The sequence below is a fragment of the Wyeomyia smithii genome, chromosome 3, assembly GCF_029784165.1.
Source record: "Wyeomyia smithii strain HCP4-BCI-WySm-NY-G18 chromosome 3, ASM2978416v1, whole genome shotgun sequence".
Taxonomy (NCBI): Eukaryota; Metazoa; Arthropoda; class Insecta; order Diptera; family Culicidae; genus Wyeomyia; species Wyeomyia smithii.
The window spans coordinates 68,448,527-68,520,381 of NC_073696.1; the positions used below are offsets into that span (position 1 = coordinate 68,448,527).

The following is a 71,855-nucleotide window of genomic DNA, read 5'->3' on the forward strand; positions in this document are numbered from 1 at the left end:
AGCGTTCGCGTCTATAAGAGCTAAAGAATCGTTCCTTGAAAAACTTCAAATGCATATAGGGTAACGGGGGTATATTGGCCAGCTTTGGGAAGTGTTCGCACAGTTCAATAAAAACAAACACAATTTTTCAATATAAATACCTACTCTATTATACCATTGTTAAAAGCTAAGTGACTATTTTAATATACACCGTTCAACAATGCAATATATTGAAAAATATCCTAGAAATATCAAGATTTCTACGAAGTACTAAGAACATATTTTGGTCCACCAAATTTTTACTTTGACCCACCTTTATATCTACAGACGTGTATGGAAATAGTTCGGACTAATTATATTTAAGATCATCATCAGTATTTTTAGAGCAAAAATAGTGGGTTTGAGGAGAACATCCTTCTGCTGTGAATTTTTGTAAATTTTAGGCATCTAAAAATGAAATGATTTGGCTTATAGCGGTTTGACAGGCATTCTCATCTAATTTCATATAGTTAAATGTGATAAATTAAGAAGTAATTACCTGTAAATTGTCACAAACTGCTTTCTTATTCACGTGCAACGGCCGAACGGTAATCAAAGAGATGTCAAAACTTGGCATGGCCAAAATATGTTTGCTTCAGAAAGAGGCAAACATATTTCGGCCATGCGTTCAACCACTTTTTCAACTTTTTCCATAATGTTAGAGTATACAAACTGTTTCTATGACATTTTATTGATATTACTACAACAACAAATTGTTTCAAAAACATACATATTTGTTACAATAGCTTCCGGACGTTGACTTGTATATTACCACTTCCTCTTCACTTTGGGTTGACTCAGCCATGAGTTTGAATATGTATGAACTAATTCCAAAATAACACTACATAGAGCCAGTCTTTCGCCGAAAATTATAGTGTAGTATGATTCTTAGGTGTGTTATTCAATGTTGCATGCATAGTTTTCTAATATTCATTGAATTTATCAGATAAAATGCGTAAAATGTTACCGGGTGGGCCAAAATAGCCCCGTTACCCTATGCAGCATTTGAACAACACATGCAGAATAACAGTCGCCAGGTTGCCGTTTGAAATGTTCAAATCGCTCTTATTAGGCGAGAACGCCACTGATGAGCGGAGACCATTAAAGCGCTTTAGCGCAGCACATATTTATTAGTGTTGCTAACAATCTCTTGCAAACGTTTGAACAAATTCTGTTAAGCTGGAGTTCCCCTATTGGGTTAATATATGAACCAAGAATGCGGCAACGTTTGTACAACAAATAATTCAACGCGTAGTTTATTCAGCACCGGTTGCATCTACACTGCTCTTATTCCACATTTGCTTTCATAAAGGCTTCCAAATTGTTCCTTGGGTATTGCTGCTTGACTGTCCGAGAATATACCGATTTTCGCATGTCTGTAGTTGCGTTTCAGACATAGTTTTGCGCAGATATATATATATGGCATATACCCCTGCTTGAAAAACGTTGGGCCATTTGCCCAGGGAAAATGTTTCCCTGATACCGGGTCCGGATATACCGGATCCCGTTAGGGATCCCATTTTCGAGTCATCCGTATAAAACCTAACGATGCCAGGTGGAAGATTAGGCCCTTCATTGTTCCTCATAGAGCGGTTTGTTTCCATCACTCTATACGGATTATCCATGTTGGTCCTAACATCCATCCAGTCGGAGACTGTAGTTAATAGCGGAGTTAGTTTGAGCTCCCTAAGTATGCGAAGGTGGCCGATTTGGTCCCCTTCGAATAAAGTTTTCCTCCTTTGCAACCTTAGAGCGCCAGGCTCTGCTTCTTTTTTCACATGCAGATGTAGAGGCAGTAGGCAGAGCATTGCTTCCATGGCTGCAGTTGGAGTTGTTCGCATATCGCTGGTAACCGAAAGACATGCAAGTCTTTGAACTTTTTTGAGAGTTTGGCTTGCGCTAGGTGATTCTTGGTCGGGCAATGGTCTTGTAAGACCAGAGTGCCAAATCTGGTTTCAGTCCCCAGGTCTTACCGAACAGAGTTCTGCAGGCCCAGATCGCGAGATCGCCTTCTTAGCGGCATGATCCAGTTGTACAGACCAGTTCAGTTTCTTATCCAGAATAATTCCGAGGCATTTGACTTCATTGCTGAAGCCCAGTCTAACTCCATTCAGTGTTGGAGGAGTGATGGAGATATTCCTTCGTTTATTGAATGGAATTAGGACTGTTTTTAAGGGGTTTATGTTTAGACCCTCCTGTAGACACCATAACGTGGTGGCATCCAGAGCCGCTTGCATGCGGCTCGACAGAGTTGCGTCATCTTTACCTCTGACGATGAGGACGATGTCATCAGCGTATCCAATGACCTCGTATCCAAGCTGTGAAAGCTTATTGAAAAGTGCGTCGACAACTAGTGACCATAACAAGGGCGAGAGAACTCCTCCTTGCGGGCATCCCTTGATCACTAACATTGTTATAGGCGAATCTCCCAAGGTTGCTGTGATCACTCTGCTAGAGAGCATTACGTGTATCCAGCACCTTGAAGTGTGGTCGATTCCATTATTGGAAAAGCCGTATTAATTGATGCAAAGGACGTGTTATCGAAGGCCCCTTCAATATCAAGAAAGGCACATAGCGCCGTCTCCTGATAACTCAGGGACTTTTCAATCAACGTCACTAAGCTGTGAAGAGCAGTTTCTGTTGACTTGCCGCTTTGATAGGCATGTTGGTTCCTATTCAGCGGGAAGTCTTTAAGAAACTCACGGACTTCCCGTCGTACAAGTCGTTTCTGCCACTCGGTGCTCGCATTCCTAGTGTCACCGTTGCGGTCTCCCCGAGAGCTGTGCGAATGCTGCACCAGCCGTCCTCGAGAGGTGATGCACCAAGCCCTCCGCCGAGGGTAGTACCGTAAGTAGTGGCGTGAAGCCTGTGCGGGCCAATCACCGGCTTGTATATGTCATCCTTACCGATCTGAGCGTTCATGTTCCTGATGACGATCTTGATGTCTCTACGCGAGCAGCTATCGTAGAGTTTCTCTAGCTGTGCGTAGAACGCTTCTTTCTCTACATCTGGTCTTCCTTCGTGAGGACAGTGCACATTAAGGGTAGTGTAGTTGTAGAGCCGGCCTTTTCGTTATAACTAAACACAACCTCTTGCTGATCGCCTGCCACTCGATCATACGACTCTGCATCATTGGTTGTGCCGCCACTCCGATAGTACTGTGCCTTGCGACTTCAAATCCTCCATACCTTCTCTTCTTTCCGGCAAAGCTTTTGAAGCGCAACGATGTCGAAGTGGTGGCGTTCTAGCTGATCCAGCAGAATCCTGACGCCAGCCGGGGCGTTCAGCGATCTACAGTTTCATATACCAAGCTTCCAGTCGTCGTCCTTATTTCGTCACCTAGATCGTTGCCGATTGTTTCGGTTCATATTCAATTCTTGATTGCTCATAGTATTTTAATATTTCGGCATGCTGCCTTACAAGGGCTGCAGAAGCCTAGTCTCGCGACGGGGCCGCCGTTTCGGGTGTAGCTGTCAAGACACTTACTTACCTTACCAAACAGTCCCAAGCCGTGGTGTGGCCTTTGCTGTACGTAAGAGTCGTCTCCATTCCACTCGGTCCATGGCTGCAGTTCGCCAGCTCTGCAGTCTGCGTAGGGTCCGCAGGTCGTCTTCCACCTGATCGATCCACCTTGCTCGCTGTGTACCTCTTCGTCTTGTCCCTGACGGATTGGTTTCAAGAACCATCTTTACCGGGCTGTCGTCTGACATCCTTATAACATGCCCAGCCCACCGCAACCAGGACTACCGGTCTGATCAGCGTCTTGTAGATGGTTAACTTGCGGCGACGAATTCTACTCGATCGGAGCGTACTCCGGAGACCAAAGTATGCACGATTTCCTGCCATAATGCGCCGTTGAATTTCTCTGATGGTATCGTTGTCGGCAGTTACCAGTGAGCCCAGATACACGAACTCATCAACCACCTCGATTTCATCACCACCAATTCGAACTCGAGGTGGGAGGTTAGCACTGTCCTCTCGTGAACCCCTTCTTTTCATGTACTTCGTCTTCGATGCATTGATGACCAGTCCAATCCGTTTGGCTTCAGCCTTTAGTCCGATGTACGTATCCGCCATCTTCACAAAGGTCCGAGCCACAATGTCAATATCGTCGGCGAAACCAAACAGTTGAACCGACTTTTGGAATATCGTGCCACTCGTGTTAATCCCCGCTCTTCTAATGACACCTTCCAGGGCAATGTTAAACAGTGGGCACGAGAGACCATCACCTTGCCTTAGACCTCTTCGGGTTTCGAAGGGGCTCGAGAGTGCCCCCGAAACTCGAACTACACATATCACTCGATCCATCGTCGCTTTGACCAACCACGTCAGTTTGTCCGGAAAGCTGTCAAGACACTGCATTTCATAATTCAGCCGTCCGCTACGGATCAGACGCAGTCTGAGCCGCCCCTCACATGAAGAACAGACGCTCAGGCAAGCTGCACATCTAGAAGAACGGCATACGACCAAGTTCCCACCGGTTCATCGATTCTCCACTGGTTGCTCGTATCCCAGTCGGTACCACGTGGAGATAGGAATAGGAGCTGCTGAGTATTATGCTTTGAACCACACTGAGGTTTATTATATGCCACCTTTTACGGGTGTACTACTGGTACACACTGTCCAGTCGTTTTCCAACCAACAAAGAATTGTTCAATACTGCAGATACTTACCTTACTATTCAGCTCCAGGCCAAAGTGTCCCTTGCTGTTCGAAGAAGTCGTCTCCATTCAATTTGGTCCATAGCTGCAGCTCGCCAGCCATGTCATCCTCGGAGGCCCCGCAGGTCGTCTTCCACTTGATCGACCCACCTTGCTCGCTGCGCGCCCCGTCGCCTCGTTCCAGTCGTCCAGTGTTAAGAACCATTTTTACCGAGTTGTCGTCCGACATCCTAACGACTACCGGTCTGAACAGTGTTTTGTAGATGGTTTACTTCGTGTGGCGGCGGATTTCATTCGAGCGGAGCGTCCCTCGGAGTCCAAAGTAGGCACGATTTCCTGCCATAAGGCGTTGACGAATTTCTCTGCTGGTGTCGTTGTCAGCAGTTACCAGTGAGCCTAGGTACACGAACTCTTCTACCACCTCGATTTCATCACCGCTAATATGAATTCGTGGCGAAGGTTTATACTGTCTTCTCTGGAACCTCTTCCTCTCATGTACTTAGTTTTCGATGCATTTATACGACCAGTTCGATTCGTCCGGCTTCAGCCTTCATCTTCTCAAGGCTTCGTGCTATAATATCAATGTCATCGGCGAAGCCAAAGAGCTGAACAGACCTTTTAAATATCTACGTATCACACCTTCCAAAGCGATGTTGAATAGCAAGCACGATAATCCATCACCTTGCCGTAACCCTTTTCGAGATTCGCAGGGACTCGAGAGTTCCCGAAACTTGAACTACGCACATCATCCGATCCATCGTCGACTTGACCAACCGTGTCAGTTTATCCGAAAAACCGTAATCGTGCATAACCTGCCATAGCTGATCTCGATCGACTGTGTCGTATGCCGTTTTAAAATCAATAAACAAATGATATGTGGGCACGTTATACTCACGGCACTTCTGTAGGACCGGCCGTAACGCGAATATTTGGTCCGTGGTGACGCGAGCACCCATAAATCCCGCTTGGTTTTGCCCCACGAATTCTCTCGCAAACGGTGATAGTCGACGGCACAGAATTTAAGAGGGTACCTCCAGATACATTATGTAAAAATAAAATCACTGATTTTAAGAAGGAGCAAACGTTTGAAGAAAATTCACAGGAATGCACATTGAAAAAAAAAACAAAAAAACGTGATCGCCTTTTAAGTGTAAAAATGCCATTTAATTGTTATGAAAATAGTGTATTCGACAAAGTTTTTGTAGATCTCAAGCAACAAATTTTGATACAAATTTAATTTTAATTAATTTACCTGATGGTAATATAAAAATTTTGTTTTTTATTACTTGTCGAATCGAAGTGAAGTCTTTAGAAAAGTTGTAGACTATCTAATGCAGAAAACTTTGGTTCTATCTCTTGATAATCGACCACATAGAGGTAGTTTTATACAAAGACATTCTTAAAATTTCCAAAAATCTAAAAATTCCAGGTAACTTTTTTTTTGATATGATTTTAGAGGCCTACTACGTTCTAGACATTTCTTCATATTTGAGAAATACATCATTCTGCCGAACATGCTCGAGAGAAACCAACATTTTACTCCCACGGACGGTGATCATCAACGGAGATGAACTCAAAATGGTTCGTACACTTCGGATCTCTGGTAACCGCCAACAATTAAACAAGTACAAATCCCTAATTCCACTTGGAAATACTCACTTTACTTTTACTATTATGGCGACAGGTCATTAACGACCCTCTGCCGATTTTATAGTACGGCTTTACGTCACTTGATCTTCTAGTCTTCTCTAATCGCCCCTATAACTCGCCGATCGGGTGTTCTCATCCACATCAGCGAGCATCTCTGCCGGGCTGAAGTTTATCTGTGCTGGTCGCTCCTCCGACATTCGTGCCACGTGACCAGCCCAATGTAATCTGCCCTATTTCGTGTATTTTTTGTTTTTTGCCAAGTATTGAACGCAGGATCCTGCGGTCGAAGACTCCAAGTGCTCACCAGTTGGCTGGGAAAATCAACGTCCTGTAGAGCGCGGACATACTGTGGATTCTTAGTTGGCAAAGTAAACTGGTTCTGTTCGCGGCTGCTGTCCGTCTTTTTACTTCGCGGCTAGCACCGTTATCACACGTCACGAGAGTACCAGGGTAAAAAAGATTTTAGACTACTTTAAAGGTACTCTCGTCTATAACAATCTTAGTACCAAAACGAGCGACGAGCACTTCCAGCTGTTTTACCAGTATTTTGTATTAAGAGAACTAAGGTGAATTCAATCCTCGCTGCTTGCCTTTAAAAAAGGCACGACTGTCACCACTGCTCTGCGGTCAATGCCGATGACATCAGTATCTTCCGCGAAGCCAAGGAGATTTTGATAATAGGTGAAAAAAGGTTTCTTCAGATTGCATCTGATCTTCAGTAAAAGCATTCGCTCAATCGTTCATTTTTTTAATTTTAGTAACGACACTCGAAGTATGATATAAACTTTTCAGAGGACTCAAGCTATACGGTTTCGGTTTAGGTCAAGAAATGTTGTTGTTTACACATGAGTTGAACAATCCACCGCCTTCGTTTTTATATTTCGAATACTATCTAGTGTTACTAATATTTAGAACAAATATAACCAAAAAATTTTAACTGAAAATATATGTCCAATTTCTGTGTAAAGTAGTAACAACAAACATCGGACATCTTCAAATTTTCTACACACGTAAAAAATTGTAATTGGATTTAAAGCGTACAAAGCGCTTGGAAATACTTCTAAAACCGCAATAGATTACTCCGTATTTATGTACGCACTTTGACGCACATCATTAATGGACAACTTAATCTATTCAGGGTTTGAATATGTAATCTTCCGCCAATACAATTCCTATCTGCTTACGGATCGCATCCTGTACACGGGCTATCGCCAAGCTGTCCGCGTGCGATACCGTTTGAGACTCAAAATCGCCTGCCAGAACACGCTTGCGGCACTCTTCCACCTGGTACCGCAAACCGACGCTGTTCTTTTGGATGCACTCGATTTTAGAGTTTGGCAACGGGTAGGAGCGAACGGTGCCGTCCATATCTGTCAATTCTATGGGGCACCAAAAATCGTAAAGCTGCAATGTTTGTCAATATCTTAGTAATTATGATACTACGAACCATTTCCTACGAACCTTTATTGATCCACGCGTTCCGGTGATAATAGCAGTGTTGGAAAGACTTACTTCTCCGCTGGTTTTAATAGTCGCTTTACCGCCATTCGGAAAGTGAAGTTCAACATTTGTTTCAGTATCGACGTTCTGTTCGTTCAGTATAGCTTCCGCAACTATTTCATCTGGAAAGTCTCCGAAAGCCCACAACACCAATTGAATGTTGTTAACGCCAAGATCAAGTACCGTACCTCCGCCGAGATGTTTCATTCGGATGCGATCCACTTTGCTAATAGGGATTCCTTGTTCGATTGTTACTTGTCTCACTTGTCCCAGGTCACCCTTTCTGATTCTTTCACGCACATGATTGTAGCTCGGAAAGAACCGCGACCAGATCGCCTCCATGCAGAACAATTTCCGTTCCCGGGCAAAGTGTAGTAGCGCTTTAGTTTGACCCTCGTTTATGCATAGCGGTTTATCACAGAGCACGTGCTTTCCAGCCTCCAGCATCATCTTGGCCACATCGTAATGTACGTTGCTAACCGTACCGATGTAGACGATATCTGAGGAATGACTGGAGAATGAACTGTACCGATATAAAGTATATCTAAAGAATGCTTACCAACACGTGAATCCTTTGCCAATGCTTCATAACTTCCATAGAAAGCGGGAATTCCATGCAGTTCAGCAAACTTCTTCGCATTTTCAAGTCCTTGGGCGGCAACGGCCACCACTTTGTGCTCACTATCGGGTAACGTCGATACGGCGCACACAAAATCGTGTGAAACGGTTCCAGCGGTCACAACACCCCACCGCAAAGCTGCCATTTTATCTACCCTGCACGCAATCTGGATTATTCAACAGCGAAGAAAAATCTGTTCTATGTGGATACTTTCACTAGAGCTTTCACTTTCACTGCTGCTAGATCGCAATTAGAACTAATCTTGTTCGGCTCGATACGATCGAAAGACGGCGACGACGACGACGACGACGAAGCGCATCACTAGCGTCTTCAGTTCTTCGTTAGTGTTGATTTACGTCGAGTGCACTTTTATTCATTTATTTATCCCCCTACTTAGCCGGATGCATCAACGCTTCAAAGAGTGTATTGTACCACAATGAGAAAAATGTTGACAACGAAGCGTTATTCCCGACGAGAGATTGCAAATTGTTTGTTTTTGATGCAAGGATATCGGACCGCTAATTCATTTGGATGATAGATAAGTTGGTATGTTTTTGTCAAGACAAAGTCCCGAGAGAAAAAAAAGGAAATCATTGTGATATATTCGGTCAATGAGCAAGGTTTCGTCGTTCGAATGTGGACTATGTATGATTCAGTTGTTATTTTCATAAATGATACCATAAGTTTTTGTTTCACGTTTTTCACACGTTGATTTTTTTCTCATTTCCTTCAGATTACCAAGCTGGTATTTAGTACAATGAAACTTATGTACAGTAGACAGCGCTAAATTCTTTTTGTTATTCAAATTCAATTTTCTATAGTATAGCTTACAATTTTCAATATACATGCTATAGATTTCTGCCTCTCAACTACTATTAAGTTTTTTTTTCCTCGAATCAACGGCAGCATTTGTAGAAACGGCATTTTTCATTTCATTTTTTGTTTGTTTTCATTGATTCGACAATTCGTCCACCGGCTGCTCCACATTAGTTTTATTTGAATAGTATTATTCTACCATGTTTATGATAAAATTTAACTCTTATTGCGCATGTTTTAGTTTTGAGTACAGAATTTAATTTACCTATCGTGTCTTTAGTTATAACTATATGTTATAAGTTCTTATTTAAGTGGTACAAGCATGGTGTAACATTTACACGGCTTTCTACAATCAGCAGTTTTACTCCTAATGGTATTCTCAAAAAAAAAAAAAAAATGTTCACTCCAGTAAAGAAGCATTTCCATGATAAGGGGGTTTCAAAGAGAAAATATTAGCAGTAGTGTAAAGAAGAAAAGGGCACAGAAATAAATTATAAGAAACATAACTAAGGATATAATAAAAACATGAAAGAAATTAACTAACCCTGAAGTAAAAGTGAAACTGGCTCACCGGAAGTGTAGCAAAACAAGTGTGAGTAATTCAACGAACATTCAACTATCGCAACACTTTATCCTTTCTTAGTTGGACACAGTTTCAACAATACTATTTTTGATAATTTCGCTTAAGTTTTCGCTCGTTTCAATAATCGGACAAACTTCATCGGACGATTTATTCCCGATTGCCGTCTCCGGCTGCACGTTGTCCAATTTTTCCCGTGTGCCTTCCGACGCAGGGTTAGCGTGACTGGTTATTTCTATGCAAAACGGTTTATCGTTTCTCACCAGACAGCCGCTAGACAGAGGTGCAATGGGAGGGTCACGGAAATCGCCTAGCTCATCGTCTTCTTCAGCAATAATTGACTGCTTGACGATGCTCAATGTATTTCTGCTGCTCTCCAAAAGATCATTGATGGCCTCCAGGCGATCGCTTCCCGGTGCCAGCGGTGTGTTAAGGTCGATGAAATCACCATCGGGTGGGCTTGGTGGGTGACTGGAAGATGTGATGGGTTTGGCAGCATTTTCCGGGACTGGTGCGATTGCATTGTCATGGTTCGTAATGTTTACTTCTTCGCTGCTGGTCAACGTTCTTTGGGAGATTGATTGATCAATCCGATCAGCTTCAGGAATTGGTTGAGAGGCACTGGATTGGGTGTCGGCTTGTGACGAGGATTCATCACAGTTGAAGTTGGGATTGATTGGAGTGTTCAACGTGACTTCTTCGTCTATCATCACTGAACTGGGGGCTGAAGTGGATTCTATTTGACTCTGGTATGGGGAATGTTGGTCAACCTGTCTTTGATCCATGACTAAACCAGTATGATGAGGTTGATGGTATTGGTCCATATTAGTTGGGTAATTCGTGTAATAGGAAGTCATTAGCGAGTTGGATATCGCCAACTGTTCATTAGTCTGCGGCGATGGTCCGTAAAAATCGCGAAAAGCGTAATGCAAATCCAGGGATTCACCGCCAGGTGGTAGTCCATTGGAAACTGGATGCCCATTTAAATAACTGTGATTCGCAGTATATGGGTGTTGTTGTTGATGCAGGTGATGATATCCGTCTACGGTATCGGTTCCATTTACTCCTGCCATTCCATATAGACCCGGTAATCGTACTGGCCCACTAGACCAATCTTTTCCATTACCGTAACTGCTCGCCGAATGAACTCCCATTCCGTTCTGTTCTTCGCTGCTAGCTTTGTTATCCAAATTTAACCTCATAATAGTGTGAATGAAATGTGTTCGTACACGGGCTGGATTAAATTCCACTCTACCTACTACGTTTGCGCAGCCATCCTGCGTACAACCGCAAGGAAAGCTAGGCCGATCAACTTGGCATTTAATTCCCGCCTGACTGCAGGCACATGTATCCGGATCGCAATAGCCCCGACAAGTGCATCCACATACCTCACGTGACGTTCGAATCAATCTGCATTCATCCTTTTCGGTGGAGTCAATTTTCCGCACCCCAGCCGCCTTGAGCAACGCTCTTCGCTGCCGTGTCGTCACGGGTTGTAAGAATCCATATGATTCGCTATCCGCTTCCGATCCGCTTTCGCTTGGTTCATCATCACTGTCCGTTTCCTCGCTGGAACTGCTACGGGGGTTAAGCTCCTGAAGCTGCGCTCGGTGCATTTTTCGCTGCTCAGCGGCATGCTCAGCAAGGGTGAAGCGTCTAAAATAAATAAAAATTGATTTTGAATTTATGGTTGTTAATGAATAAGAATTGAAGAATACTTACTTCGTGTGCATATGTTGAAGCTCCATACCCAGAGTACATCCACCCTGTGAAGGCACACAGCCAAAGCCCTGCATACGGGTGAAATAGTACACCGTAACGCCGTCGAACGATATTCCCTTCTTCGATCGCTTTTCACTAGTTGCTCCGGTTGTTTCCTCGCCAGAGCGTCTTTTGAGATTACTCTTCACCGGTGGATGCTCTAGGTTTGAAACATTTCTAGAGGGCTCCGATCCGAGTCCGGAATCCGAGCCATCGCTGGCTTCTTCCTCCTCGTTTTGCTGTACTTCACCGACGGCTGCTGGAACAGCGGACGGATCGGTTTCTCCATTGAGTTGAACTGTGTCCACGAATTCGGTCACTTTTCCCGTCGCTGTACCACACTGTGCACTTACCGAATCATTAGGGGTATCACCGCAGGATGCAGTCGTGAAACTGTCATCTTCTAGGTTGGTAGATTTCGTTTCGTTATTTTCAAGTTCCTCCTCCAACGATAATCCGCTTTCATCATTTCCGTTTTCACTAACCACAACAGCGTCCGTTCCATTTTGCACTGCGTTCTCAAGACTTGAGTTGATGTCCTCCGCATCGTCGCCGTGATTCCCGTTGGCGGGACTGTTTTTCAGACTTGTCACATCCACTAACACTATCTGGCCGGAACTACTGTCCAGTTCACTGTTTGGCCTATCACTGCTGGCATTGCTCACGTTTAGCACATCAACATCGCACTCGTCCAACGCCAGTGGATCGTATAGCGGATCGTCACAGTTTATCTGCTCCGTTGTCATAATGTCGTCTGCGTCCAACGTCGGCTCCTCGATGGGACCCATTCCGCTGGTTAATCTGGAAGATACAAGAAGATGTTTGCGTTAGTTTTCCAGGTGAGCATAATCATTGAATATGACATGGCATCTTTTCAACTATAAATTATTTAATTGATAAATAAGATATATTTTCAGGTGTTCACTTGCAGACGGAGATAGGTTGAAAAATATCGCTGCCGCTCGCATTTTCGAACAGAGTGTTTAACAATAATTTTTATAGTCAGTGTATAAATAGGCTGGCGGATTGAATTTCGGGAATCAATTTGAACTGTCAAATGATAATATTTTACTGATGTTTAGTTTCCAAATAAGAGTATGGATGAAGTTCTTGTTTGTATTTTGTAAATTGCCGATTTTCATGGGTTTACCTTCACACGCAGTGACGAAACTACTCAATCATAGTAATCCATGAGTAAGTTGGAAAAATTTGAAAGCTCTACCTGTCGAACTCTAACCGTGATGGCAAAAACAGTGAAGCTATTCCGTTCAGACGTGTGAAAACGGACATCGTAAGGTCGAATACGCCCGTGCCGGCATCCACAACATCTTGGCACTTTTGGACGGCCGACGACCCTGAGTAACAAAGTCCAAAGGATGCTGAAGAGAAAGGCCGAGAGGCCGGTGCACCCGGTTAAACAGCGAAAAAGTACCTAGCGAACATGGACATACACTACCCGCCATAAGTTTGGAATCGCTTTACTGAGTATTGCTGGGTGGGTTAGTAACGGAAGGCTGAAACTCAAAAGGCTGAAACACGAAAGGCTGAAAAGTATGTATCATATACGAAAGGCTGAATGCACAAAAGGCAGAATTCACAAAAGGCTGAATCATAAAAGGCTGAAAGTTTGGTAATCGACGGCCGAGTCTCCAGACCTCACCACCCCTAGACAATCTACCACTTCGTATGCCCATACCCATAGGTATTCGTATTCTCGTACCCATAGGGGTTATACCTGATGCGGCTCTACCGCATATTCGGGGGCAAGAGACTGTCGGCCCCCAAGGCCGACACTGCTCCCGCAGCCCGAGCCGGCCGCCGACCCGCCGTCGGAAGCGGCGGCCACGTGCACTAAAACAACTGATCTGTTGGATTTCCTAGGTCTATTCGAAACATAGGGGTGATCCCCTGGTTTACGTCCAAACGAGCGATAGCGAGTAAGGACAGCATTCACCCCGGACAATCGAGTTGGCCAAAGGCCACGAGTGTGTTGTATTATATGTAGTTTTTAATATAAACTTATATTTAAATGCAGATATTGGGCTATTGAAATATCACATAGACCAGAAGATTTTTTGCGGTAACCATCGCATGAAAATATACAGATGTTGGCGACAGTCTGATAATCAACACAAATAGTTCATACAAATGCTGAAATCAAAAATAAGAAACTTTTTGAATTTTTAGCCTAATGATTTACAGCCTTTCGTGATTCAGCCTTTCGTGGTTTTCAGCCTTTTGCAGTTTTTAGCCTTTCGTGATTTCAGCCTTTCAAGTTTCAGCCTTACGTGTTTCAGCCTTTTGAGTTTCAGCCTTTCGTAGTAGACCCTTGCTGGGTGCAGCCCGAAAAGTTTAGCATCACCTAAAATGGGCAGATATATGAAACTTTATTTTTTGATTCCGGAAACCTAGAAAGTTGTGGTCTTCAGCAAAGTTGCTCAAGAGGTCAAGGGCTTGTGATTGGAGGAGAGTACAGCTCGGAATTCAGCCATAACGAAGCGCTAGCGTGTATGTAGTTTTGAGTGTTTCGAACCTAACTTAGCTTAATAATCTCACCATTTATAAAGTTGCGATTATCACCAAAGTAGTTAAGAAGATCAAGAGTTTCTGCTTCATTAACTAATTACATTTTTGTCTTATGACTTACATTTTATGTTTTGAAAAGTAGGCAATGCATGTTATTTTTTCGAGGATACGAAAAAAAAACAAGGACTGAGGGATTTAGACTTAGAAAAAATTTCCCTCGTCCAGACGGGACTCGAACCCGCCCTCTTCGATGTCTCCATCATGGTGTTTTGGCCAATTAAACTACTTGGGAGGTAGTTTCCCTTAAGAACGATAACGATTACTGTAGTAAATATAAGTTAACTTAGGTAGGCGTCGACATAGGTTGACAGATAGAGATAAAATTGTAAAAGCCATTCGATAAAAGACCACTGACGAATAAAGACGTTATATTTAAAAGCTCTACAATCTCTACGTTTACTATTGTGCTTTGTTCCAAGCACGCCTCGATCATTCATGCACACTGCCTTGTGGAAGTTATTTCTGTAATTAGGAGATTGCCGCTCTTACACTTTGTATAGCGACTTAGAATATCTGCTGGAGAGATTCGCCTAGATGTTTGTGAATAGTTTGGAACACACATGCGGCGTTATACTGTGTTTCGACATACTTGACTACAACTGGTGGCACTAGCCGAAGACCGCAACTTTCTGGGTAGTAATAATCGCGCGATACGTTGAAGTCTAAATACGAAGAACTGCATGCAGACTAGCGCCGGGGGGTTATTCAGTGTCAAATTGACTACCGTGCAGAAGCATTTCGCTTTCTGAATAAGTTTGCTAAACACCGCTACTTTCTAGCATGTCGGAATTTTGAGATTAGTTAAAACACGGAAAATTGTGTGACTACTAGCGCCACATAGCGGTAAAATTTCACACTGAATTAACCACCATACAGTAGCCTCTGACCTTCTGAATAAGTTTGCACTTTCAAGGATGTCAACTTTCAAGGATGCGCAACTTTCAAGGATGTCAAAAGATATCCGCCTATTCCAGGAGATGTACAATTTTCCGTGAAGTGCTGCAATATTCAGACTGGGTGTTGCAATACTCAGTGAAGCGATTCCAAACTTATAGCGAATTCATATCTCACACCAAGTTTCCCAAGAAGTTGCTGCTGTGGCTGACAATCAGCAAGAAGGGAATATCAAAGCCGCTCTTCTGAACAATACAAACAATTTCAACAAAAACAGTCAACATGAGACGGAGGAAGAGGTCAAACGAACACTTGTTGATCAGGAGATGGAGGCAGGCTTTAACTTTGATAGTGTTTCGCGTTAAGGATGTCCATTCGCCTTCTGCATGATCCTCGATTCAAAGAAGACACGCAGACGCACCTTCTAGTCTGCCCGTCCCGTCACCAAACACCAGCGCCGATAGTCCGGTGAACAAATAATCTCGAGTCCGCAATGGGGATGGTCCCTCGATCCCGAGACACTCGGTGGGAGTTACCTACAGGGAAATAGTTGAGGCTATTAACATCACCGTTACCCTTGATGGCTACTCCACCAAATTTTCATTCAAGGATCAATTAGGAGCTGTACACGACTCGACCCTGGATGGAATTGCAGCACTAGACTCTCCGCTACTCAGCCCCTAGTTCAGGAGTTGCCATTTCCTGGGAGGGAGCATAACTGAGTGTTTGCAATACGGATAACCTGCCAAATGCGATCTTGGACTACAATTTTGTTGAGCAGAGTAATCAAATACACTCCAATTACAGTATTTATTCAACGTATTACAGCACAGCACAGCGCCTAACGACTTAATTCTGCACTCTTGAATGTTGTTCATGGAAGCTTCAATCAATTGGTCATTAAACACTTTTGAACCTATGAAATCTCCAGTCTCCCATCTTTATACAAATATCATAATGTCTGAGCTGGTACATACTTTCCGCGCGAGCTCCACTATGGGCTATACTGCCTATAATCGCATATCAGTCCCATCTGGAAAAGCATCGAGTTGAGAAAACAGCGCTTAAAGATATTTTTCTTGTTTTGCGTATTTCACCTGTTTGAGGTGGGTTATTCTAATTTTTTCGTTATAATGTAATGAAATAGACCTCAATCATAACTTCTTCAAAAACTGCCTTTTCCGTGAAAATTACAATGAAAAATAAGAAAGAGACTGATATGCGATTATTTAGGCCATCAAGTAGCAAAATAATCGCATACCAGTCTCACTTTCAACCGGTCGGTGTAGGATTAGTCATATTTTTCTTAAGTTTCGACGGAAAAAAACGGCGATGAGAAGAGGTACAAGCTGTTTTTAGCTAAGCAACTAAAAACGATTTTTTCTAAGTTCTGACAATTTCAACTTGAATGATCATTAGAAGTGAGCAGATCATGCACAGGAAATTACTCCTTACATATAGCATCTTTTCTCAAGGCTATTACCCCTCTGATTGACAAAACCAATAACCTTTCGGGGACGAACTTTCAGAAAAAGCTGCAGTTTCAATGTCTACTTAAAATTGACTTTAGTGTGGAATTTATTTAAATAACCTTGGATTTATTAATTATTTGATCATTTTTTTTAATGTGAAAAGCTTGCAAAACAGCACCAAGTATTTATTATATGGATTGAAGAAAAAAACATGGCCATACTCAGGAAAAACATTGGGACGATTATTTTTAAGATGTGACAATTTGACCTCACATTATTTTCTGACTTTTTTGAATAAAACATACTTTTTTATTTACTTAATCGATAGTAGAGCAAGAAATAGATAGTATCTGATATTTAACTCAAAAACGATGAAAATCCATATGGGACTGGTATGCAAATATAGGCAGTATACTCCACTTAGCTGGCGGAAAGTCAAGGTGATTTTCATATCGAAGGCAGGAAGAAAAGTCAAAACACTACCTAAGACCTTCAGGCCAATAAGCCTCACATCTACACTCCTGAAGTTAATGGAGGAAATTGCAGATAGCCATTTCCGCAATGAGTGCCTCAAGGGCTCGCTACTACATAACAATCAGGACGCTTACCAACCTGATAAATCGACAAAAACTGCTCTTCATGGCATAGTGACTCTTATCGAAATGTCGCTGAAGTATTGAGAGACGGTGCTATGCGCTTGTCTTGAGATTGAAGGCGCTTTTGACAATATATTCTATACTTTGATCAATACAGTTCTCCTGAGGAAGACACTACAATGAGCTGAATTCAGAATATGCTCTCGAGCAGAGCAATCACAGTTACATTGGAAGATGCTTCAACCACCGTCTCAGCGACGAAAGGTTGTCCACAAGGGGGAGCCCTCTCCCTCCTACTTTGGTCGCTGGTGGTTGATGCACTATTAAGCAAGCTAACCCAGCTTGGCTATGAGATTGTTGGCTATGCCAGCGGTTCTCAACCTGTGGTACGCGTACCCCTAGGGGTACGCGAGAGCCTTCAGGGGGTACGCGGAAGAAAAATCAGTAATGGCGGACAAAGCAGTTTTCCTTCATAATGCTTCATTTGTTGTTTAAGCTTGCTCTTTAAACATAACTGTAGCAATCAAACAAAACAAAGTTCAATTTGAGACCAGAACTAGCATATCACAACATGATCGACCACTACTCTCTCTCAGTCTGGGAGAACATTCCAAATCCAGGGGGTACAATTGATTTCAAAAATTTCACCAAGGGGTACGCAGACGAAAAAAGGTTGAGAACCGCTGGGCTATGCCAATGATGTAGACCTCATAATTCGCGGATAATGTGACGAAACAATTGAGACTTTATCCTGAGTTGGTGCGCTCAAGAGGGGCTGAAAATAAATCCAGCTAAAACAGTTATTGTACCCTTTACGAAACCCTCCTCCTTCACTGAATGAATGTTTACTGAGCTTCTGTAAAGAAGTTGAATACCTGGGTCATGGACAGTATGCTGAATTGGACAGCCCAAATTGACTTCGCAGTTAAAAAAGCTACAACGGCCATTTGGGCTTGCAGCATCACGGTGCTCCCACAGACCGTTATTATAAAATAAAATGCACCTGATCTGAGTAAACCTGAGTACACCATTCGATTCGTTATGACGTCCAGAATCTCTGGTCAAAATTTCAAAATCGTACGGTACATTTTTAAATAATGCCCTTTTGAAGGTCGTAAAGTACAAAAAAGTGATATAAAAACGACGAAATACTTATTGTAAAGCACGTTTTCAAAAACCATTTCATGAAATAACTTCCAAAATAGTTTCTACACATTCCAAGGGGTATATTTCAAGACATGAACAATTGGTGAAAAGTATTTATTTGAAAATCCCACAGTGCACAGTGGTCTTAATTCTAAAAATCGTGATCACCTAGATTTGACTGTGAAAAATTGATTTTATGTACTCAATGTCTTCAGCAAGATTGTTTCATAGAACAAGGCCTTACTTTTGGCGTTTTTAGTTTTTCGATCAATCCGCCTAACAGTTAGATAAAAAAATATTTTTTCTAATTTTCAATATACCAGATAGCTTCCTTCAGCAAAGTTGTGGAAAATTTTAAAAGATAAACAATTGCTGAATACTACGATGTCCCATCTGTACGTTGGACACTACGAAATAGAGTTTTTCGTAGAACACTTCTCTTTAAAATCAGTTTTTGATGGTCCTGCCCTTCCATCAAGCATCATGCTATAATTCTCGGTGGTGTCGGTGTACACGGAAGTTATTACCGGAAACTGCCCTGCTCTTTACCTCCTAAAGAACATCAGTATTGTTTCATACGATAACTGCCGTTTCTGCAACCTTGCAGATGAAACATCAACTCAGCTGCTTTGTCAGTGTGAAGGTCTTGTGTTTGCCAGGTATTACTTCTTCGGACGTTACCTTCTAACTCCATATCAGGTATAAAGTTTCAATCCCAATCCTGGAACAATCTCATGAATTTTGACATGCATACTGTCGAGGTTTTTATAAAACATGCTTGTAGTCATATAGGGCCCAATAGAAACCAGCTCGAGAACAACTCGGCAGATGGAGCCAGAATGGAATAGAGTCAACTCCTAAAGTGATTTCATGAGTTTTGATACCATTATTGCTTGGTTTTATTGCTAATTGCTAAAGTTTGTCTGGAAACTTGAACATGGTCCAGGAGATCCGAATTCACGGGAACCATATGAAAACCAACAGCTTGTTATATCCCATATGCTTAATATAGACAAATTTTCCAATCTTTTGACGGGTCAAGATCCAATATCGTTCATGAATTCAAAGTTATTTTGGTGGGTACAGGGGTAACCTGCCGAACATATAAGGGGTAAAATGTTCCAAGAGGACTGTCCATTGAAAGTTTTACGATTCACAATTTTCAAAAAATGCAAATAATATTCTGCTTCATAAACTACCAAAACATGCTTCGAAATCTTTCTACTGCCATCAGCATTAAAAAACGTGATGTTAGGTATGAGATTGCAAGAACATCTTCGGAGTAAAGCCAATATTTTCTAGAAGAGGTCCCCACAGATGATTTCTGCTCGCTTGGAGCAGGCCATAACAGATTAAGCTTAGCTGATCTCAACATGTGCATGTTCAAGCATTCAAAATTCTCGTGTTGGCATCTGGTAAGAAATATAGTCTATAAAAAGTAATGAGAGAAATTTTGATTTTTCTTAGTAACTTCCTAATAGTCTATACTGCCTATAATCGCATACCAGTCCCATATGGATTTTCATCGGTTTTGATTTAAATATCAGATTCCGTCTATTTCTTGCTTGCTATCGGTTAAGGAAATAAAAAAGTATGTTTTGTTTGAAAAAGTCAGAGAAAAATGTGATGTCAAATTGTCCCATCTTGAAAATAATCGCATATCAGTCCCACCAAATTTTTTTCCTGAGTATGGCCATATTTTTTTTTCTCCAATCCATATAACAAATATTTGGCGTTGTTTTTCAAGCTTTTTATTGCTAAAAAATCATCACAAAATTAAATAATGCAAGGTTGTTTCAAATAAATTCCACACAAAAGTTGATTTTAAGCAGACACTGAAACTGCAGCTTTTTCTGAAAGTTCGTTCCCGAAAGGTTATTGGTTTCGTCAACCAGAGGCCTTGAGTAGTGCTGCTTTCTGTAAAGGGTTAATTTCCTGTGGATGATCTGCTCACTTCAAATGATCATTCAAGTTGGAATTGTCAGAACTCAGAAGAAATCGTTTTTAGTTGCTTAGCTAAAAACAGGTCGCACCTCTTTTCATCGCTGTCGTCTTCCGTGAAGTCACTGTTGTAATAAAATTGGAAACTTCTCTTTCTCAATACCACCTTTGCAAGATGCTAAATGCACGGGCTATTGCAGAATAGTTCTATTCCACACGTATTGCGAAACACTGAAGACGTAAGAAATGAAATTGTTCTGTAGCATATCCAAGACTTCAACCTTATATTTTGCTTTCTCTAAGACGGCTTTAAAGTAGGGGTTAGTGATGTGTGAACGTCTCCGCCATTCTCCATGCAGCATAGAAGCTATCTACGACCATAAACGTCTGCCCATATCCAAAATACTCGAGAAAAATATGACTACTCCTACACCAAGCGTTCGAAAGTGAGACCGGTTTGCGATTATTTTGCTAATCAATGGCCTAAATAATCGAATATCAGTCTCCGCCTTATTTCTCATTGTAATTTTCACGAAAAAGGCAATTCTTTGATGAAGAAGTTATGATTAAGGTCTATTTTATTACATTATGTCGAAAAAATGAGAATGACCCACCCCAAACAGGTGAATTACCCAAAACATGAAAAATATCTTTAAGCGCTGTTTTCTCAACTTGATGATTTTCCAGATGGGACTGGTATGCGATTATAGGCAGTATAGGTTACTAAAAATGCCAGAAAAAAACCAAATGATGAAACAACTGTAATGCATTTTATCATCAATGGAAATAAAATCAACTTCCCACTTCCGTGACTCACTATTAAAGTGCAATGACGTTGAATATAAGCAGTCAATATATAGGTTCTACAAGGTCAATAAAGCAAACTAAATTCGAAAATAAAAAGCGTAATTGAACTCTCGTCAATTATTCATTGGATAAGAATATTTTTTATTTTCAGAGGTCATATTCCGAAAAGATTTGTGATTGATTCCACACTCGTACTGATTTGGTTTTATTCCGGAATTCGAGAATCCCGGGATATGGGCCTGGTTTGATCGTTTATGTTCATAAAAATAAATGAAAAATGTGTACAAATACCTTTCATTCACGGACAAAAACTTCTACCCCGTAAACTAGCGCAATCATGAACGCTTGACGACGGTAGAATGGTTTCTATTACTCAACTTACCCGAAAATAGGTGAACTATTGGCATTCTTCTGCAGATAAGTGAGCAGGCTTTTTAATGGTTTCAACATAGTTCGGGTGTCGATGGGTGGCACTTGTAACAATATTCCGTTCTATTGGGCACTCGCTAAGCACGACTACAGCAACGCGTGACGATGTTGTATATCGATATGAAACCTTGTTTTTAGTAACCCAAAAAGGGTGATTGTTGGTTTTGTTGTTGTTGTTGTTGTTTCGAAGCTGTGTTGACATTGTTGCACACATCATGCGTTTGTGGCCATGACCTGCCGGCAACCGTGTCTGTTGGGGGAATTTACGGGCTATCTCGTTCTGGTGGACGCTTGTCTGCACAGAATAAAGAAAACAGAAAAGATCAAAGAATTAGATCGATGGATAAGAGTTTTTATTGAATATCGGGAATTCAAAAATAATCTGGAATGATTCACTGTCTGCTGCAGCGAACAAATCGATCATTATTAAAATTAATATTTTCACTGCGTCCATACTGACACTTATCATCCTACGGAATTGTTGGTATTTTGCTGCTCGTTGCGAGCAAACTTAATACATATTTCAATGCTCAGCCGTTCCTCCTGCCTGAGAGACGGGATGAACTAACCGGAGATTATCGCAAAAGACTGTTATCACTGTCTCCTGATGGCTTGCACACTGGTAATCGCGACCGAGAGACGCGGATCCTCGACAGCGCGCAATTTTTCAAATTAGAAAAAAAAACAGCGCGATGGTAGGACACGCGATTTTTGTGCTGCAGGTGCCAATGATTAATGCACTGCTGAGTGAGGAGAGCACTTTTTTTCGATCACCTTCCGAAAGACACCCGAAAGTCTAGCGTACTGCTGCAGTGGAGATCAAAACTGTTTCTTTTTTTTGCGATTGAATTTTTCAGACTGCTCGAGCAAGTATTGTATTCTCGGGTGAAACATCTCACACCATGTCAGTACCTACCAAGTGTTAGCTTTCAGTGCGTTGGTATAAGTGTGCGCTTGGTCTCGTACGTAGTACTCGAATGATTTGCTCTAGTGATAAGGTAAGCTGCCCGTTTTGACTCTTGTGCTATATTTAACTGGCCAAAAACCGCTGATCCATTAAACCACTATGCGGCTAAGTTAACAAAGTGGTAAAAATCAATATAAACTTTTTTAACTGCAACCAGCCAACTAACAAAAAATAGGTTCCGCACCTTATATTTCTCAGGCGCAGCAGTATCTACTACTAAATAGTGCTCATCAGTCAAGCTGAATTCACCTTTGCTTTGCTGCTCTGTGAAGCAATGCTGCCGTTGGTACTTCGCGAAATACAACACATCTGGCGACGGCGGCAGCAACAACGAACCGACTGGCTACTACACAGACAAAACCTTCGAGAAGCTAGACTAGGGGATCCACTCGCACTCGCACCGTTGAGCATTCCAAGCTCCACATTCTCTGTCCGTGACGCTCTCGCTACTGGTGTGCCAAAAGGGGGGCGAACAGAGTACTGCAAGTTTAAAATTACTCTCTTACTCTCGAAAATGCTCGCTCACCCCGCTCGCCACATGGAAATAAAAGGTGCCAGGGTGTAAGTTACAAAAGATTTTCCGGAAAATGATACAATGAGAATAATAGTTTGAAAGACTAGGATTGGACGCTATTCTTTCAAATTTTCTCAAAGAATCAAAAATAATTATGAGAGTTTTAATTAGCTACCGGACGTAAGATGGTATTTAGGCATCTAGACATAGAATATTTGACCCTGCAACTCGAGTCCAGACCTGTATAATGAATCGTTAAAACATACTACAATTCAAGCGTTGGGTGTTTGCAGTCCAGCATTTTAATTTGCAACCGATTTTATTGATCTTTAGTTGCGACAGAGAGACCCTAATGGTGATGGATAGATGTTTGGAAAATTCGACTTAATCGAACGTCTACCGAGCAGCTTAATGAAAAGTTGAAATGAACCAAACCAAGAAAAGCGCTTAAAAATCACATTACTTCAGAACATGACTGCCAACAAAAGAGTTAAGACTTTTGAGTTTTTCATGTTTTATTTGGAGTGTTGGGCCGTTTTTTCATTGATTCTCATCTTAGTTCGTAGGTGAAAATAAAACTGCTCTAGAGTCTTTTCCGAAAGTATCAAGCAGGAATGATTAAGCATATTTTATAAACAAAGTTTTTATTTACACGGATTTCAGAATTTGCGATTTTCTGGCGGATTTTGAAATTTACAAGATTTTTAGGCGAATTTCGGAACGCATCTTTTTACACACTACGTATCCTCAGCGTAAAAAGCGACTTTTCTGTAACATGGAAGAGCAATATTTTTTTATTCTTTAAAAGTGCTACGGCAAAAAAAAATTAAAATGAAAACTTGAAAAAAAAAAAAACAATCCCTAGGATAAATATATTCGATGCGTCGTTTTTGCGTAATGAGGTCCTTCATGGTGTAGTGTAGTTTTGGCCTGTGAGCTGACATCCTGAAAAGAGTGATTGACATAGCTTCGGTCCTCACAAGCTCCAATCTCACGACTCCACGTGTCACATCATTCCAATAGACTGCCAGCTAATGCGTAATCTGACCAATGTTGTCAATCCATCAATAGCTAAGTGAGAAAGTTCGACGCGATCATTAGCGCGGTTAAGAACATGCTTCGCCAACCTGAGTGTCTGTTCACCAAGATGGTGCGGCTCAAAACAGCGTCTGATCGTCATATTAAGAGCGGCCGATCAGCAGCGTGTTGGTGTTAGTGTGGGACTCTAAACAGAGCTGACACGATGGTCCCCCGGCGAGACATGGAGTTAGTACAAGTCTTACAAGCCAGCCGTAAAAATCATCAGTGAAGGAAGCAAACAATGTGATACGAACCGGAACAATCGGCATAGACAAAGACAGCGAAAACGGGCTAACGATTGGAAACTCAGATCAGGAGCCTTAAATTTTTGGGAAGTATCCGCATTCTTTCCATCTTATTGAGAGTCCACAAGTTAGACATCGTAGCGCTGCAGAATGTATGCTGGAAGGAAGTATCGACACAAACAAACAGACGTACCACTCCATACAAAATTTTAAATAACATGTGGTTCCGATCAACTTGTGCGACACCTACTGAACATATTTCGTCAAAGATAACTTTCAGTATTTCTAGCAACCACACCCCTTATTTGCTGTTTCTGGCAGCATGGCGTGCGGCAACTGTCAACTGAATTGAAAGGAAAAAGCGTATCAATGCCACCACCGCTACTTACCGTCTCGCTGCCTAGTCACCACATTGGCGTCTTCCGCCTGAGGATCCCTAGGAATCCGCTGGCTGAATCGCAATTTAATATAGGTGCCAAGGTGGGGATATAACAATCGGAGTCTTACTTACCCTACCAAACAGTCCCAAGCCGTGGTGTGGCCTTTGCTGTACGTAAGTCGTCTCCATTCCACTCGGTCCATGGCTGCAGTTCGCCAGCTCTGCAGTCTGCGTAGAGTCCGCAGGTCGTCTTCCACCTGATCGATCCACCTTGCCCGCTGTGCACCTCTCCGTCTCGTCCCTGACGGATTGGTTTCAAGAACCATCTTTACCGGGCTGTCGTCTGACATCCTTACAACATGCCCAGCCCACCGCAACCTGCCTATCTTAGCGGTGTGAACGATAGATGGCTCCCCAAGCAGCTCCTGCAGTTCGTGGTTCATTCGCCTTCTCCACACTCCGTTTTCCATCTGCAGTCCACCGAAGATGGTACGCAACACCTTCCGCTCGAAGACCGCAAGGGCGGGTTGGTCCTCCACAAGCATAGTCCATGTCTCATGCCCGTAGAGGACTACCGGTATGATCAGCGTCTTGTAGATGGTTAACTTGGTGCGGCGACGAATTCTACTCGATCGGAGCGTCCTCCGGAGACCAAATTATGCACGATTTCCTGCCATAATGCGCCGTTGAATTTCTCTGCTGGTATCGTTGTCGGCAGTTACCAGTGAGCTCAGATACACGAACTCATCAACCACCTCGATTTCATCACCACCAATTTGAACTCGAGGTGGGAGGTTAGCACTGTCCTCTCGTGAACCCCTTCCTTTCATGTACTTCGTCTTCGATGCATTGATGACCAGTCCAATCCTTTTGGCTTCAGCCTTTAGTCCGATGTACGTATCCGCCATCTTCACAAAGGTCCGAGCCACAATGTCAATATCGTCGGCGAAACCAAACAGTTGAACCGACTTTTGGAATATCGTGCCACTCGTGTTAATCCCCGCTCTTCTAATGACACCTTCCAGGGCAATGTTAAACAGTAGGCACGAGAGACCATCACCTTGCCTTAGACCTCGTCGGGTTTCGAAGGGGCTCGAGAGTGCCCCCGAAACTCTAACTACACACATCACTCGATCCATCGTCGCTTTGACCAACCGCGTCAGTTTGTCCGGAAATCCGTAGTCGTGCATAATTTGCCATAGCTTGTCCCGATCGATTGTGTCGTACGCCGATTTAAAATCGATGAACAAATGATGTGTGGGCACGTTATATTCGCGGCATTTCTGCATAACCTGCCGAACCGCGCATATCTGATCCGTGGTGGCGCGGGCACCCATAAATCCCGCCTGGTAGTGCACCACGAACTGCTTCGCAAATGGTGATAGTCGACGGCAAAGTATTTGGGAGAGTACCTTGTAGGCGGCGTTCAACAGAGTGATTGCCCGGTAATTGCAGCACTCCAGTTTGGCGCCCTTTTTGTAGATGGGACACACAATACCCTCCATCCACTCCTCCGGTACTCGTTCTTCCTCCCAAACCTTGACAATGACCCAGTGCACGGCTCTAGCCAGTGTTTCTCCACCGTAAAAACAACAATCGGAGTCGGTCTATTCATTAAGCTTCTCTAAGGCTTGAAAATGACAATTGTCGCTGCTGTTGCGCAAGAAGTGAAAGTGCTCATCATTTGCTGTATGAATGCCTAGCAGTATTCACCAAACAGCGCAAATTTTAGATAAGGGATTTCTAGAACCTTGGGAAATATGGGCTAGTTTTTCAAACAATGTTTTAAATTTTAATCGTTACAGAATACCACATTGGGACAATGCCTTCAATCACGATAGTGACTATCAAAACATATAGTAGTTGTCTATACAAGAAAAGGAGGACACATCACAATAAATCGCAGTTGTATAATGTCCCCAACAAGGAAAAGAAAAGCTCCTCGAAAACCAGCAATTTTCTCTCGCTGCTAGCTATCCTCCTTCTTAGTCTGTGGGAAGCTGGAGCACCTAACACCAGGAGTCACTGACACACAGTTCTGTCACATCTGTGTAGAAGATACGCTTGATACCATGCTCCAACGATTTTGAGAAATCGAGAATCTCGATGACGATAAAGCTCCTACTCCGGATGAACCATTCTACGAAGAACACTTCCAATCCACCGTCTTTCGTGACAATACGGGCCGCTACATCGTTTGTTTGCCGCTCAAGGAAGACAAGTTGGAAATGCTTGGTGATTCGTATGTTGCCGCTCTTTGAAAGTTACAACACGCGGTTCATCACCAATGAACATCTCCATAAAAGTTATTCTGAGTTCATGGAGAAGTACAAGAGGTTGGGTCATATGGAGTTCAGTCCCGTTGCATTGCGTAACCCACGGTTTCTCCTCAACCACCATGCTATCCAGTGTCCAGAGAGTACGACCGCCAAAATACGAGTAATATCGGATCAATAAGAATTCAGCCAGCTCTGTTTGCTACTATCATCAACTTTAGATGCGAAAAACATGCTCGTCACAACCAATCCACAAGTATCAGCTGAAATCCGTCACTTCGCTCGCCTTCTTAATCAATTAGCTACTGACGAAGGACATCGCTTTCGGTTGGTCGTGCCAGTGATATGGAAAGGCACCTACATAGAAAACATTCTCTCCGGACATGAGGACCATGACGCGATGGTCGAAACTTGCAAGCAGCTGATGGAGATGATGAAGTCCGCTGGTTTCGTACTTCACAAATGGGCTTCGAACTGCAAGACATTACTCAGCCACGTCCCAGAAGAACTCTGGGAGACGTCGGCAGAACTAAAGCTCGATCGTTCGCAAGCAGTTAAAGCACATATGTCGTGGGACTCTGAGCTTGCAAAAGCAGCAGCAGTATGGTGGAAGAAGTTGCGTGCAGACATTAAGGAACTTATCACGCTGCAGGTTCCAAGAAGGGTCCCGTAGTACAAGGATACGGAACGCCAGTACTTAGTGCACTGCTTCTGCGATGCATTGCAGAATGGATACAGATGCTGCGTATACATTTTATCAGCGGTTGAATCTAGCCAGCTCCATTCGCACCTGTTCACGTCGAAATTTTGCATCGATCCTCTTCGTGGACAGCCAATTCCACGCTAGGAGTTTCAAAGAATGCTTTTAGGCTAAAGTGCATCCTACGGCACTAATTTTCGCCTCCTCCTCCGAACGCATTCAGTCTTCTACGATTTTAATTCAAAGTACAGCTTAAACTCGACCTCTTTTATTGGTTCGCCATAGACTTCTACAGGGTGAGGAATAATTATCCGTGTTTTTTATTTCAGTGTATATCTAAGATTTGACAGATGTTGAAATGAGCTTACCTATGAAATTTTTAACCTTGGCTATGCGTAAACAAAACCAACGAAAATCGAAGATTCTGTTGAAAGAACGCCATCGCACAATTTTATTCACCGATGAAAAAATTTTCACTATGGAGCAATTTCATAACCACCAAAATGACCGTCAGCTTTTGCCTAAAAGCTCTTCTAAGCGTATGAACGTATCACATCATCCAGTGTCGGTGATGGTTTGGACGGGAATTACGGCTACCGGTAAAACCCTCTTAATATTCATTGAAAAGGGTGTAAAAATCAATCAATTCGTTTACCAAAAGTTTTTAACCGACACAGTGGCACCTTGGGCACGTGTCTTTTTCGGTAAAACTAAATGGACGATACAACAAGATTGGGCTAACCGAAGCCTGGGATGCCATATCTGTGGAAGAACTATCGTCCATCGCCGATCATTTCCTTAAATAATTGAAGGCTTGCATTGAAGCCAAGGGTGGACATTTCGAGTCCGTGACGTAAATATTACAAACCATGCTAATGTATCTACATTTTGTATAAATATGTTGTTGTTTCATATTGAAAGAATAAAGTTATGACTAAAATATTGAACACGGATTATTTTCCCTCACCCTGTAGAATACTCTCAGGTCGCTTTTCACGCGATTTTTTATGCAGATTCCGGAATTTACGCTGTATTTTTTTTTTTTACGCGGATTCCGGTATTTATGCATTTTTTTACGCAGGTTCCGGAATTTAGGCGTTTTTTTCGCGGATTTCGGAATTTACGCGGTTTTTTACACGGTATCCGGAATTTACGCGGTTTCTTTTTACGCGGCACGTGTCCCCGCGGGAAAAGCGATTTTAGCGTATGTCGTCCGCAAAGCCGACAATCACCACTCCGGGAGGGAACTTTAGTTTCAACACACCGTCATACACTGCCGGTCTGGAGCGAAAGAAGAGCGGCTCTGACATCCTTTTCTTGCTGATTGTCAGTCACAGCAGCAACTTCTTGAGGATTTTGGTGTGTGAAATGAACTTCATTTTGGAGCTCGCCTCCTGCATGGGTTATTTTCTATAGTTATTTTTTATAGTTTTATTTACGAAGTGCCCTGCCAGTCGTTGCTATTCAGGCTGCGCTAGGTCTTATCGTCAATCATCACGTCGCGATTCGTCTGAAAAATTGACTTGACCATCATATTCAATCGCTGTCGCTTCGTCATCACCTGCAGCTCCGAGTCCAGTAGATGGGACCGCCGCTTCCTGTAATGTAGGTCTATGTTCGCTAGGTACTTTTATTGCAAAGGTTATACGAGAAGGGCGACAAGTTTTAATATGAGAACTATCGAGCGTTCACGGTTCTCAACGCATTCTACCAGATCATCTTTCGACGTCTCTTGCCGCTAGCAGTAAGGTATGTGGGAAGTGATCAAGGCGATCCTCCAAAAGGGTTGCGAATATAAAGCCCTCACGTAAAACCGATTCATCTACTTCAAGGCCGCTATTGACTGTGTAGAGCTATGGCAAATCATGGACGAAAATGGTTCCCCTGCGGAACAAACAAGACTGATTGAGGCCACGATAGGTGCTGTACAAAAATGTGTAGGTAGCATAACCTCCGCAGTGTGTATATTCGGCCGAGCCGACGACATAGAAGTAGGAGTTATTTCATGCGAAATTACCTTTTTTTCATTTGTCATTTCCCTACCACCAAGCATGTTTTCGCTACCGTTTTCAATCTAGCCTGTGTTCCTAGAACGGTACTTATCTCACGGTTCCCCTCGATAAATCCGTAACAACGGAAAATTTCGTAATGTCTCCTACTGTCCCGGAAACTATGATAAATTTGTGATCTTTTGAAAAAGGTTCGATCAAATTCGGTTTAGATCTGGCGGAATGGCAGGTAAAAGAATTTTCATTTCTTCGGCACTTGAGGGGTCAGGTACGCAAGTGTTAATAGCGATGTTATTCTATGATATCAGTTCTTTATGTTAGATCATGATTCTAATATGGCTTGGTCAAAAATATCAATAAAAAATAATATAAAATAATATTTTGCAACGATGTGTTTTATTCTAGCAGTGTGTCCGTCATAACTGTAGAGAGTAGAATTGCAATTTTTACGGAAAATATACATTGTGAAATTTTGGTTACCTTAACAGGAAGACCTCAATGAATATCAAAATTTCAGTATTTCAAAAAAAAAAACTTTCGAACCAAACAAAAAGCGTAGACTGAAATCTTATCTACAATTTTACTTAAGTTGGTACTTTCAATCGACTACCGTTTTCAAAGAACTGTTTCATTGAATATGAAGTAGATATGTATAAGTAGGTGGTAAGGTAACCGCACTTATTTTAATCTGATAGAGGTTTTCAGTAAAAAAAACCAAAAAGTATAATCCAAACGAACATAAACTGGAACAAGTTTGTTCAAGAAACCAGACATAATTTTGTATACTTGGATATACTACCAATTCAAAGGCCACTAATTCTCCCGTGAGTGGCTGCCTCCACAAGAGAAAAGTCTACGGTGAAAGACGAGAGCGAATACTACCTACCATAAACCTCCTCCGTTGTCTACTACCTCTAGACAAATCGTTAAAATGTTGAGCCGCGTGATAAGCGCGGCAACGCTACCGCGATGACGACATTCGAATCGAAGCGTGTTGATAATTTTATTTCTTTTTTTGTTCGTAACGCAAAAGTGATAATACTGAAAGCTGAACTTGGTGGCAACATGAAGTTGAAACGCGAAATGATTCACACGATATCGAGCGCGCAGGAACGCTGGTTAAGAAGCTCTGAGCTCTGAAAAATTCCATGGTTCATAACTCATTCACTGCAGAACATCGAAACCTTGCCTTGCATGTCTGCTCGCTTGTATAGGAGAACTGTGCAGAGGCTGGTAATGAATAATGGTTGAATATAGTGCGATGGTGTTTGTCTTTACGTTGCTAGGGCAGATTATGTAGTAGAACTGTTAATGCGTTTTGAACACAGATGTATCAAATGTGGTGAGACATTTTATTCGAAGTCGACCAATCGGAATACTACGTATGAGCACATGAACATGAGAATACGTGATATTCATGATGCCGAAATTCTGGTCATTGTTTGTCCGCCAGTTGCACGCTTAGAGCACGCTGTGGCTAGGTTCCACTGTGTTACTCGAGTAACGTTTTATGCTGTAGAGCCGTTTGTCGAACAGCAAATACAGTGGCAATCTCTCATTTTTGCTGATGGTGTGTATATCAGCAATACTGGGTTAGTACGAATAGAATGAAACAAGCCCGGGTAGATTGTTTTCAGTGAATGAAATTTTTCGTTTCCTCCACCGTCGCAGTAGTAAATAAACGAGGTAAGTTGAGATGTCTTCTGTTACCGAAGTCTTCTCGACTTACTATAAGTGCATTTGCTGTGAGTTGTATTACAAAAGATATTTGGGGACCACTAAAACCTTCATGAAAAATCTTTTTGAACGATTTTCTGAACGGCTGATTTGCTTTAGCGAGATATTTTTTGTGTTTAAAGTAATAAGTCATATATTTATCGGAAATTGTAGTGTGTAGTTCCCAAAAAAGAGCTCGAACTTCAAACCGAAATCAAAATGTTCTTTATTCGATTTCTGAACTGAAAAATATTAATCACAGCTAGTTTGGAAATGAACATAACAATATTTCAGATTGTAATCTATTCATTTTTGCTCATGAGATGAAGTTTTCTAATTTTGCTGTCATTTAATCATCGTTACCTAGACCGATTTCAATTTGTTTTTTTTTGCAAAAGGTCAGAAACTAGCACTAGTATTTGACTGATTGTAATTCCCTGCTTAATCGTCAGTATTACAATAATGGAATGGGATAATCATTGTTGAAAAGTATGTTTTTTGAACTTTATCAAACTTCACTCAGTTCTCCAAACTCAACGTAATTTACCCTTAATTCAGTTTTGTCTGAGTTAGAGAAGTTTTTGGGAAATATGTAAAATTGCGTGCAAGGGAAAACTCTGACAGGTACGTGAATTTTGCAGAAGTTTTATTTTAAGACACGTTAAGGCGAAACGGTATTGAATACACAAATGGCCGACTTCGAACCACCACTTCGAATTTTCAAAGGCACAAGACTCGGTTTTAGTTAATGCGTCACCTGGAAAAACGCTATTTTATGTTTGCTGCAGCAGTGTAATGAAAATGACTGCAAGACAATGACAGCATATTTTCAACTGATCCAGCTCTCATTGTATTGCACAGCTCTCTCTGCTCCCCACACGTTCGGTAAACAGTCCGACAGCAACTGACGATAGCACACATGCAACTCCATACGGGCTGTTATTTTCCATCTCCTTATGTCTGTTGGTATTTCCAAGCTGTCGCAAATGACAGCCTATAATCTTCCGATATCCTTCAACACGAATCCGAGCGAGGTGTCAGGTGATTATGATTCACGACAGTAAGGCCGATGAAAGAATGAAAGAGAGATGGAGCGAAGCACGTTTTTTTCTCACGTGAGGAACAATATTAACGATGGAAACGGTTTGCTTTGTATTCAATATGCCACCGACCTGTGAAAAAGGAAAAACGAAAAAATGCAAGTCGATGACAGCCGCAGCCGATCAGCAGGCTGTCAACAGCAACAGTACATCCTCAAAATGAGCAAACTAGGCTGTCATGTCCGGACAAACAAAATACATGCGCAAGAATGAGCTGTCGTACGCAACACAAGACAGTTTCTTTGCCTTGTGTAAGCTGTAGCTGTATGTGAGCTCTCATTAATAGCTCATGCATGAGGCTGTTAGAGTGAAAAGAGAGAAAAGTCATCAGAATAGTGTCGCTCTTCAGTCATTTTCCTAAGCTCGTCTGCAGTGAAGCAAAAATAAAATAGCATTTTCACAGGGAACGCATTACCCGTTGTGGTTTCAACTCCGTTTTACCTTAACATTACCTAGTATTGTAAGATCAGTATCTTTTGATCGGTATTTTTACCACAAATTTTTAGTTTATCAAGTTCACCCCAATAATCAATTTCACCCCATTTCACGGTAGCAAACTCAGTCACGAATAATTTGGTATAAAATTTAAATTCTAGGATCTTTTTTGTATCGAATCAATCTGTTGGTATTTTGTTGAGTTATGTTGGAAAATCGAAGCGGGAAATTAGAGTGCGTACATCACAGCTCCGATTCACCTGTTTTTAGCATCAATTGGTAAGATTTTTTTTCACGATTGGACTTTCGAAAAGTCTATGCAAACAATTAACAGCAGTGCTGTTTGCTGCATGATTTATTTCGTTGACAATGGTGAAAACTTTCTTATTAGCGAATAGCAGTTGGCGAATTCCGCAACATGAAACACCTTACAGTGCTGTGATTATCCAGAAGGTTTTTCTTTGGAAGGATCCACTGTGAACTGTGTAATTTGTAAATAGTTCAGTTGGTCTGGCGTACGATGCTGACCTTTCAAGCCAGTTGTTGTAGGTTCGAGTCTCGTTCGGAAGAGACTGTTAGTATCAGTAGGATCGTAATTTAATTCACTTGTCATTTCATGCTTCTATAGAGTGATTAACGAAATCAGGAACCGTACCGTGCTTGCCATGTGTAACGACAGGGAGGGGAACCTAATTACCGATGAGTCACAGATAGCCAGGCGTCGGAAACAAGACTTATAAGTGATGTTGAACGCTGAGGAAGGCGGGAGATCGTCGAGGAAAACAGGAGAGAAATAAGAGATGATGAAAAAGCTGTCAATCCATCCGCCAACTTTGGAGTAGATGAAAAAGGCTTGCAGAGCTGAAGAACTACAAAACCGCTGGAAGGAATGGCTCACCGGCGAAACTATTCCAAAACGGAAGCTAGCGGCTCTTAAGTTCAATTCATCACACTATCTTCAAGGTATGTTATGGAGCAGGGGTTCCCAAATCTTGTGCTCGGCGGAGCAGTTTGCCAAACCAAAATATGCGGCGGTGCACCGGCATATTTCAATCAATGAGCAAGTTGAGACAAATTGTGATAACTGTAAATAATGGTCCCGCTGCGATCTGTCAGCTCTAGTGAGAACGTCTCTATCTCAACCTCCTCGGGGTGCTAACTAGGATACAAGTACCATTAGTGAAGATCCGGTCCCAACCCCGGTGGAAATCTTGGCCCTATGTTAACTAAAGAAAGTTTCGATAATCGTCTGTTCTCCCAGATTGGGCGGCGCATAAATGCGTCTGAATCGAAGTCGATTACTGAGCAATGGGTTGCGGTAAAAGATGTCCTATATCAAATTCCATCACGGGAAAAATGCTATAGAAAATTACCCATTAGGTATTTTGTCTTGAGAGTTCGGGTAGAAGTAGTTTGGAGTGTACATGTTGTTTACACTGCATTTTGATTTCATCAGTTCAGTTGTTCGAAAATTGAATAAAATGCCGTTGCCCGAAAAGCAACGTCGTGAATTGATTTTGCGCAAGCACCTTGAAAATTGTCAACGCTCTAATCGGGACATCGTAAAACAACTCAAAATGTGCAGGTTTGTCTGCAAAACGCAGATTTTTAGAGTCCGTGTGCAAATATTTGCAGTTTTTTCATAGTTTCTGCAGATTTTTGTCAGAGTCTCCCTATATTCGCGCAGATTGTTTTTAAAATGTGAGCAGAATTTTGCCTGCGCGAGCGTAATTTTTTTGATTCACGGATAGATTTTTTTTCACATTTGAAGCAAAATTTTCCGGTTTTTCGAGCAGATGCAGACTCTGCAACTCGGAATCGTGCAGTGATCTGTGAGTCGTGTGGTTAAATGTTACTATGAAACTCTGAGCAATGAGCATGGATGGAGCAATGCGGTCCCCAGAATGGATGTTCTTTTAGTGATCAGGATCACAAGCGTGTTGTAGAAGCGTTTACGCGGAACCTCAATGCTTCGGGCAGGGATGTGGCCAAAAAGTTAAAACTGTCCAAGTCTTTTGTTCAGAGAGCCAAGGACCGGGAGGGACTGCATTCGTACAAAATGCAGAAGGCTCCGTATCGTGAAGAACAGCAAAGTCCCGAGCCCGGAAACTGTCTACCCAGTTGCTGACGAAGTCTTATTGTCTCGTCATGGATGGTGAGACTTACGTCAAGGCGGACTTCCGGCAACTTACGGGGCTACTGTTTTCACTGTCTAGCACAAATTTGATGTTCCGGAGGAAGTAAGGAAGCAAAAACTTTTAAAGTTTGCCAAGAAAGGCCTAATTCGGTAAGCGATCTGCTCATGTGGCAAAAGGGATGCACCATTCGTGACTACCGGGACCGTAAACGAGGAGATCTAGCACAAGGAGTGTCTACAGAAGCGTCTGTTTCCTCTGTTGAAGCAACACGAGGGACCTACGGTCTTCTGGCCGGATTTAGCTTCGTGCCACTATTCAAATCATGCCCTGGACTGGTACGATGCCAACAGGGTTATTTTCGTACAAAAGGAGATGAACCCGGAACTAGGGCCTATCGAAAAACACTGGGCTATTATTAAGCAGTCACTACGAAAGCACCCCAAGGAAGTCAAATCTGAGCAGGACATGAAGAAAAAGTGGATTTCCGTACAGAAAAAGCTGCAATCAGATGTTGTTCAAAACCTAATGTGGAGTGGAGTTATGCGTAAGGTGTGAGCGTGCGGTTATGGCATTGAAATTATATTGAAAAAATGTGCCGAAAGGTTTGTAATGGGTTTTATTTTATTGTCTGAAATGTCCGTTGTTTGAAAAGGATCGGTCAACTAGGTAATTTTCTACAGTGTTTTTTTTGGTGATGCAATTTGATGTGAGACACTTCAGTTATATCCAAGACGGCGGTTCTGTTGCGAGACTAGGCATCGATGCCCTAGTAAGGCAGTCTGTCGGAAGTACCCTACTGTGAACAATTCAGAAGTACACAAAAGTCGCTCTTTACGCGGGGGATACGTGCCGCGTAAAAAAAACCGCGTAAAAAAACCGCATAAATCCGCGTAAAAAACGCGTAAATTCCGGAATCCGCGTAAAAAACCCGCGTAAATTCTGCAATCCTAGTGAAGAAAAACCGAAATCCGCGAAAATAAACCGCGTAAATTCCGAAATCCGTGTAAAAAAACCGCGTAAATTCCAGAATCCGCGTAAAAAAACTGCGTAAAAGCGATCTTAGTATACATACGACTATAGCTATCGAAACAGACGAACGAAAAGAGACAATGATTTGAAGCTCGGTACTTGAAACGCCAAAGCTATACCTACTCGAACTTGTACGCGTGGGCATCGTAACCAGATAACTGTGAATAGTGCAGGTTAAAGTGGCAGTCATCCAGGAAGAGCATCGCCGAAGACGGGTAAGCATGGGTTCCGAGCGGTAGATCTTATCGCGGGAACGACTTTCAAATACCTCGTACCAGTAATGAGAATTGCATGGGGTTGGTAAACATCGCCGCAGCTAGAAGTAAGGCAGTCGATTTCGAATTTTTCAAGGTCGGAAATGAACAGCTTTTGCGTTGCGTCAAATGGAAACTTTAACAGAAGGTGATTGGATTTAAAAAAATATTTCGCCGAGTGAAAGATATGGTAATTGACAGAAAAAAAATGGCGGTTGGTTTTTATTTTTATTGAAAACGCCGCGGGGCACTTGTAAATGCTTCGCGGAGCATCAAGTTTTGGAATCCTGGAGAGAGGATTGGCTGGAAGGACTCACATGCTCTATTTCAGTATGAGTAGGGACATAGACTTGACTGTACCAACTATCGAGACCTAACCCTTCTGAATCCCACATACAAAATTTTCTGCCCCATCCAGTTCTTTGTAGGAAGGACCAGATGTCCACCTTGCGACAGACCCTCGCCAAGTTTCGAGAACACAGCTGGCAGACACATCATCTATTTATGAACTCCAAGGCAGCGTACGATGCAGTGAATCACCACGAGCTGTGGCAAATTATACTTGAACACGTGCAACTCTTGACAACTGCAGGGTTGTTACAGAAACCCTTATTTTGAATCCGCAAAATCCGCGCCACGGTTTTGAAGATCCGCGCCGTGAAAACTAAATCCGCACCGAAGAAAAAATAATAAAAACCTATGATTCAACATGGTAAAATTAATACCATCTTCAAAATTTCATGCTGATATGTATAACTTGTTTGTATTTAGCTCAAAGCGTAGGACAGTTGACTTACTGCGGCCATGTTTAGGAATGATGCTGACCAAAAATGTTGTTTGGAAATTCTTATATACAAATGTAAAATGCCCGTAGTACTGATTTTTTCTCTAGCGATTTTTTTCTCGTTGAAAAGAGTATGATTATGATGAGTAAAATTCCTGTGAGACATAAGTTAGACATAAAAAGTGAGAATGACGAGATTTGAGAAATGTGGGTTGAGAGGTTCGATAAATACTTAAGACATTAAAGTGATAGATAACCATTTAATCCCGTATATTGTCGGAAACAGTCAATAAGTAGTTAATAATTTTCGCGAGTTGCAAACCATACTAAAAGTTGCAAAAAATCTTGTTGAAAATATGTCAAAAGGACGACATAGGTTTTACCTAGAAAATAAAAAAAAACCGGTTATTAAAACGATTAAGTCTATGTAACCCACGTGTAATTGTAATTGAGTTACCACAAAAGATCAAAATAATGGTCGCATTGGTCCAAATCTTACAAAAAAAAACCCACGTGTAGCGCTAATCTCGAAAAATTAGAAGCAATCAAAAAAGTAGAAGAATCCCTCAACTCGATTTCAAGTCTAACATCCAATTTTAATCTGTAGAAACATGGAATAGACTCAAGTAAGAGTTTTTTAATGCAAGGTGACCACTCAAAATCAATTTCGATTTCCCGCTTTTTTCCCGGTTTTCCCGATGAAAGGCTTTATTTTTAAAAATAATGCGAATAATCATTATACCTGTTTATTTATATCCTTGCGAGAATAGTGTTATTAAAACTATGAAAAATATTTCTCCTTCAAAATTTTTTTCTTCCTTTAACTGTTTATAGACTTTAGCAAGTACCTTCATGGAGACTTCCTGCACAATTTTCGCCCTTTTTAGTTAAAAATCGTTGACAATCTTCCTTCTGCTTTTTCTCTCTGTCAACCTGCTCTTGAATGCCAATGGAATGTATGGAAAAAATTAAATATCGATCGTTTTACATTAGAGCTTAAAAGTTTTGTCTTCTCATGAAAAATTTGTTCTCAAGCGAACTTCGGGAAAAAGAGCCTCAAAGTGACCAATGAAGAAATTCACATGGAACTGTTCAAATTATTTTTTTTTATGGTAAATGTGTTGGAAATTCATAAAACGTTGAGATCTGTCATCTCGAAACATTTTTTTGAAATGATTGAGAAATTCTCTTATGGCCCATAAAAAAAATTCAACCGACACTCTGAATAAGAAAATTTGAAAGGAATATTATTCAAAACAATCGGTGTAAAACGCGGCTTTTCCTGGAAATCCGCTGACAAACCACGGAAATTCCGAAATCCGCATTAAAAAAAAGCGTGAAAAACCAAACCAAAAACTGCGTAAAAATCAATTTTAATTCATTTTTAAACGGAAGCATGACAGTTTTTCAGGAATTCGATAGATTTGAGCTCCATCCAAAGAATTATGTTATTAGTGAAGCCCCAGTAGAATCATTTCGGGAAGGACCATTTTGGGGGCACGTAAGGGTGTTTTATTGTCGAGTACATAGAGGTTACGATAAAATTCTCAATTATTTATTTTTCTCAATATTTTTAAATAGAAATTCAGACAACTTTCTCAAAGTTATTCCTTGACGACTTTTTTTCTCTTGTCATTATTCAGATATATCGATTTTCAAAAAAAAACTTCAGTCCTTTTTAAATGTAAGTCTAGATAAATTTAAAAAAAAATTGTATATGCAAAGCTGCTCAGCCTAGTAAAGTCTACATACTAGGATGCCGACCAAAATGGTAATTTAAAGAAACCCTATATAAAATTTTCACCGGACCGAAAAAACACCTAGTGAAAAATCGAAAAAGCGGTTGAAGTTTGGCCGTTAAAAATCCAATAATTCACCCAAGGGGGGTTGGCTGCATAAAATTTCGGTTTTCGAACATTTTTTTGGTGTTAAATAGCTCAAAAATGCATGAAACCTTGAGATCTGGTATCATCTGAAAAAATCATGATTTTTGTGATTTTTCGGATTACTCAAGGTCTAACTTCGTTTTGCGCCACCCCATTTTGAATCAAACTGACTTGAATTTTTGCACAGGGTGTGTTTCGGGCAGGTAAACATTTTGTATAGGTTTTTTTTTCTAAATTTTTTGATTACTTTTTTCCCATACAAGTGATTGGCTCCCTACTACACGCCCACCATGTTTCATTGAACTTTGAAAGGGTGCTGCCAGCCCCTCAGTCGATATTTTGATTTTTAGGTAATTGAAAGCAAGGTTGCAAGGCTTTCCGCAAAATCCGCGCCATGGAGTTGTAAAAACGCGCCAAATCCGCAAAAAACGCGGAATCCGCGCCGACTGTAACAACCCTGCAACTGACGAATTTCCGGACACATTTGTGACGTTGGACAGTCTGAAATGAGGGGACGGCAGCCTACAGATTCACATGAAATTCGTGCTCTACAGGACACTGATCCTCCGAGATTTGTGGAGGCGTATTCTGGATTCGACATAGGATCTTTAAGATCTGTCGCCATAAAATATGGTTGTTGTATTTATGCGTTGCGTTATATTTATGTGTATGCGTTGATGCTAACTTTTTTAACAAATCGTTATAAGCGGATTAAAATTAAACTGTGTAGCTTAAGAATATCTAATTCTATACATATTTTATACGAAATATTCACCAAACAAGACAGCCTTCGTCTAATATACCGTAAAGCGCTCTAATTCTGCGCGGCTCTTAATTCTGCGCACTTCGTATTAAAATGTTAAAAAAATGTCAATTAAAGCGGATTTCCAAAAATGATGTTTGGAAGTGATTTCCTATATATTAATTGTAAACTTTCTGTTTATGTTTCCTTTTTAACTAAACGGCATCAACATTTTGATACGAACTGCGCAGAACTAGAAGCCGCGCAGAATTAGGGCGCCCCACGGTATGTGTGTTTCGAAGGTCTAATAGGTTATTGAATATTTTTATCTTTTGTCTATTAAATATTTTAATCTTTTGTCTTGAGCAAACGATATCCGCATCGATTTTTACCAGTTGTATAGTTCATATGTTTTGAAGTTGAACCGACTACAGTGCAATTATTAGCTTATGCGATTCTTGAGATCCACACGATTGCACAACAATTTACAAACAATGCATAATTTTAATATTTTGTTGTTATAAATAACTAATCAAGAAGTGAGATTTTCTCATCCTTAACAAAACTAATTATAAAAAAAAATTGGCGAGATTGCCGTTGTAAAAGCAAATCTTCTAAAAGATTACCAATAGAAGCAATTTAATCTTGCACAAAATAATTACAATTGTGCCTAAAAAATTACAGTACACTTTGGAAAACCTAAAAAAAATATATTTTTTCGCAAAAAATAACCGCTTGATGTCATTTGTACATTTGAACTTTCAAACAAGCGTCTGTAGCAGCGCATAGCTGCATTGCTGCTCATCATTCGCGTGTGCAGTTTCGACTGGAATGCTAGCGGGCGCTGTGCGAGTGGGGGTGAACTAGGTGACGATGTAAGATGACACTGTTTCGAAGGGATCAATCAACAAGCAATGATCGGTGAAGCATGTAAGAAAAGCCATTGTTTCAACGCAGAAAAAATAACTAATACAAAAGGCTATGTACTGGCCACTGGTCAATGTTATTTTAAACAACTTTCAGGCCTGACGTCTACGATTCAACTTTGAACTGTACACGAACAAATTTTATGGCTTTCTAAGAATCGTGCAATGAACTTGGGTTTGGTAATTTCCACAAGGAGTCAACCACCAATTGCAAATAATTCATATCGATTAAAATCATTGTTCGTTCTTTATATTCATATAACTACTTCACTCAACACGTGGGCAAATTCTTTGGGCGCCCCAGCCACATTAAATAAACCTATTCACAAAATGGCTTTAGTATCAAAAAATGGTTGCGCTTTGATCAATTTTACAACCAAATCGATCTGCGTTCAAGAAATTGCGCACGTACCCTAACGAAGTGAGTTTACAATTTATCAAATTCAAGGAAACCTTTGCTAAATTCATAATGAAGTATGCTTAATTTAAAACTATTGTTAACAGTGAACTGGAAGCAAGATAGTTCATGATCGAAATTCGAAGCAGCTGGTTAACAACCGCGGACAACTTTCAGGTCGAAATTCATTCCAATCTATCTCGTTGACAGAATGATGTTTCATTCACAGTTAAAAGTTAGGTAAAACAGCAAACAAACTATAACAAACTTTTAAACAATTTTTTGCTTCAAAACATCAAATTACTGTCCAGTTAGAACGAAGATATTCTGTAGGAATTTTCGCTGGCACAAAATTAAATGATGTCACAGCAGACAGCGAGACAGCTGATGTCTACTCATGACGGCAGGGACAAAGCGTGTTCGCACGCGATCTTCGACCTTGAAGCTTTTCATAAATTACACTGGTCGACAAAAGCGAAAAAACTTTTTCCAAAGCTCGAAATAGTTGCGCTAAAAAGATTATACCTTCCTAACCTTTCTTGTGAATTTTGGAGACCCTAGTGTATGCAGAAAGGTATCAAAATGCCGCACAGTAGGTGCTTACCAAGTTCGTCGCTTCTACGTTTGCTCACGGAAAAACTCATTTAAGTCTCTGAAAAAGTAATCTTTGCTAGGGGCACCAAAATTAACAGGATTGGTTGAAAAGCTATAATCTTTTTTTAATACACGATTTGATTATGCAGTGCAAAAACGTTCTAGTTCTAGGTATTAGATTTTGGCTCAGTATTTAGGGTTGCCACCTGACGTGGATGTCCTACCCGAAGATTTGGAAAGTCGTGAGCGGAGTGTTTGCAAAAGTTAAAATTTCTTTGCTCAGAAAGAAAAAATTATTTACACAAAATTGTTCTAAACTATTTTTATAGTAGGTTACTTAATTCATCTTAGCAGTTCTCAACAGCCGATCGAACTCGGTCATTTTTGTGACAAAGTCAGCTAAATGTTTGGATGGAATTTATTAAAATGATAAATATTCACCGTAAACTGAAAAGCCATAAAATCTTTTTTGAATGAAATTTTCAAAAAAATCCGAAAACTCTTGATATACTTGGCTTTAAGTGCAATTAAGTGTGTATGACTTATGCGTTTGAAAATGATTTCGTTGGCTCAGAGAAATTTTGCTTTTACCCAGAGACCCGGAAACTACCTCTCAGGCCCGGAGAAAATTCGCGTTCACCCGGAGACCCTGAGATCACCTCCCAAACCCGGAGACTTCGGGTGAGACCCGGAGAGGTGGCAACCCTATCAGTAATCGAAGTAAAACGTTTTTTCAGATGCGAGAAAAGTTCAAATTTGCTCCTTGTTAGACTTAATCGAGCATCAAATATTTCTTTGTGACAATGAATGTTATTTAAAACTGAAAAACATGCACTTGAATAAAGTTATTGTATATCGATACAATCAAATGCATGTTGTTCCTTGTATATTTTCACAATTACCAATTACCTAACTCAATGAGAATAAATAACTTTCATTGCGAAATTAAAAATTTGAATGTAAAATCTGTTTGATGTCGTATTCTTTTTGTTGAAATACGAGATAGGTCATTTTGGAAAAAATCTTTAGCGTAATATTATAAATAAATAAATTCAGAAAATGCGCTTACCAAAAATGAAGTGTCGATCCATTACTTGCTGAAATGAAATAAAATGATGAATTATAACACCACTTAAGCGATTGTGACTATATTATATTACCAGGCATAGCGTTTCGCAATAATCAAGGACTGAACAATTTTCGGCAATTCGCCAAAAAAAATTCCAATGCCTATTTCTAAAACGATGTTTATTAGTTTGATTACTTTTGCACGTATAACTATTATTTTTAAAATTAGTTTTCTTTTTCTTTATATCATCATCTAGTAATCACTTTTTAATAGTGTATGTAATTTTTCACCATCGATGCACAGAGTAGTATTTCATGAAATATAAATTTTCCATGTGGTTCATTTTATCAAACATTAGCTCAAATTTTCCCACTCGGAAAAGCCACTTTCCACCTTCACACGCGACATCACATCCTTCCACGATAGGAAAGTCTCGGTTTTCACTTTGGCTTACTACGATACAGAGCACTATTTCTTGTTGAATCGAATCGAAAAGGGTGCAGATTCACTGTGGCAGCAAAAAAAACTGATTTTCCAACACAACCTTCCGCTCGCGAGTACTTCAAGGACTTCACGAGTCTGACAGGGCTGCAGTACTCCCGATCACCGTAGTAACGCGTTTTGGCTGTTTAAAATTTTCTTCACGAGTCCTTTTTTGTCAAAATATATTTTCAACCTGGCAATTTAGCTGTGACATATATAACACTTCACACTTTACTATAAAACTGAGACCCCGCAACTTCGTTATAACATTTAATGTTCAATCGTACCTACGCTGTAAACTCGCGAGTTGGCTATGTGTGGGATTCTCTTTACTATCCATACTCACGAAGTTGTGCCAAGATGGACATAAATAAGACCGTAAATTGGACACATGCTACGTTTATGGTCGAACAACTACATACGAAACGCTTGTAAGCGACCCCAAGTATGGTGACAGTTCTATAAGGTATGCTATTCACGTCGATGCATTAGTTTTAGTGATCGTTATGAACTTTTTTCAATTTTGTATGAAATTTGAAATGATTTTGCATTTTGAACTAAACTTATTGAACATTCTTTCCTGAAAAGTTATAGAATTGATGTTGAAACATGTTTTATTTGTGGGGAATACATAAACATGCTGCGGTCTAGGTAAAATATGCTGTTTTTCATCAATTTGCCGGTAACCTTTTTGCACTTTTCGTTTTTTTCTTGTACTTTAATAGCGCTTCTAAATGGAGTCGCTTATGTTTCATACAGTAACAAAAGTCATGAGCTATGACAAAGGCTAAGATTATGCTCCAACTATTAGAAATATAGCATTTTTATATATTTTATTTCGACATATTGTCGCAACTTTTCACACTAAATCTAAATTAATATCAATTTCTAGTGTGTTTCAACTGGAGATTCACTCTCCAACTAAAAAAATCAGATATAAAACAACATAAAACGAGAAATTTCCAAAAATGTTCTGAATTCCATACAAAACGCGAAATTTTTCATAACGAGATTTGTTTGTGTGCGTGGATAGACAAAAATGTAGCATACCTTGTAGAACTGTCATCATACTTGGGACCGACCGACGTCAAAATCTAACTTTCCACACTAATGTACCGTTCGCACAGAAACAAACGGCGCGAACAAAATATAACTGTCTCACATACAATGGAATGAAACATTAGTAGGGTATTGAGCCCGATTCCGATCGCAACTTAAAACATGTAAGTGTAGCGTATGACTGGACTTTCTTGTTGTTAAACAGTTTTTGAATGAGTGTTTCGAAGTTCTTATTCGTCATATGTAATGTAATGCAATTAATATGGTATTCTCTATATCTACTCTTTCGAAATTGTATTTATTTTAGCAACATGTACCCTAGCCGCAGGAGTATTGGTATGAGTCACCGGAGAGCAGGGTTGGGTTGAAATCAAACGGAGTGCGTAACAAACATGACATACGTTTGTCAGTTTGTTGTGCTATAAAAATTTGAAGCATGGAAATGTTGCCAGCTCGCTTACAAGCGTGAATCTTTTCATGTGGCCCTCTAACGATTAAGAAACCGATCCAAAAACTAAATAAAAACTAAATAATATAAAAACTTATTTTCAAAGAGCACATTGAGAGTATACAAGCCAAGTGCATCAAATATACGAGATGTTTATATCCTCTCATTAACAGGAATTCAAAACTTTGTTTAAAGAACAAACTTTTGATTTACAAACAAATTTTTAGACCAGCATTGCTTTATGCTGTACCGATGTGGTCAAGTTGCTGTTCAACAAGGAAGAAAACGCTCCAAAGGATTCAGAATAAAATTCTGAAAATGGTTTTGAAGCGTCCTCCTTGGTTTGGTACACTCGAATTACATAGACTTACTGGTGTTGAACCATTAGAAGCTATGTCAAATAAAATTATTAACAATTTTCGACAAAAATCGTTGCAATCCTCAATTGCTACGATAAGCTCTCTTTATAGCCAATAAGTTAGCAATTAAGTTAGTTGTAAGTTTACTTCCCCTTTTTTGACAAGTAGGTTTAAATCCCTACGAATGATAAGTCCTAATTGCGAAAGCAAACAAATCCTAACAATTAAAATTACAAATTTCTAACAGTGTTGCGAAGTCACCATTTGTGATTGGACACACATACTCATTATTTACTAATATTTATCATAAATACTTAAGCTACTAACAAATCCCCCCCTTAAAAAAAAAAAAAAAAAAAACAAAATATTCATGTAAAAACATGTAAGTCAGAAAATATCATTAAACATTATTCACCGTTCAACAAAATATTCTGTAATGTAATACATATTTTCTTTTATTTATTATTTAATATTTTCTTTTAATATATGGTAAAAATTTGCCTATGTTTATAATAACGCACTCATTATTTCGAAACAAATTCTTAGAATTTCAGCACATGGTTTGTATTGAAATGGCATAGATTTGGATAAAGATAGTTTACGTTATTTGGTGACGCTATATGACAGCCCATTTATGCATACAGCTTCAAAAATCTAATCCTACATGGGCGAACTGTCATTCTACTAATTTTAGCGGCTTGTTATTCTTCATGCAAAAAACAAAGGATAACGATAATAATTTTTTTTAAATAAAGTTTTGTTCAGAAAAACACATCTTTTCCAAAAGATATTTAAAAACTGATATAGCTTTTGGACCCAAAAGTATCTTTGCGTCGAAAGATAATTTTTATTAGTCGCAAACGAACAGATTTTTCTGTACTTCTCATCTGGAAACAATTATATCTCTTGTCACTATTTACTTCACTTCAACTCAGGACGATAAAAACTTACTAAATATCGCTAAACATAAAAAAAGTTGTAATAATGTAAGCAATTGCTTGGGTTTCAATTAAAAAAAACCTGCTTTTCCTTATACTAATCGATGACCGGCCTTTCAGTAGGCATTACGTATTTTTTCTTTAATCTCTACAATTTTTATTTGACTCGTAAATTGAAAAATTATTTTTTTTAATCTTTACTTCACTGGCAAGTAGTGTACAAAGTGACACTTATGCTGTTGGAAAATATAACCATGTTAGAGTACAAAATGACATTTCTGCTGCTGGCCACAGACGATTTCATCGACCAGAAAAATAATGAATATTTTGAAATTTTGCATTTTTGGCCAATAATGCCCCTAGTGTCGTTATAAGCAAGCGTGCACATTCATTTCCAAAGACAAAAACCAAGCGTGCACACCTATTAACAACACAAAATCCGTTTTACGAAAATAAGTTAGTAGGCAATAAGCTCGCATGGTGGCGCATGAGTGCAATGTTTCGAAAAAGGACGAAGATTTTTCAGAATTTTTGTTCGAAGAGGCACGTCTGTTTGTCTGTGGTATGATTATAGACCATCTCACCGAATCTCTTCAACCTCACTTTTCTGACAGCTAGTGGTAACTTTGTTTACATTTTGGACTTTGTGCTTTTTCTGGTGGAGCAATCGTGTGCGTAGTGGAAATGCTGCTCATTTTATAGTTGTTCTTAGTGTACTAGCACCGAACGTACAACAATTAAAGAGCATTTTGATAAAAATTGCAGCGCCCGAAGGTAAACAAAGTCACCAGTATCTGTCAAATTCAAATGTGTGACGTCGCCTTGAGATGGTCTATAGAGTCATGATGTATGCACAGACAAACAGACGTGCCTCTTCGAAGAAAAATCATGAGAAATCTTCGTCCTTATTCGAAACGTTACACCCCTACACCACAATGTGAGTTTATTGCCTACTAACTTCTATTCGTAAAACGGGAGCTGGCATCGCTGGCGACGTGTGTAGACGCTTTATTTATTGTGTCCGTGGTAATCGCGTTTTATTGTGGTATATAGCACGATAAATTGTGAATTTCGTGTGGTAATTGTGGGTAAAAGTGTTTCGAGTGTTATAACAGTGTTTTAAAAGTGATTTGGAAGTAAAACGATCTGGAAATTTAAAGTTTTATTGCCGTTTTTTTCACAATTTGTCGCCTAGCAAATGGCTGCTTTTAAAGCGCAGTGTTGTGTTGGTGACTTTCCTTTGATACGGTAGTGTGCAAGCTTATTCTCCGCCGACGGCACGATCTGCTGAGAGGCAGAAACTGAGAGAGCGGCAGTTGTAACCATAGAAACAAGTTGCCTATACTGGTTTGCGTGCGAGCGGTGGCATGTTTGGTTTGCTGAAAGCTGATTCAATGGCTAAGATAAGTGCATACATTTACAGACATGTTTGTTTATTTATAAATGACTCGAAGGTAGTAGTTTTCACCGACAAGAATCAAATTGTTTTTTTTTATATATATATTTCGTGTTGTAGTGTGTGCAGTACAGTATGATTTTTTAGCGATGAATTTGTGCGTCATTTAATGGCGAATTCATCTTTCATGTGTAGCTACCACAGCGTAGCATTTTCGTACTGTTCTGCCATTCATTTATGCACCGCATGAAAAGGTGTACCAGACGATTGCTGTTTATCTATTTTGCGACATTTCATAATGTTAAAATTGTCTTGAATTTCCGAACTGAAATATATCTGATGGCTATGTTTTAATATCCATTGTCATTCCTTTTCTATTTATGACTTCACTAGCTTTTGAATAATTATTTTTACGCCATAGCTAAGTTTTGTTAAATATGCTAAATTTTTATAGGCGCAGATCCAAAACGGTGAAATGAATAATAATTGTTCTGGCATTGTGTAAATGGTTCAGGAATACTGTAATGGTGTGTCTAGCTCGTTTCCGCAGCTGTGCTACACACGAAAACGAACACGCAAGCGACGCTACACTCAGTTGTCATATTTTTCGTACGGCATTTGAGAGCATTTGTTTTTGTTATTAGTGTTTTGAGACTGCACCCTGGTTCTTTCGGGTGTAGTCCAGGATAAAGTGTGTAGTCGGATACAGAAAAAGTATAGTCCGGAAAGTCAAAAAAAAAGTACAGGACAAAACTGTAGTCCGGGTGTGAACGTGCCGCGGAGACGAGTTCGACATTACTTATGCTTTTACGCATGTCGTTTGACAAAAAGGTCCCTATTGCTCAGCTTAATAATGAGCCAACATAACGCGTAACAATACTTGAACTCGTCACCCAGAGAGTACTGGTGTGGTTTATGGAATTTGGAGTATGGTGCATTGATGCTAGTCGAAGTCGAAATCTTATAATTCAATTTTTTCGATTTGTCTAGTCAGTCCAGTCCAGTCCAGTCCAGTCCAGTCCAGTCCAGTCCAGTCCAGTCCAGTCCAGTCCAGTCCAGTCCAGTCCAGTCCAGTCCAGTCCAGTCCAGTCCAGTCCAGTCCAGTCCAGTCCAGTCCAGTCCAGTCCAGTCCAGTCCAGTCCAGTCCAGTCCAGTCCAGTCCAGTCCAGTCCAGTCCAGTCCAGTCCAGTCCAGTCCAGTCCAGTCCAGTCCAGTCCAGTCCAGTCCAGTCCAGTCCAGTCCAGTCCAGTCCAGTCCAGTCCAGTCCAGTCCAGTCCAGTCCAGTCCAGTCCAGTCCAGTCCAGTCCAGTCCAGTCCAGTCCAGTCCAGTCCAGTCCAGTCCAGTCCAGTCCAGTCCAGTCCAGTCCAGTCCAGTCCAGTCCAGTCCAGTCCAGTCCAGTCCAGTCCAGTCCAGTCCAGTCCAGTCCAGTCCAGTCCAGTCCAGTCCAGTCCAGTCCAGTCCAGTCCAGTCCAGTCCAGTCCAGTCCAGTCCAGTCCAGTCCAGTCCAGTCCAGTCCAGTCCAGTCCAGTCCAGTCCAGTCCAGTCCAGTCCAGTCCAGTCCAGTCCAGTCCAGTCCAGTCCAGTCCAGTCCAGTCCAGTCCAGTCCAGTCCAGTCCAGTCCAGTCCAGTCCAGTCCAGTCCAGTCCAGTCCAGTCCAGTCCAGTCCAGTCCAGTCCAGTCCAGTCCAGTCCAGTCCAGTCCAGTCCAGTCCAGTCCAGTCCAGTCCAGTCCAGTCCAGTCCAGTCCAGTCCAGTCCAGTCCAGTCCAGTCCAGTCCAGTCCAGTCCAGTCCAGTCCAGTCCAGTCCAGTCCAGTCCAGTCCAGTCCAGTCCAGTCCAGTCCAGTCCAGTCCAGTCCAGTCCAGTCCAGTCCAGTCCAGTCCAGTCCAGTCCAGTCGTTGTCCTTTGGTTTTAAATCACGAATTAACACTGTTCGAAATCCATAATTTCTGTACCATTTTTAATTTCAATTTTTTCTTTGATATTCAACGAAGAACGATTAAAATATTTTAAAAATCCTGTTTTGCTTAGAAAATTATAATCTCTTAGCTCAGCGGTTTTCAACCTGGGGTACGCTTTGTGCAAGTTGTCTGCATTTTGCTTGCAGGTTATCTGTGATTTGCATTTCAGCAGAAATTTGCAATATAATATTTCATTCATTTTATTTTATTCTCGCTTATTTTCCGTTGATTTAGTTCCACCACTGTTGTTGTGCCAATTATCTACGCCCGGAGAGGTGACTCCACCCAGGACCCTAACTTACGACCCGTTGATTAATGGACCGGCCCCAATGACTTCACTTGGAAGGCGAGATCTCAGAGATTTTCCGCCTCAGATAATCTCCTGGTGTCGGCTAGGATTGAATCTAGACCAGCTGGGTTGGTTGTGAGTGGATCACGTCACCTCACAACCATCGACACCTATGTCGGCGGTGGGATTCGAACAGAGGCGTCGAGCCTGTTTGGCGGAGACGTTACCAACCCACTTTGCGAGAACATTCCAAGGCGGGGCACAGTGGGGCGACTCCATACAAAGGCTGGCCAAGCAAAAAAAGTGTCGATAAATGCGACAAAAACTTGGTATTTACATAATTTTGGGGCGCTGAACACGAATTTGGCATCCATTTTTTGTTTGGGGCCGTCCGTAAAGTACGAAATCCAATTTTTAATATTTTTTGGAACTTTTTTTCTTTTTTATAGAGTTATATGATCTTTGACAACAAGTAGTGTCACCGGGCGTCCTCCCCATTGAAAAAAATACGTTATTTATGGACGACCCCTCAAAATAAACAAATTTTGCCTAAATATATATATTTCTTTGAATAAACTCAAACAACATAAGTAATACAAACTAACTACAAATTGAAAAAGTCATCATCATCATCATCATCTTCCGCTGTGATCGCTTAAATCTTGTGTTGAATTGTTTCCAGAAAATTTGAAGTTCATTATACTTATCAGCAGGAAAAATGTCGTTCGCTGCAATTCTCATTTCTTCTAGTGATTTTCGATGTTTCATTGTTTTATATATATGTTATCTTTCTAATGCGGTTTCTATGGTTGAAAGAGGACTTCAAATACATGTATAACACCATGAATTGACAACTTACTAGACATTGAATTAGGTGGTGCCACTGAAGTTGAAGGCTCCATAATAAAATTCAACGAATTTATGAATTTGAAAACGAAGACACTGGAATGACAACACGTTCTAAATGAATACGAAAAGATGCGGAGGGCGACAACTGTTCTTTGTTGTTTTACTCATAAAGCAAAATGTGTGCTTTACTTCTGTATGCAAACGATTGCGAAGCAAAAGCAATCTTCAAGCGGGCTATTGTTAGTCGGAGTTTGATGGTATGAATTTGCTGCTGGTATTTGTCATTCAATCAGTTTAGCGAATTTCATGATCATAAATTGAAAAGGGGATGTTTTTGATATTGTTTTGAATTTGCAGAAACTGATAAAGTTTGACATAATTAAAATTTCATAAAGATTTGTTTACTGTTTCTTGTTTAACGATTATTTTATAACTTTTCATTGATGAATTTTGTGATTTTGCCCAAATTTATATTTTATCTTTACGGATTGAGTACGATTTCATAAATTTTCATTAATGGGGTATCATGGTTATGATTAAAATTAATCCTGGATGAAATTTCAACTTCGAAAATAAAAACTAAAAATATCTGCTATCGCTTTTTTCACTAAAGTCACAATTTGCGCAGTTTTACGCTACAGCGGACAGTATGCATTTGAAATCTTACGTTTTTACCTAAATTTTGAATGTAGTCTCAACCGTGGCAAACTGCGGCAACTAAACTTGTAAGCTACTTTTCTACAAAAAATCACGTATTTTTTTAAGTGTCAGGCCTACTATAACCAAATTTTACAATATCTAATGAAAAAGGTTTGTTTTGCACAATATTTACAACAACTTTTCCTTTGACGTCAAAAAAATCCAAGCTATCATTGAAGCTACAGAGCGTTTCAAAGTAATGTACTTTTTTTTCAAAAAAAAAAAGACAAAAAACGTCAGTTCGCCAATCTTTGAAAAGTCATAAAAAATTCAGATTTCATGATATTGTTCCCAAATTTTGGATTTAGACACTAGAATGTTATAGCAATCAAGGAAAAATATTATGAAACAGCTAACGAAAAAAAATTTTTTTGGCTGATGGCCAGCGATTCCCCACTGTGCGGGGGTACAATCGATATGAAAAATATCATCAAGGGACACGCGGACAAAATAGGTTGAGAACCGCTGTCTTAGCTGATATATGAAAACCAAAAATACTTGAAAAGCTTAACAACCCGATTATTCTAGACACCGGGCAGTTTTCACTTGCCATCTCGGTAAAAACACGTGAAGATATCTTTTCGCAGAGTGTAGAAATATTTAAAGATAAAATGACCTGACATCCCAGTGCAACATACCATTGACTGTCAACGAAAGTCAATAAGAATTATAAAGGTGTGGAAGAAGTAGAAGTCTGTCAGTATAATGACATACTTGCAGCCCTAGTGCCAGTGGTGGGCACCGCCAACTGAAAATTTAGCGACGCTAATCGCTAATCCGCTAACAGGAAAATTTAGCTGGATAATCGCTAAACGCTTAACCAATATTAGTGGAAATTTCACTAACCGCTAATCGCTAACTTATTATTAAGAAGATTGACCTATAGATATGTTTATAGCTCATAGAAACAAACGAAGACAATTACTTTCGAGTGCTATTTACGAAAAGTGGTTCAAAATTCACCAAACGATCATATTCGAGGATTTTGTGAAAATAAGAAACAACATAAGTGATTCTGCTTGTATGTAAAATAAATGCTTTCAGGAATGTTTTCTAAAACACAAATCTCGCGTAATTTTTCAAAAGGACCTAAGTAACAATGAGAAATTCTCTCCTCTCTCACTTTGTTTCGTTAATTACGTCGTCATTATAAATATTTCCCAAGCTTTCTTCTCCTTTATCGAGAGATTGTGATACTATCTTGCTTACTATGCATTGAGTGTTATGAAATATGGAAAATATAACATAGTTATATTTTACAAAGAGAGTCTCTCAATGTTAGATAGGTCCTTTTGAAAAATTACGCGAGTAAATATTATCTTAATCGAAAACTAGTTGCCGTAATTTCTAGCGCATTGCAATGTGCAGTAAATTTTGGCGTTCCAAAAATTCAATCTAGATCACCTTGAGCTTGTTCTCCAAAACGCTCCTGGAACTTATACGATAACTGGAACCGCATTATATAGTAAAAAGATTGACTCGCACTTGAGTGGTAAAGAAAGGGATTCTAGACAATTAGGACAATTTAACGTTGTGTGAATGAAACATTTGTACCAAAAGAAACTTTTGTAGTAATTATGTTCATTATGTCCGAAGCAATTTATGTACGCCATCAGCGATTCACAACTTTTTAAAATAGTTTTTTGTTGCTTCCCTACAAAATTAGCGAATTAGCGATTAGCGTTTCGAAGGCCAAAATTATAGCGACGCTAACACTCCGCTAACGAGCAGCTTAAAAATTAGCGAAATCGCTAAACCGCTAACTGAATTTCAGAATAAAATATACATTTTTCAGTGTTTTGTATTTTTACAAATCCAAAGAAAAACATGAAATGAGGATTAGTTTTTAAAATGCTTGGCTCATGGATTTTAAACTCTTTTTCTAAAACATGTAAAACTGTTTTTACTCATTTTCGGAAAATGTATGAGTCCGGATTCTTTGTTATTTATTTTCACATAAAAATAATACATTAAAAACTATTTCAACTCTAGTCCTTTTTGCAGGAGAAAAATATTCTCTTCATGATATAAAGCTTTTGAAGATATCCAGCCGACTTAGAGTTGAGTAACCGCTACTAACCCTAGCAGTAGCTTCAAGCAGAGTCTATGTTTATAATAAGAGTCCCGCAAAGATGAAACCAAAGGAACCCAATCAGTGTCAAACGAGGGTACCAATCGAGCAATGTAAATAAACAAGGTGATAATGTTAGGAGTGGATGAAAAGTGTTGTAATTGAGCGTAATAAAGAATATGTGTTTTTCCGAAGTTTCACTTACACATTTCAATCCAACATTAAACCTGTACACTGGTTCACTCAAATTTAACAAAACATTACCGGTGTAATCTTTCAAAACTGTGTACCTTGTGAAGAATTCCAAAAAATGATATTCGCTTATGCATGGTGAAAAACAGAACTGTATAGTTCTTGGCAACAGGGGGGATTTACCGCTGTCAAATTTCATATATGTGTGCGTTATCGCAGATCAACTCTGGTCCATGAAGTTTGTTGGTCCATGACGTTTGATAAATTACCAATGTGACGATAATCCATCACCAATTTTCGTTAAAAACTTGTTGCTGTCCCAAAATTTCACTACGGAACGCATTATTAATAAAAGTTTTCCGCTATTTCTCGAGTTTTGTTAAAAGAAAACGTTCCATTTTACTTCGATCAAAACGACCAAAACTAAAACATACAGACGCCTTGTTGCCAAATGTGCTGGTCACGGTTTCACGATATTTGACAGATAGATTCCCTCTGCACGGCACAGAAACTGTGTTGCCGAAACGATAGATTTTCTCTTCGCGCGACTCTATAAAGATAAGTGACTTTTCACCTACGCACACTAATGAACGTGTAAACTCATGTAAAGCAGAGTCTATGTTTAAGAGTCCCGCAAAGATGAAACCAGAGGAACCAAATCAGTGTCAAACGAGGGTACCAATCGAGCAATGTAAATAAACAAGGTGATAATGTTAGGAGTGGATGAAAAGTGTTGTAATTGAGCGTAATAAAGAATATGTGTTTTTCCGAAGTTTTACTTACACATTTTAATCCAACATTAAACCTGTACACATTAAACCTGATAATGTTCAGCAGCTTCCCCCGATGCATGATCACGAATTAAAAATTCATTCAGAAACGAGTTTAGAGCTTATAATAAGTATTCAACTGAATATTTGTCCAGCTGCCAAAAACAGCATAGCAAACAAAAAGGCGATTTGTAAATACTTTCCTCAACTAGGTGCACTAATACATTCGTACGTAAAAAGGTCTATATACACATAGACTCTGGCTTCAAGTTGAGACTCGAACATGTGTCATTTATTAGTAAAAGGTATACCCGAAATAGAATTCACTGAACATTGTAGAATATGAAAGTTTGTTTACAAAAATATTAACTGTTCGTTGAAAAATAATGGGCGTGGCTTCGAATATGAATAAATGAAATATCGACGCTTCACAAAAATTTTCATATTCTAGTTTATTCTCAAAATACGTATGATGGAATATGCCAGTATCTCTGATTTCTTATTCTTCTGTATTTCATCACAAAATCGACTAGTTTAGTACTTGTTTCATTAATGTATTGCTACTTAACCGGATCGTTATCCATCAGTGAATGCATGAAAAACCCTATCAATGACTAGTATAAAAACTCAAATGTTCACAAACGTTTGCATATATGGGGTTTTCATAATATGAAGACTGAAATCCTATGCTCTTATGGGTTTGGATTGGGTGGTGGAGGACCACTTTGCTGAGCAAGTTGTTGCTGTGCCTGTTGCTGCTGCTGTAGATGCTGTTGTGCTTGTTGTTGCAGCTCCTGTTGAGGTGTTTGTAGCAGTTGTTGTAGCTTCAAAGCGGAGGGCATGGTTCTCAAATCAACCGTAGGAGCTCCCGCTCCAGCTGCACTCTGGATGTAGGCTAGAAGCCTGAAATAAGGAGTTGAATAAATTTGCAAATAATTATTGGAGTCTTGTTGAAGTACCTTCTTAGCTCATCCAAAGCATTCGCCTGCATCAGAATGTAATTTTTTGCCAACAGTAGTGTTGCAATCTTTGACAACTTTCGAACGGAAGGTGAGTGAGCGTAAGGAATTACGCTGCGAAGTTCATCGAGGGCATCGTTCAAATCATGCATTCGTCGTCTCTCTCTGGCATTGATATTCAACCGAACCGTTTTACCCTGGCGATTTTTCTGTTTACCTCCAGCTGCTGGAGCAGCCGGGTGGTTAGGCGGTGGACTGAAATGACTTCTTAGTTGTGAAATTTCAATTTCGGGAATTTTGAAAAACCTTCCTGAATGTTAGCTTACACTTACCTTTCTGCACTTCCCGAGGGGCGATTTTCATCGGTCAGTGACACAGCACCGGAAGCGTGCGGTTGAGCGTAAAATCCTCCCAATCCGACGGTTCCCAGGGGGGTCCGCCGGCCGGGAACACTCTGGGGTGGACTTGGCGTTGGCTCCGGATGATGGGAATGGGCTGCGTTGGCTGGTGGGCCCAGGTGAAAATTGAAAGGATTGTGTGGATCCATTTGTGGTGAGCTATCGAAAACAATATGAATTGCCGTGTTAGTGAATTTGGTTTCTAATGTAGTGATTAGTTTATTGACACTTCCGTTTGTCAGTGAACGTTTTGAACTTAAGAAACCTTGCAGTGTGCTATTAGTATCAGTAGTATCATTTGTAGGTAACAATTACACAAATGTTATACACTAAAGTCGCTTTTTACGCGAGGATACGTGCCGTGTAAAAAAACCTAGTAAATTCCGGAATCCGTAAAAATCACGCGTAAATTCCGGAATCCGATTGAAGAAATTACGGAATCCGTGTAAGAAAAGAATACCGCGTGAATTCCGGAATTCACGTAAAAAAACTGCGTGAATTCCGGAATACGCGTAAAAAAATCGCGTAAATTCCGGAATCCACATAAAAAAGACGCGTAAAAAATCGCGCATAAAGCGGCCTTAGACCTCTGCCAGGCAAATGCCAACGCGAGCGATCGGGCGAGATTCTTGTCGTAAGTAAATAAACAGCCGTAAGTAGAGCTGTTCCTTAACCTACGGCAAAAATCTCACCCGATCGCTCGCGTTGGCGTTCAGCCTGGCAGAGGCCTTAGTGTATATTGTTTCACGTTCTTTCGACGTTCAGATTATTGTACATATTTGAATTTGTTCAAAACGTTGAAATCTATGGGAATCCTACTTCTAATGGAATCCAACAGGATATTTTTATCTTATTGAACGTACACACAGATGGCAGCGTTCCATGAGCAGGCTTATATTTTTCACCAGTAGGGGAAGCACTGTACGCTAGAGTGCTGCTCTCGCAAAGTATAAACTACGCTCAATGAGAACGCCTTTGTGATTTAAATGCCGTAAAACGGAATCAAGTGATACCACAGCTATCTGAAGGATGCTGCAGAACACGCTAATTAATAGCAAATATATACAGACACATCGATTATAATAATAATCCTAGCATAAAGAGTGCTTACGTACCGTTTCGATGGATCCCTTCTTTGTTTTCCGTTACGTTGAATTAAACTAATCAGGACGAAACAAGTGATGCACAAAAGTCTCCCGAAAAGCAGCAGTGATTCAGTATCTCATCCTCACTCTCACTGATTGCTCCGCTGCCAGACGCCGGGTGGTGGTGTTGGTGCCTTGGGGGAGGGTGGTGTTGATGCTCGCGTCACAAAACACTTGAAAAGTTGTCAGCCACTTTTCGACGGTACTTTTCCGGTGAAATTGAATTCACGTCGTCAGTTCCAAAATCCAGCCAGCCTGTTCTCGATTGTGCCAGAAGTGGTGGACTTTTATTCCCGACAAATCTCCTATTGGTAGAAATTTCCTCTGCCTTGATTGCTTTTCTGTTCGTAATGATTCGCGTCGCCGTTGTCGTCGTCGTTCCTAACGACCACCACCATTGATGGCGATATTCTGCGGTTTGTATGAACCTGCGGTGGCTGCGCTCTTCTGTTTTGTAATTGTTGGCCGTAATTCCCGTTGATTTCCGATGATGGCGCTGTTGTCAGCTGTGGCAACAATGTATTTTAGGGCATTTAAACGAAAGCTCCTGGGAGAGCGCACCTACACACGCGCGCACACAAACAAACGAAGTAATAAGGGCTGTTTGCATTCGCTTGAATCGTTGTTTGGCTTTCATCTGCGTTTGCTGCTGTTGGGGGAGCCATCCTTGGCTGTTCCGGAGCGCGCGCGCGGAGAGGAACCAAAATTAATTAGTTTGCTATTTGTTTTAATTAATTAATACTTGATCAAATACTTGTCGTTTCGGTGGCAGATTTGTGATTCATGGATCGCTCCGATGGTGTGAAAGCTTGAATAATACTGCGGTAAACACTAAATCTATTTGTCCGGTGACGAAGGACCTCGATTTAATATTTTGAAGAGAGAAAAAAACTACAACTCTGAAAAGATTTAAAAATCAGCATCATAACACTACCCGGTCGCCAAAGGAACTGAGATTTTGAAGGATATCCTTTCGCAGTTCTACCACTGTGCCGGGTTTGATTGTGTGCGGAGGGTTCTGCGGTTGGTATGGTATTGGTAAATTGTTGCCCGAGATGAGGAGTGCATTTTATGTATAGTTGCCGATCCTGTTGGAATGAAAACGAATCTGCACAGTTGGTCGATGGTACCAAAGAAGGAACTATGCTGCTGGCTGGAGAGGGTTCGCATAACGGGATCGAAGGGTAGATCGGTTTGTGTTGAGGCAGGGAATAAACAGGGTTGGCGTCTGTTGTACATATGCAAGGTTTTCACAGTTGGAAATGATTTGTGATTGAACATTCTATATTTTATTCCGAAGTGCTGTCGCAATTTGAAGGGCTGTTTTATCTTACGTATTAGATTTCTATGTCTCTAAAAATTACAAAATCATCGATGATGGGGTGCCTAATTTAGTTATATATATTATTTACTCTGGGCGTCATTCAAAGCTTTATTTTACGTGATTTTTTAAATCTCTCATTATTCAAAAAATTTGGGTTGTAAAGTTATGCTACTATTAGGCATATTTAGGCTGAACTATTCATATGGAATCATATGGATTGTCGCTCGTATATAGTTCCTGTTTAATAGGGATGTACACCAAAGTTTTTTGCTGGGAATTGTTACTACTCGAATGAAATAAAAAAATATGCAATTGTTCCATCCAATTCAAAAATCTGGCCTTCAAAAATCGATAATAACTATGTAACAAATATAACGTAAATATGCAAACCGAGCTGGTTTATTTTATGTATTTAAAGTTGAACTGCTTCGAAATCTAAGGTCAAAAAACCTCCTCATAATGAACATCTTTTTTGAGCGCTAGTTTAGAAAGTTTTATTTTTTTTTATTTATAATTTATTTAAAAACTAAACTTTTTTTTATTCTTGAAAACTATTTAGGATTTTTTTTACAACTTCGAACGATCTTCAAACTTGAGGTCTTTGCACAATTTAAAAAACGAAAAATACCTGCTTGTGTATAAAGTTCATACACACTTAGTTTCTGTTACAGAACTCCGCCATGTTTTTTTTTTTCAACAACTGAGCCATCAGCAGTCTGCTCGGTAATTTATTTGCTTAACGAGCATTCGGTATTTTTTCCGCTAATTTTCAGCCAGTATCTACAAAGCGAATAGTTCGTCACAAATCACCGAACGTTCCGTAAAATACATTTCACGGTTTTTCAGAGTTCTTCGAAAGAGAAATAAAAACATATAATAGTTAAAACAATATTCAATATCATTCTACTAAAATGTCCGATAAGAAATTTATTTGGCCAAATAAGTCATCATGGTTTTTGAAGTTAAAAAAGAGCATTGCGAGTATATATTATTCTATTTCCTTGCGGAGAATTACCAAAAGCACCACGTGACTTCTACGAGTCATAGGGTGATGGTTAAGATTCTTTTACTTCCACTAATGAAACTAGCCACAGATTTTCCTTTTGGATTTTAACATTTTTTGGCAAAGGGAAAAGTTGCGGAAAAATGTTAAGGTGAACGTAAAAGTAGATTCGGGATAAAAAAGTTGAAGCAAGTACTTCGACAGGATAACAGGTTCAAAGACGTAGCCAAAGTACAGCTCATTGTGGTCAATAGGTTCCGTATGAATTTTTACAACAACAACAAAACCGTCCTAATATGGGTTTCAACTACCCAGGTCCCGCAAAACCGAAGATTGAACAATCAATCATTGACATTGAAACAGGTATCGGTAGTTGTAAACTTTTTTCAACACAAACTTTTTTTCAAATATTAATAAGACGATTCCACGCCATGAAGATTCATCTGATACAAAAGTAATTAAACTGTGCACTAATCCACTTGCTGAGATGGTAAAACGAGTTAAAAGTACAAGCAAAGAATGTAAACCCACTTTGGGTGAAGCATTACAGAATTTTAGAGTTCCAAATTCAGTTCTTCCAAAATTAAAAGACCTACCAAGAATCCATGAAACTGGACATAAAATGAAAGAAATTATATCAGCGGTAGGGGGTCCAACAGAAAAATTAGCAAGGTTAAAAAAAGAGTTTCAAGCTGCCCAGAAATTTCTAAGTCGCTCGGTTAAGAGCACGGAAGGTTTCGTTGGAAATTTGAAATACTCGAGAACCATTGAAGTTAATGCGATAATGGTCTCGTTTGACCTGATGGCTTCGTTCCCTAGTTTTCCAGTGAATGGAACCTTGAATCTTCTAGAAAACTGGATGATTCCCCAATATACTGATAACTCTTGGGAAAAGAAAGTCGTCAGTCTTTTGAAGCAAACCCGCTTTTGTATGAAAGAGAATTATTCCACTTTTCGGTGATTGAGTGATTGAGTCTACACAGAAAAAAAAGAAGCACCAATGCCACACAATGGTCCAGAAACCAAATTTAGGGGGAAATTTAGGTCTAGAGCTCTATAGCAACATTTTAGAGAAAAACTTTCTTCTACAAAGTTGTTACATATAATAAAGCGCTCATTGAAAAATTATCAAAAATTGGGGTGACCAACATTTTCGATGCAATCAAGTATCTAACTTTTTTATCTTTGTAGATAGAAGAAAAATTTGTTCCACAATGTTATAGCTCCATTAGTTTTAAGTAACTTTCTAAAATAATTTTTTCTCTATCTATGAAAACAACCAATTTATATTGAAAAAACATATTTTACGCTCTAACTTTTTATTTCAAGTTTCATCTCAAAACTGTTTTCATCAAAAAATATGCCTTCATTTGTATGTCATTCTTTTTGGAGCAAACATAAAAAATATCTCTTGGTCTCATTTTGAAGCGCATACTTGACTCTAGAAATGGAGGAACTTTAAGAAATATGTTATTTTTTTAAATTTGAGTGAAGTCAATTTAAAAACAAGCCGAAAATTTCAATAGTTTTATACATTATGCATTTAAAAGCCCCCAGATTTATTTTTTGGTATTTTTTCTTATAACTAGGAATAATTACGTTTAATTTGATCCGAAAAGATTGAAAATCGATCAACTGGTTCAAAAGTTATGAATTTTATTAAATTAAATACATCGAATATGGCCGTTTTTTATGGTTTTTTTGATGAAAAATATTAATAACTTTGAGTAAAATTGAGATATTTATGATATTAGCATTGCAAATTGTTTCTCTCAATAAGCTCTAAAAGTCGTTCAAAGACAGTTTTGAGATGAAACTTGAAATAAAAAAGTTAGAGCGCAAAATGTGTTTTTTCAATATAAATGAGTTGTTTTGCAAGATAGAGAAAAACTGTTTCTACAAAGTTACTTAAAATTAATGGAGCTATGAGATTGTAGAACAATTTTTTCTTCTATCTACAAAGATAAAAAAGTTAGATACTTGATTGCATCGAAAATGTTGGTCACCCTAATTTTTGATAATTTTCAATAAGCGCTTTATCATATGTAACAACTTTGTAGAAGAAAGTTTTTCTCCAAAATGTTGCTTTAGAGCTCTTGATCCAAATTTCCCCTTAAATTTGATTTCTGGACCATTGTGCAATGGGGAGTCCTTTTTTTCCCTTCCTATGTGATCTTTACATGGCAATCATAGAAAACGAATTGGGAACAAATGACCTCATACCAATCCGGTAGTGAAGATATGTAGGTGATACTTTTGGTATTTTGAAAGAGGCGAAATTTAAAACTTTTACCATCCGCAGTATTAACCACAAAGAAATGAAATTTACAGTTGGAAATAAAAAGGAACAAAAGAAAAGTCTGCCTTATTCTAAACGTTATTGTCAGAAAGTCTCAACACCTAGATACTGAGATTTTAAGAAAGCTAATGACAAAAGGGGTAATAATTACCACTTCTATTCATTCCTTCGATCACAAACTGGCATCCTTTCACCACATGATCTACCGAATGGGAACTTTACCTCTCAGTAAATGAGCCAAGATGAAGAAATTGGAATATATTGTCGATGTTTGTTGACTGAATGGTGACAATGAGATTACCATTCAAGCCATTTTGAACAGAAATAAGCGAGGTTTGGTACATGGGCAAATTATTATTCAATGAATTTTCCGCTGTTTAAATTCGTGATTCAATACAGGCCTCTACTGAATATTATCTTTCCCGGTCGCTTATCCGCCATACGTGCTACGCTAAGGCGCCAGGCCACTGCGTTTCTTCAGTTTGATAATATCAACGTATTTGTATACTTCGTACATTCATGCGCTTGCGCCAAACTCCATTTGCTAGCTTGCCACCGGGTATTGTTCACAGGACTCTACGTAATCGGCCTCCTTCCATGACCACGATTCATGTTCATAGAGCGGCAGCGGGAGGATCAGTGTCCTGTAAGGCACCAACTTCGTGCAGATCTGTAGATTGAGACACCTATGATGGCTACGCAATCCGTAAAAGGTCCTGTTTGCTGGCGCAATCTGTCTATTAACCTCGCGGTTCACCTCATTATCACACATTAAGAGTACACCAAGATAAATACCCCCACTTCGAAAGTATAGCAGCTACCACACTTTCTGCCAGCCATCATATACATCGTTTTGGCAGTGTTTATGGTGAGTCCAATTGCCGCAGCTTACATTCTGCGATCCGCAAAGGCTTTCCCCATAGCTCTACGAATAACACCGATTATGTCGATGTCTTCAGCAAAGTCCAGAAGCATGTGAGACTTCGTGATGATTTCACCTTTCAAGGCTACATTGAGATCCAACACCACAGGCACGTCCGAAATTTCACCCGCTTTCCTGATGTGAAACCGTTGAAAAGTTCTGCCGTGAAACCGCTTGATGTGAACCCGTCAAAATTCGCAAATCTTAGCTCGATAAGTTTTGTTGAAAAACCATGTTTATGCATAATCTGTCACAATTCGTATCAGCAAATCGTACGTCGCCTTGAAATCTATAAACAGATGGTGTATCTTCTAGTTGTATTCTGGAAACCTGTCGACAATCTGTCTCAAGGTGAACATCTGGTACGTTGCATATCGTCCTACTAGGAAACCGCAGCAATTGAGTGATGAGTACTAACAAGTCTTCCTGCAAAAGCCTCAGTCAATGGAACAAGATGCGGAAGAGAATTTCATATACAGAGAATTGAGGAGGGTTATAGCTCGTAAGTTGATGCTGTCCCTCCTCATAGATCAGGCATATTAATCCAGAAGCCCACGAAGCCAACCAGTCCGTAGATGGTTTTTTCCAGATCATATCTTTTGGATAACCTGATAATTTGCACTATACAGTCACTGAAAAGTTCAGCCGGTAAGCCGACCTTTCCAGCAACGTGGTTTTTCAGCTCTTTGGAAGCTTTTTTCACCTCGTCCAATCTTGACGGAGCTTGTCCATCCTTCCCAATTTTTCTGCTATATCCCTCGATGACTCTCCTATCTTCCTTATCGTTTACACCACTTCGAAGTGTTGTTTCCAACGCCTGGCTACTTGCGACTTATCGGCATTTATGTTCCCTCCCCAGTTATTAGACATCTTCGTGCTTGGTAAAGCAGTTCTCTGCCTCCGTGATCTTAGTGTTCACTTTTCTTATGGTACTGAAACCTCTTTCCGGTAGCTCTTGCTTCCCAGTATTTTTCCCACATGTGACGTGTCACACGGTTTGGTGCTCCCAACATGTTAGCTTTTCCTCTGAATCTGCTAGACACCCAGCGTCGAGCCAGCCAATACGCATGGTTCTCACTGCTAAGAATGTGCTTTCACTACTCGTGCAGGTCTACTTCAACAGGTTCATTGATTCGTCCATTAATCTTCCGAGTGTACTCTTCCGTGGGAACCTTCCACACGTTTTCTAAAAAAGCTTGTAGAAATAATTTTTTGCGTCGTCGGTTTCATCGTTTGTCGGAGTATACGCGTTGATAAGGTTGTATTTGAAGAATCTGCTCTTGATCCTCAATAGTCTTACTAACCTTACCAAACAATCCCAATCCCCGTACTATGGCTTTTGCTTTACGTAAAAGTCGTCTCCATTCCACTCAGGTCAACTTGTTGTGGCGTCAAATTCTACTCGTTCGGCGCGTACTCCGGAGACTAAAGTATGCGTGATTTCCTGCCATAATGCGCCGATGAGTTTCTCTGCTGGTATAGTTATTGGCAATTACCAGTGAGCCCAGGTACACGAACTCGTTAACCACCTCGATTTCATCACCACCAACTTGAACTCGAGGTGGGAAGTTAGCAGCGTCTTCTGGTTCACGAGGTTCCTTTCCTGTACATCGTCTTTGATGCATTGATGACCAATCCATTTGGCTTCGGCCATGTTTACAAAGGTCCGAGTCACAATGTCGATATCGACGGCGAAGTCAAACAGTTAGACCGACTTTTGAACTATCGTGCCACTCGAGTTAAACCCCGCTATTCTAATTACACTTTTTAGAGCAGTATTAAATAGGTGGCACGAGAGACCTTCACCTTGCCTTAAATCTCTTCAAGTTTCGAAGGGGCTCGAGAGTGCACCCGATACTCGAATTACACACATTACTCGATCCATTGTCACTTTGCCCAATTGCATTAGTTTGTCCGGAAATCTATAGTCGTACATAATTTGCCATATCTGGTCACGATCGAGTGTGTTGTATGCCGCTTTGAAATCGACGAGCACATCATCTAGTGTATGCACAACGCGACATTTCTGCATAACCTACTGAACCACAAATATCTGATCCCCACGGACTGCTCGCGAATGGTGATAGTTGACGGCAGAGTATTTTGGAGAGTACCTTGTAGGCAGCTTTTAGCAGAATGACTGCCCAGTAATTGCAGCACTTCAGCTTGTTGCCCTTTTATGAATATGGGACACACAATACCTTCCATTCACTCCTGCGGTACTTGCTCTTTCTTGCAAATCTTGGCAATGGCTCAGTGCAAGGCTCTAGCTAGTGTTTCTCCACCGTATTTCAACAGCTCGCTGAAAACTTGGTCCACTCCAGCAGCTTTATTGTTTTTCAACAGGCCAATCTCCTCCTTCATCTCTAGGACATCGAAGGTTAGAATCCTGTTGTCTTTTGCTTGTGCACCAAGATGAATTGCCATACCATCCTCGCACTCTTATGCATCGCCGTTCAGATGCTCGTCAAAGTGCTGCTTCCACCTATCGATTGCCTCACACTCGTCCGTAAGGAGGTTGCTGCCCGAGCTCCTAAACGTATCGGCTTGCGGCAGGTAGCCCTCGCGAGAGCTGTTCAGCTTTTCGTAGAACTTCCGAGTGTCGTTAGTTTGGTACTACTCTTCCATTGCTACGCCCTTTTACCTAGTAGCGCTACAGCAGTGCAACCTATGGATTCTCCAGCCATCTTCAAGAGTAGCTGTACCAAGCTGCTCTTTCGTGGGTAGCGCTCAAAACTCACCAGCAGGATTTTGACAGTTCAGAAAGGTAATTTTCGAACTTTTTTGTAAGATTTGGACCACTGCGACGATTATTTAGATCTTTTGTGGTTGAACTTTTCGGACTTTGATTTTGAAGTAGAATACTTCTCTCAGGAAGTTCGGCTTAATTCCCCCAATGTTATGGCAGCTCAAAAGTTGTAATCAGCAACCGATTTTGAACCGCAAAATGTGTTTTTCAAGGCAAATAAACAAATAATTGAAGGTTAAGAATTTTCTGGCATCAACACAAGCAGACATTCTGTGCGGGATGCAATCAAATTCTGTTGTAGTTGTCTAATTTTTACTTTTACATTATTTAGTAAACCCCCCACTGTAGGGGCAGCGCAAAGGCTGCGATCAGCATGACCAACTTTGAATAACAAACGGTTAACGTGTATTCACTAAAAATTCATCCAATTCAAAACTGGTTCTTGTCTGGGTACAATAATTTGCACAAAAACACATTAAAAATTTTACCGCATTATCAGACGTGTTTCTCCAGTCATGCCTCGTGAACGTGAAGGTTCCCTATCACAGACATAGATTTCGTGCTCCAGCACGTTACAACACGTGGAAATCGTCTTTTGAAGTAGAATACTTCTCTCAGGAAGTTCGGCTACATAGGGATGTAAAATGAAAATCTAAAACCGAAAAAGTTAAAAATATGTCCAATTTCAAAAGCTAATAATTCGGTTAGTATTCGATGGATTTCCTTCGTTCTTGCAGCAGTAGATTGGAAAATCTTCTAAGATTCATCCCAAATGAAGATGATTGTAATTTTATGATTCAAACTATTGTACTATTGAAAATAGTCAAGCCTTGTCAAAACGCAAAATTCGACCTCTGATTGGTCGTTACATGATTGCTTCCCAAGCACGGTCGACAGAATCATATACCTTGCAATTAAAAATATGCTGTTTGGCCTATATAAGAGCCTGTTTCAGCCGAAGCCGCTTATAATAGTTCTAGACAGCGACAACAGCAGTCATCCCTTAGCAGTAGCAGTGCAGTGGATACCAGCGACAGCGGATAGCGACGGAGCAATGGATGGCGCACTAGTTGATGCAGGGACAGCGGATACCAATGGCAGCGTATAGCGGCCACAACTGTGGCATGGCTACGATTAGCGTAGCAGTTGCAGCGGGTATATCTGACCATGAAGCATTTATGCAATAATTGAATGAATATTGCAATTGCAGCAATCGACCTTTTTCAAGGCTACTAAATGTTTTTGGAAGAGCATAATGAAACGTTATTAATAAACCGCAACTGAGGTTTTATGCTGCTGCAAATACACAGCAGTGTGATGTTTATTACCATTTGTTGATACTGTGCTTAACAAGCGGTATATACGAAACCAATCCGATTTCAAAATGACTGACACGCAAACAGCCGGGTTATCTTCCTTGTAAAAGTATTCTACTTCAACCTTGCGGTCGTGGCTTTGCACACAACCCTCCTGTGGTTTTTTTTTCGATGAAGCTGAAAGGGAATTCTCTAACACCTTTCGGGATTGACCAACTGCAAAAAATGTGTTCATTATTACTGATTTTCCATATGCTTTCTAATTCAATAGGTCACAATCTTAGTAAAAAGCAGAAACATTCGCTCCAAATTCTAACACCTCGTAAACAAACCTTTCTGAACTGTCAAGAAGTGATACTTGTGCTATAACCTATTGAATAAAAACGCTCACAAATTCAAGATAGATTTCGCGGATTGCTTAGACCTACGTTGACGGTCTAGGTTTAACGATACGATGACGATATTTGGTCGGTGACAATCATAACAGTAACAAAATATTTATTAGTAGTTGTGTCGTCTTATGTTTGTCTTTTGAAGGATGAAAGAAACTGTGAAATCTGCTTCAAGTTAGTTCGATATATTTTTTGGATATTTACTGTATGACACTTTGCGTACAATTTGTGCGAATTCAGATTACAACTTAGTCTAATTGAGTTGTATACTAGTAATGTTGATACTAGTTTTTAAATATCAGCTGGAAGCTGAAGCTACGTTTTCTGAGAAAACGTGATTTAAAAAAAACATATTTTTGTCCCAAAAACTGCTCGAAATTGCTTAAATAATATTTCGGCCATGTACTGACTGAGCGATTTAGATTTTAATTTTTCAGAGCTGCATTTTCTAAGCATAACGTGATTTTCAACAAATTTCTATCGTTGTCCTTCAATTTTTTAATCACGAATTAAAACTGCGTGAAATCTGCTCGAAATCGCTCCAAGACAGTTCGCCCATATACCAACTGTCATTGTGGCGATTTGGAGCAATTTTTGTTCTTCATTTGAAAATCGAAGGACAATGGTATAAAATTTTAAAGAAATCACGTTTTGCTCAGAAAGTTACACTGTTTTACTGCCTATAATCGCATACCAGTCCCATACGGATTTTCATCGTTTTTGAGTTAAATATCAAATTCCATCTATTTCTTGCTCTACTATCGATTAAGGAAACAAAAAAGTATGTTTTATTTGGAAAAAGTCAGAAAAAAATGTGAGGTCAAATTGTCCCATCTTGAAAATAATCGCATATCAGTCCCAACAAATGTTTTTCCTGAGTATGGGCATATTTTTTCAACAATCCATATAATTAATACTTGGTGTTGTTTTACAAGCTTTTCACTATTAAAAAACCATCAAATAATTAATAATTGCAAGGTTATTTCAAATAAATTCCACACAAAAGATAATTTTAAGTAGACACTGAAACTGCAACTTTTTTTGGAAGTTCGTTCCCGAAAGGTTATTGGTTTCGTCAATCAGAGGGTTAATAGCCTTGAGCAATGCTGCTTTCTGCGAGGGGTTAATTTCCTGTGGATGATCTGCTCACTTCTAATGATCATTCAAGTTGAAATTGTCAGAACTCAAAAGAAATCGTTTTTGTTGCTTAGCTAAAAACAGCTTGTACCTCTTTTCATCTCCGTCGTCTTCCGTCATGTCACTGTTGTAATGAAATTGGAAACTTCCCTTTCTCAATACCACTTTTCCATAATGCTAAATGCACGGGCTAATGCGGAATTATTTTATTCAGCAAGTATTGCGAAACAAAGAAGACAAAAGAAAGGATATTATTCAGTACTTCAGTAGCATATCCAAGACTTCAACCTTATATTTTGCTTTTTCAACGACGACCTTCAAGTCGGGGTAAGTATTGGGTGGATGTTTCCGCCATTCTCCATGCAGAATATTTAGACGCTGTCTGCGGCCATAAACGTCTGCCCATATTCAAAATACTACTTGAGAAAAATGTGGAGTAGTACACCGAGTGGTTGAAAGTGAGACTGGTATGCGATTATTTTGCTGCTCGATGGCCTAAATAATCGCATATTAGTCTTTTCCTTATTTTTCATTGTAATTTTCACGATAAAGACATTTTTTCAATGAAGGAGTTATGATTGAGGTCTATTTCATTACATCATGAAGAAAAAATTAGAACAACCCACCCCAAACAGGAGAAATATCCAAAACAAGAAAAATATTTTCAAGCGCTGTTTTCTCAACTTGATGATTTTCCAGATGGGACTGATATGCGATTATAGGCAGTTCAGCTGATATATAAAAATCAGAAATCCGTGAATAGCTGAACAATCCAATTAGAAGAACACAACAATTGATTAAGGCTCAAACTTTTACGTGCATGTTTGTTATATGCTATCCAAAAACAAAAAAAAAAATACCGAAATTTCAGTTTATTCGCTTTAAAAGGCCGGATAAACCAAGATGCAAAATAAATATTTATCAAGAGGAGCTCACTCGATCCACAAAGGAAATTACATACTTTTAAATTCTATCTAGTTCGAGATAAAATTAAAAAAAAACTACCCGTGAGAAATAACATCTGATTCGATTACTCTGCAGGAATACGGTGCAGAAAGTTTTCAATCAAAAGTTTATTATTAAAAATTTTGGTTTGGTAACTATTTTAATTTTTCGAACATTTTTGGATGCTTGTTGAGTAGATTGTACTTTGTTAAATACAGTTCTTAATCGGACCCCTTAGATACTACATTTGAGCATTTCTTGGAATGTAGATTCGTTTTATATTACGAAGTTATCAATCAATTTAAACGGCCTCACTTGAAAAAGAAAGTTGACCTAAGCACGGAAGGATATGATTATAATCGAAACTTTAAAAATTGCAACTTGTTCCAAATTTTTACATATGTTGTTTTCGATGAGATATATTTGCATGTTTCGAATGGCCTCTGAAAAATAAAAAATGAGAATAGAAACAGATTTCTTAGCTCCATCCAATGTCGAGCTAACATTTGGCATTTCAAATACAGAATAATAACAATTCGTTTTAACCCGTTTCATTTTTCATCACTTATCTCAACACAAAATCATAGAATCAACCAAACACAAGAAAGCTACCAAAACTACTGCACAATTTAATAACATGTAATTATGCAAAACTCTGCACACTGGTGCCTCCTTCATCAAAATCCGCTCCCTTCTGTGTGTGTGAGTTAAATGTCAGAAATCAAAAATGGAAATGTCTTTTTCCGCAAAGAACAGTCGCTGCTGTACGACTTCAGCTTAGGAAACGTTTCTAAGTTACAATTTGTCTTATGTAGATTTGCACTTCCCCTGCCCTGATTGCAACTTTTGCAGACTCTGACTGTTCGTACATCGTACCCAAACGTGGTTCACTAATGGGGCACGGTTCCCAAGGATCTGTCATAAACGAAAGTGTGCACATATATATAGCGCCTGACTACCCCCGGAAACAACCCACACAGCATGATTTCCGATGATTTGATTTCTTCAAATCATCTTCTTTCATCGTACCCATAAGAACGACTCCTGTTGGGATGATTTAGAGACAGGCTCTTGACTGGCTCTATTCCGTTTCTGCCAGATGCCAGAAAGTTTCATCTTTTATACATGAATCAACAAAAATCGAACGAGTTATACTTGCGAGCCCCCCTTCGCCTCTCATATGGCGCAAGACATTTATGTATGTGTACAGAAATATCATCCCTCATCCATCTTTCGGCTTCCAACCCTAAATGTGGGCGGAAGGATGCTCCGGTAAAAATCTAACAGCGAGCCATTGCGCTGCTGCTGAACCTCGGTGTGGATCCGGCGGAGAGGAGAGCGGAATATTGTCAGAAAATAAGTGCGGTAAATGCACTTTGTATCCTTTTAACTAACCTATTCCCAGATGTAATTGCATATTTCCGAGCTGTTCCGAGGTGAGACTTGGTACCTCTGCACCAACGGCCGCTGACTTTTGGTGAGAAGCATAATTGGCAAAAGTGTCACATAGAAATCCGGTGAAAATTGAGCTGGTAGAATATTTTGTCGTGTCGCCATTCGACTATTAAAAACTTCGTCTCTATTCAGTAAAGGATAGCATACAAACTCAAAAAGTTGATTCCAGATTCTGATAAAGTTACTAAAAACGATGTTTCATGGGTCACTCTTGCGATAAGCAATCGAACATTTCTCGCTCATTCAGCTTACAGTATTCTATTTTGGCTGAGATCTAGCAAGTAACGAGAAAACTAGAAGAGCGAACAATCGAGGGGGTGCTGTATCATTACAGCAGCAGCAGCAAAAAACCGGACAGATTGTAATATCCTTCAGCATCGAGGGGAGGTTGGGAATTTGAATTCGAAGCTCTGTACCCTCGCTGCATTCTGTCAGCCAATGTGATTCTATTTTTGTGCATCGCATAATGACGAACAGTAAATCCAACAAGCGCGGTATAGGATGGTATTTCTAATCCCTTCGACCCTCGTTGATGCTAGAAAAATGTTGTGTAAGTACTCTTCTCAACCCTGCTTTTATTTGATGCCATATGCTAAAATAGTTGAATCCTATCTGAATTCCATTCGATTTCATTGAACCGAAATTTACCGATAGAGCTGAGATTTCGCAGCGGTTTGAGCCGTTTTTTCGCGGAAGACAATATTATTCGATATGCATCGGTTCGTAAGATGCTATTACTTTTTACGATTATTGCCGCTGTTGGCTCATTCACGCTGATGGTGGTATAGAGATGTCCTTATTCACCATCCGGTGCCTTGATCTCGACGGGCAGTTTTTATCCTCGCTGATGGGTATCGTCTTTGGAATGGAAGCAGTATCCAGAATGGCTGTCGTTTCGGAAGTAATTATCGTTAGTTACACTTTCTTTCTTATTGCAATTATTGTGTATCTCGCTGCTGAATTCCCCGCTAAGATGATGCTCAAAACATCGAAAAACTTTGCTGTGAAATCAATACCATGCTTGTGTAGGACAGAAATTTTTTCAGCTATTAAGCTATTGGCATAAGCGGTTTACTTATTAGCGAAGACTGTGGAAAATATTTCCTACAAGAAGAAGACAATCGACTCACAGCACAGTGAAGAAGGGTAGCTATCAGTCATAGCTATTATTCGATAATGAGAGCAATTATAATGAAAACTCACCACAGACTCTGAAAATTTATAAACCATCAGAACCATTTCAACCTCACCATTAGTTTTTAGACCTGGACTTCAGCTTACACGCCTTTGTCCGTTCAATGAATCATAAAGTTCAGAAAATAACTGATCCGGTAATATCGCAAACTTTGATTACACCGTATCTCTCTCTCTTTCTGTCTCAGACCAAGGGGCGGTGAAACGACATTCTGTAGATACCTAAAACAAGAAATGCCAATAATAAGCAAATTAAAAATTTCTCGATTGAATTTAAATGAGTTTGCATTTCTTCCTATCCGACGCTCGGTGCCGTCACAGAGCTCCCTTCTCCTGCAGTTTAGTACGGTTCAACATCCAGCAAAGCTATTCAACTAGCAGAGCGTAG

At 40.0% G+C, this 71,855-nt stretch overlaps 3 protein-coding genes across 11 annotated transcripts; all 3 read right to left on the reverse strand.

The window, feature by feature from the left end:
* Positions 1–7,175: 7,175 nt before the first annotated feature.
* LOC129730288 (trans-1,2-dihydrobenzene-1,2-diol dehydrogenase-like) lies at positions 7,176–8,863 on the reverse strand. The gene is made up of 3 exons (XM_055689495.1): positions 8,389–8,863; positions 7,791–8,329; positions 7,176–7,733 (listed from the first exon to the last, which is right to left on the reverse strand). The coding sequence occupies exons 1-3, from the start codon at positions 8,591–8,593 to the stop codon at positions 7,464–7,466; spliced, it is 1,014 nt and encodes a 337-aa protein (XP_055545470.1). The 5' UTR covers positions 8,594–8,863; the 3' UTR covers positions 7,176–7,463.
* Positions 8,864–9,081: 218 nt separating this feature from the next.
* On the reverse strand, positions 9,082–43,502 carry LOC129730287 (uncharacterized). Of its 7 annotated transcripts, XM_055689487.1 has the most exons (5): positions 42,808–43,502; positions 42,717–42,744; positions 21,430–21,771; positions 11,567–12,406; positions 9,082–11,500 (listed from the first exon to the last, which is right to left on the reverse strand). In XM_055689487.1, the coding sequence occupies exons 3-5, from the start codon at positions 21,495–21,497 to the stop codon at positions 9,904–9,906; spliced, it is 2,505 nt and encodes an 834-aa protein (XP_055545462.1). In that variant the 5' UTR covers positions 21,498–21,771; positions 42,717–42,744; positions 42,808–43,502; the 3' UTR covers positions 9,082–9,903. The 7 variants fall into 7 exon arrangements, with proteins under 7 accessions (XP_055545462.1, XP_055545464.1, XP_055545468.1 ...); XM_055689489.1 differs by lacking the exons at positions 42,717–42,744; positions 42,808–43,502 and adding an exon at positions 22,693–22,862; XM_055689493.1 differs by lacking the exons at positions 42,717–42,744; positions 42,808–43,502 and adding an exon at positions 22,628–22,648.
* An 11,154-nt stretch (positions 43,503–54,656) lies between these two features.
* Positions 54,657–57,689, reverse strand: LOC129727896 (class E basic helix-loop-helix protein 23). 3 transcript variants are annotated; one of them, XM_055686164.1, is made up of 5 exons: positions 57,486–57,689; positions 56,702–57,402; positions 55,521–55,745; positions 55,189–55,443; positions 54,657–55,132 (listed from the first exon to the last, which is right to left on the reverse strand). In XM_055686164.1, the coding sequence occupies exons 3-5, from the start codon at positions 55,733–55,735 to the stop codon at positions 54,922–54,924; spliced, it is 681 nt and encodes a 226-aa protein (XP_055542139.1). In that variant the 5' UTR covers positions 55,736–55,745; positions 56,702–57,402; positions 57,486–57,689; the 3' UTR covers positions 54,657–54,921. The 3 variants fall into 3 exon arrangements, with proteins under 3 accessions (XP_055542139.1, XP_055542138.1, XP_055542136.1); XM_055686163.1 differs by having other exon boundaries at positions 55,189–55,452; XM_055686161.1 differs by having other exon boundaries at positions 55,189–55,455; positions 57,486–57,688.
* Between the last annotated feature and the right edge of the window lie 14,166 nt (positions 57,690–71,855).

Bases quoted from the DNA above. Each gene is read 5' to 3' on its own strand.
- LOC129730288 (XM_055689495.1), bottom strand. From the start codon at position 8,593: ATGGCAGCTTTGCGGTGGGGTGTTGTGACCGCTGGAACCGTTTCACAC. The intron at 8,330-8,388 runs GTAAGCATTCTT...GTCATTCCTCAG, and splicing joins GGCAAAGGATTCACGTGTTG to ATATCGTCTACATCGGTACG. The intron at 7,734-7,790 runs GTTCGTAGGAAA...CAAACATTGCAG, and splicing joins GAACGCGTGGATCAATAAAG to CTTTACGATTTTTGGTGCCC.
- LOC129730287 (XM_055689487.1), bottom strand. From the start codon at position 21,497: ATGTTGAAACCATTAAAAAGCCTGCTCACTTATCTGCAGAAGAATGCC. The intron at 12,407-21,429 runs GTAAGTTGAGTA...TGTATCTTCCAG, and splicing joins AATAGTTCACCTATTTTCGG to ATTAACCAGCGGAATGGGTC. The intron at 11,501-11,566 runs GTAAGTATTCTT...TATTTATTTTAG, and splicing joins CTTCAACATATGCACACGAA to ACGCTTCACCCTTGCTGAGC.
- LOC129727896 (XM_055686161.1), bottom strand. From the start codon at position 55,735: ATGGATCCACACAATCCTTTCAATTTTCACCTGGGCCCACCAGCCAAC. The intron at 55,456-55,520 runs GTAAGTGTAAGC...TTCACAACTAAG, and splicing joins CCCTCGGGAAGTGCAGAAAG to AAGTCATTTCAGTCCACCGC. The intron at 55,133-55,188 runs GTACTTCAACAA...TCCTTATTTCAG, and splicing joins GCTTTGGATGAGCTAAGAAG to GCTTCTAGCCTACATCCAGA.